This window comes from Physcomitrium patens, chromosome 3 (assembly GCF_059467195.1).
Source record: "Physcomitrium patens ecotype Gransden chromosome 3, ASM5946719v1, whole genome shotgun sequence".
NCBI lineage: Eukaryota > Viridiplantae > Streptophyta > Bryopsida > Funariales > Funariaceae > Physcomitrium > Physcomitrium patens.
Genome location: NC_143412.1, coordinates 7006277 through 7067224, shown reverse-complemented (window position 1 = coordinate 7067224; position 60948 = coordinate 7006277). Strand labels below are relative to the sequence as shown.

Here is a 60948-nt window from a genome sequence, read left to right as displayed (position 1 = left end):
GGTATTCCAACGGCACAGTTGTAGAGGCCTGACAAACTGTAGCTTCTTCACACCACGCTGGTAGACAGGCGAAGAAGTGCGGTACCGCCGAAGCGACCACCTGAAGGAAATGAGGAAGACTTGTGGACGGTAGTAGTGGGCCATGTTGCTGAAGCATCGCCCTCATCCTTACTGAAGGACAGCCTCCCCACGCAATCCAGGCAGGCCAATACCGCAACTTACCACTCCGAAATTACACAATACCAAAATCAAATCACCGTTCTATACCGAAAACCCACATGATAGAAAAGGGCCCAATTTGCCTCGCTTGAAATTCTCCCAATTTTCCTGATCCTAATTGCTTGATATATATATGCAGAAATGAGTCATCTGTTGTGCACTACATGTCCTCCTTGCTGCTCAAAATGCGTGTTATCTAATATAAGATAACCAAGTGGGACTTGTTGGTAGTTGGGTGTCTTTGGCTGGTTGTTCTGTATAGTGTGCTTTATTATGCTGTGGAGATCATACCATCCTTCCATTGCGCATGCAACCACCTATGTATAAGAAGATCTCTTTCTTCTTTCTTTTTAAAAAAAAAAAAAAAAAAAGAATACATATATGTGTGTGTTAGAAGATTATGTGTTAAAAATGCCAGTTTTGGAAAACTCTGGTTCGACACATGCAGGAAACTTATTCAATTGTGTTGGAAAGTTGTGGAGGATTGAAGGCTTGATATCCTGGGTTATTTTCTTTATTCTTATTCTTATTTATTGTATTCTACGTATTCTATGTTGATTGGATTAAGAAGCGCTTCATAGATTTGTTTAAGTATACTTAAGATATGGTACAACAACGTGAAGGGTTGTGATGTATGTTCATCTTAATATTCAAGTGGGGGGGGGGACATGAAATGTCTATTGTGTTGGTTCATGTTGTATGAATCAGGGTGAATGACTTCTATAGTTGTGATTGTTTTTTTAAAATGATTTAACTAAATCTAGATATATATATATATATATATATATATATATATATAATGGAGAAAATCATTAAGTATTGTTGATGAATGGTAATTAAAGTACATTTCCAGTAGTTAACGATTTTCTTATTCTTTGTTTCTATACCAACTGGTCACTCTAGTCCAACTGTGCTTCATAGCTAATTTAGAATTTTTTTTTTTTTTTACTTGTGTGTACGAGTGTGTGACTGCATGTACATGCATGAATATAATTAAAAAGCAAGGCAAAACCATCAGTCAAAAAAAGCAATACCCTTAAAAAAAAAATTGACAATTGTGAACTGTTTGCGGTGCACAAAGAATTTATTTATTTATTGTTCTACTTTGCCTTCGCACCTACTCAATTTTGAAAGAATTACGTTGAATTTCCTTAGCAGATTAAGATCGATGCTCACAAAAGAACACTCCAAAATATTATGTCACATAGTAACATGATATTTTCACCCATTACCTCAAATAAGGATTTTTATGAAAAAAATAATTAAAAAGAGGTATTATTGCTGTGCCTACAATTTCCACCATCAGGGGAAAAGCCAACAAAAAGCACACACACACGCGCCGGGCCGGGTGGCGACAACGTAGCCCTCGCGACCCCCTCCCCGAGGACGGCGACTCGCTCCAGCATGGCACCAGCTTTCCCGACAGTTTTAATTTTTGTGGGTGTGTTCTCGGCCCGTCTCCCCGCATCTTCGGGATTTATGCGTGCGCGAGGGGGTTGGTTGATTGTGCATTGCGGTCTGTGGAACCCTCTCTAACTCACTCGTTCAGGGTCCCAATTCGGGTGCACTGTATCGGAGGTCAATGGGTGGTTACTTCGCCGCAACTTTACTTGGCCAATTTGCAAACAGGAATGAAGGAGATGAAAACCCTGTCGCTATTTAGTTCAGTTGTCCTCCTTCGAACGAGATGGCCAGATTACCGATAAAGATTTTACGCTCTCCGAGCTCGTGATCGGAGCTTGTGTCCAGGAAAACAATACCCATAAAAATATATATCTTCACACATACACATATAAAAATATATATCTTCACACACACACACACACACATAAATATATATATATATATATATATATATCACTAGAATATGCAGCTGACAACAGTGCCTCGGGTAGCTGGGTGATGACACTAATCCCGATGGGTGGATGGTTTCACTGTTCGCGGTGCCGATGAGTGTGTCGTCGTCGCGTTACTTCTTGAGGTTTCCCGCACTCTGCTCATCTTGTTTCAGCTTCTTTCATGGAGTTGTTAGTTTTGTTAGTTTTCTTTAAGATCTGTAGGTTACAAATGCGGCTCTGCTTCCTTGTACACTGGCGTGTACAGTTTTTTGGGATAGGTGGGTACAGGTTGCGCTGGACAGTGTGCGTTGTCACTTGCTTTCTGTCTCTCATTCTTGCATGCGATCCCGGTCGCTGACGCCGTTCCCAGTTTCGTTGCTCTCTTTATTGTCTCGGGCCTCTTCGCTCTAGCTTGATCTTGCAGAGGGTGTACGATCTGGGATCTCGGGGTGTTTTGTAGAGTCTGAGCTGTCGGTCAACAGGTAATCGCTCAATTTTCTTTGAGCACAGCACATTAATTTAAAGTTTAGAACGTGATAGTGGTGTTGGAGTTCTTCTACTCGAAGGCCTCATTCTTTTTAGTTTGTGCAGGTGGAGATGTAAGCGTTGCCCCTGAGGCGCCTCTTCGACTTAGCTAGCTCAAAGGAAAGCTTTCCAGAAATTTGCAGGGTTTGATCGTAGAAATGTTCAGTGAGAGGGGTCATTGCCCAAAGGATTCGAAATGGCATTTTCTTTGGAACACAATTTAAGAGGTGTTGAGGCTCGGTAGTTGTGAGGCCCTCCTCTGTTTTGGTCACATAATTCTTTGACGCGGTGTTGATTCGAAGCGTTTACTGGATTTCTTTCCCATTATGAACCTGAATTTGGAGTCCTGCTGTGGGCAAGGTGCACGCCATTTTCCAAAACCAGCGACTTGATCATTATGTGTCTGTTTGGCTGCGGGTTGCCCAAGGAGGCAGAATCACGGCCACACTCACGACCGTCGTCAGGGGTAGGATCTCAAGTTGGGACTCCGAGAAGCAGACCGAGGTCCAGGAGAGCACCGTACGACAGCAGTCTGGATTTGAGTACAAGCTGCAGTATCAGTCAATCCCATTCCAAAGAATCCAAAGGTTCTAGGGTATCTCAAACTTCTTCAGGTAGTGCAATTTCTTTGGTGAGCTTGAAGAGTTTGTTGTCAGATGGCCCACAGATTTTCACTTACAGAGACATATTGAAGGCCACAGATAATTTTAGCTCAGCGAGGAAACTCGGAGGAGGTTCATTTCAGGGAACACTTGCAGGGAAGAGTGTCGTCGTTGTTGTGGAGAAGAGGGTATGCATGGATGTTGATTTTATTGCCGAGGTCAAGACCATTTGTAACCTACATCATTCTAATCTTGTAAGGTTCATTGGAGGTTGCATGAGTGGGGATCAATTGTACCTTGTGTACGACCACATCACTGGTGGGAATTTGCGCCATTGCCTGCGGAGCACCATTGTCCCAGGTTTCACAACCCTAAAAACGTGGACAGTCAGGCTGCGCATTGCACTCGACATAGCCAAGGGGCTCGAGTACCTTCATGAGCACGCTTCCCCACCTTTTGTCCATAAGTACCTCAAAAGCACCAGCATCATTCTGGACAATGACCTGCATGCTAGAATCGCCAATGTTGGGTTGTCAAGAGTTCGAGGAGAAACGGCGGCAGAGCCTGGAGTACTGCCCAATCCAGCAAGCCGGGGAGAGATCACGCCTGACGTTGACAACTCTAGTTCCAGTCCTCAACAGATGGCGCAACTTGGCCGGTCTCAAGGAAGAACCCTCGGACGGTCCCGCAGCGTCAAGATTACAGGAATCCACGGTTACATGGCTCCCGAGTATTCCCTCAATGGCTTGGTTACCCCAAAGCTTGACGTTTATGCTTTCGGCGTTGTTTTGTTAGAACTTTTGTCTGGACAGGAAGCTGTAAAGCTGGAGAAAAGTCCAGGTGAGTATACCGTGAAGAAAACCGTATTACCCAATGTAATAGCTGGCATATTTTCGGACCCTGAACCTAGAGCTAGGGTTAGAGTGTGGATAGACCCGTTGCTTAGAGATTCTTTTCCTTTGGACGCTGCGTATAGAGCTGCGGTTGTAGCCAAAAAATGTGTAGAAGCAAAACCTGATGACAGACCGCCAATGCGAAATGTAGCCCTTAGTCTTGAACAAATATACATGGCTTCGAGGGAATGGGAGGAGAATATGATGGCATCCAAGAATTTAATGACGTCCACGCTGACTGCTCGATGAGGCTCCTGAAACCTAAACTGGATTCCACATGTGGACAGTTGAAGCCGTCGACTCACCGATTGTATCATAAACTCCAATTATTTTCAATTTTGATCCTTAAACTCATGCTCTTGTATATCTCTCGTATCTTCTCATGTTGCCGCCCGTTTACGATGCACATTTTTTAGACATCAGGCATCAAATAGTGAACGGTTGCCCTGAAGTTGAACGTCTTCTGTAGTGTGATTTTTCATCATCTCGTAGTGACGATCCCGAGACAATGAACTGAGAACAGTCTCGCTTAAACGGGCTAGACACATGGGTGCTTGTAGCGGCCCGCTGGTATTTCAAGTCTTAATGGTCATTAAATGATATTTAACGCCTTCATGTTCTTCCATGGTTGTGCTTGTGGAATGCAGAAAAACATTGTATTATCGATCTTTGTGCTTTGAAACACATTTCGCTCTGGTCTCTCTTTTCCATTAAATCCGCAGGAGCCCCGCAGATTCTTCGAGAAGCTTTGTGAGTGTAGAGGATGGATAAGTTTCCGTTCCTCACGCTGCGCAGCGTAACCATCTCCGAAATCGGAATGCCTGCATCAAGTTTCACAACATTTGACCAACAGGCTACGGAATTTCCTGTCAGGTCTGACTTGCCCTTAACAAGGAATTTAATCAGAAACACGCTCCTGTTTGCAATAGTTCACAAACCCTGCAAATCTTGTTATCCCTGATTCCCACGTGCTTTGTAGCAAGTTCACGATGCTAGAGCCCCGTGAAATCTCTGACACCTATCCACCCAGAATCAATGCAACATTCCTAAACATGATTGCTCCACGAAGTTTCTCTTCATCAACTGTCCGAATTGGAGCAACTTTCCATGCAAACTGTGTCCCAAGTTTTGCATTTTGGAATAAGTAACGAATATAAAAAACTGCTGGCTGTCACAAATTGATGCCATGAAATCCGGAAGTCAGTTTCGAGGAAAGATTACCCTTTTCGAAAGGATAGCAGACTCTCATCTGTAGCACTGCTCTCTTCTCCGCTTCTTCCACGTCTTGCTATTGCCCGAATTTCAGGCTGCAGTTTATTTCGATTGGAGCTGTTGTCTTGGGATTTGAAAACGTTTCTTGTATCTTCTCGGTTTTCATGTTTGTAGGATTTCCAGTTTTTTAGTAGCGCTTCCAAATTCGCAATTATCTGTGGACTGTATCGTAGAGAATTTGTGTGGTGTTGTGAATGTCTGGGGGATGTTTAGATGTGAAGATGCGTGACATACGACCCTGTTCGGAATCGTTTAGTGCTAGTTGTGGTGGAATTGAGGTAGGCTATGGTGCAATGTGAAAATCCTTCCTGCAATGCGATAGTTCTTGATCACAACTATTCCACCACACCAGGCTCAACATCTCTCGATCATTCACATTCTAGATTTCAGAATTCCACTGTATTCTAAGTACGTTTGAGTGCGATGGTGTCAGTAAGTTTCTTCCGCATAGTGGATCTCTCATTATCGAAACGTAGTGAATGAAGAATATTTTAGAGCAAGGGTTGATGGTAACTAACGTTTTTACGGTTCTCTTCGGGATCCCAGCTTGGGTATCAAAATATTGCTTTTAGGGTTCCACTTTGAACTTTATTTACCATGCGAATTTATCGATCCTTCAACATCGATTGAACTGACGCAAGGCTTTGATTCCTGTGAAACAAACCAGGGACCAGGGACCAGGGAACTTCAATGTGGGAGCGGGTGTGGAATTTAGCATTCCTTGAAATTTTTGGACGAGATTAGCAGCGAAAATCTGCAACTTCAACTGGTCAGCTCTTCGTTCAATTATCTCAGTACATTATGCAGATAGAAGTTAACACCGTTCTCATTCTTATTCATTTGGGTTGCGAGTCTTCTCCAATGCATTCTTCAAACGGAAAATCTGGAGACCCCACGTGTTGTTGCTTTTATGACAGTTCATGACAAGAAATTCTTTTAGTAGCTGCTACGGCCTATTCTTCAATTGAGGCAGCAATTCTCATTGTTGCAGAATGTTTCAGGGAACGTGTTGGACCCAATGTCTGTTCAGAAGTCGAGGGGAAGACTATATTCTAGGTAAAATGATTTCAATATTTGTGAAGCATCTCTGAAACAATGAGGGTACTTGTAAAATTGTAAAAAAGTTAAGATTGAGAATCCTATTGTTGTTCCGCTGAGCTGGATAGTCTAATTACTATATGAACTTAAATTATCTAAAAGAGAGATCCCTGAACTTGTGATCTCCCCTTGAAATTTCCACTATTAGATTAAAACTTTCACTCAAACTGAACTTCCTTTGGAAATGTGTGTATACCTTGGCTCTTGACTGTATTTCATAGTTTGCGTTGCAAGACATGCAGAATCATGGTCTGGCAGACTTTTTCCACGAATCGTCGCTACGAACATAGCCGCCTAGCCGCTAAACAATGGAACCTGAAGGGCATATACAGGCCAAGCTCTCATTAATTATTGCTTTGATTCTTCTTTTTCTTTTCTGGATTACGCTGCTGGTCATTCAAGTTCGACACCATCTCTATCGATACAGGTAAAAGAAATAACTGAGAGACTTGTTGTCTGGAGCAAGAGTAGTCACCATTGTTGAGATATTGTGATGAAGTGGGAGGCCTTGGTCGAATTTATTTACGATTTAGTAGCGATTGTGGACAAAAACCTCCAATTACTTGTGTCCCCTGATTTTTCTGACAAGGCACGAGAGTTGACCGCATGATGGTGATGACACGCCAATAGCCAACAAAGGCTGATGGAACAGACATTGGGCTTAAACTTATTTGCAATGCAGGATTAAACAAATTTCTTCAACTGAAATGACTTTCAAACAATAAAGCGTCTAACGCAAGAGTCACTCATCATCACTTGATAATAGTTTCCTTGGATTTGTGAATCTGTAAACTTTTTGTGTTTCTTCATAAGTTAGCATGAAACGACCAAGTAATTCATTCAGTATCCTACGTACGTGTCGCTCCACATCAGATCTTCAAAAGTTCACGAAGAAGGAATCATATCCTCATGACTGCATAAATTATCAACTCCAGCACGTGCTCATTTTTTGATACATTCAAGTCATAAACTCCAGTATGCACAAAACGGCATAGATCATACAGAACACTGGCGTCAAAGAACATAGTGATTGAGTAAAGTAAACGCATTCCCATGTCAAGGAGCCAATTAAGAAGAAGCTCCTGCAAACTACATATGTAGACAAGAGCACGACCTGTTACTCACCATTTGTTACCCTAAACCTGAAAGATGCACAACCTAAGCTCTTAAGTGGATTATTCTATGTAGTATACCCAACTCAGGGAGAGAGCTCAACCCTAGCTTTACAAGACATAAACACTACTGCTTTAGGACCTATCTAAGGTCATTAAACCCGCATGATATCACTATTCTGATCAAGATTCCTTGAAGTACTCATCCTAACCCGTACAGTTTTCTTCACTTGATCTACTTCAGCACATGGACCTGTAGACGAACAAGTAGAACTAAGTCAAAGTTGGAGGATAATAACTTCATACACGAACATTTTCTAAGCCATTACCACGACAGTGTGGCTCATCTATGAAATGCATTTACCAAAATGAATATGAAAGTAGCCGAAGCGGTTTGTAAGAACATTTGACAAGGTTGTGTGAAAAACATTTGGCACCCACCATTGATCACCTTCTGTCAACTCCATGTCCGAATCACATTGCGCGTCGTCCAAAGGAGATGAACTACTATTATCATCAGAAGTAGAATAGTCCTCTTCGTCATCCAACTGTTGCTGACGTAGAGCAACCGCAGCTTCCAAAACCCTCAAAGTGGCTTTATTATCGCTACCTTGTGCTTCATCCAAGGGTGTGTATCCATGACTGTTGCAAAATCCATTCGGATTTGTTATTGACTACAAGATTAGTGCCGTTTCGCTTTGCCAATAGAACTGGTTTCAATGCTCCATAATAGAGGTTTGTAAGGTTTTTCGCTCCCTATGACCGAATAAATTTCAAAATAGACCCATTTAAATATATACACTAGGAGGATTACACATGTAGGTTTCTCATCATTACCGTATTGGACATGCGAAATGACTTCTTAATGAACGCAGCCAACATCTGCGAGGGATAATACTCATCTATAACTAGTGAACCTATACTGTTGACCTTGCAAATGTCTAGGACAATATTCGACTTCACCCAGACGATCAAGGATGTGTGAATAAATATCTGCAAGTATGGCAGATGCAGGTTATCAAGGATTTCAATGCTGACCTGCATGAAAGCATGATCTTAGCTATTTCTAAAGAATGCTCATTCAAACGCGTGGAGAAGTACGGGAAATTTAGGGCATACCGATCCTTGGCAAAAACATCAGCGCCCTTGTGCACGAGAAACTCGGCATCTTTGGCTGTACCATCAGCTGCTACAATGTGCAGCGGGGTCCGTTGAGAATAATCTGTCTCGTTAGGATCCACCCCTGCCTTCACAAGTCTCTCTACGAACTCCATATCACCACAGGCTGCTGCCTTGCACAGCTCGTTGCCAGCGTCCTGACCAGAATAATAAACAAGAACAGATGAGAGGCGTCTCGAAGACCCAAAGCATCGAATGTGAAATACAATGCTTAAAAAGCAAAATTCGAAAAGTAAAAACGCAATGCAAAAGAAGAGGTAACCTTCACATCAGGTTTCGCTCCATTGTTACGAAGTATTTTTGCAGTCCAATCGTGTCCTCCTTTCAACGCCTCCAAAAGTGGGGTCACTCCATCATTATCTAATCATGCAAAGGCAGTCGTCAGTGCTCAGTGACAAAGACGATTGAACCAAATTTGGAAAATGACGTGAAGAATGATAATTTCCTACCAGTCTGGTCTCACCTTTAATATTTATTTCAGCACCTCTCTCCACGAGTAGAGCTACACACTCTGAGTGGCCTTTCCCTGCAGCAAGGTGCTACTCACCACCGAAAAACCCCAACTCCAAAAGTCAAAACAAATCCAAAGCTTGTAAAGTTCCAGGCTATTTGGCAAACTAATGAAGACCGCTGCCACCCACATGCTTGTTACCTTCCAACACCGCACTACTTGACCAGGTAAGTATGTTATGTGAAAATCAAATCGGATAAATTGTATCCAAGTGAAAAACTCAGATAAAATGAACAAGAATAAATATCTAATGCCACACTGACGTACCAAAGGCGTTCGGCCTTCATAATCTGTGCTAGATGGATCTGGACACATATCCAGGGCCTCTCTTAGTTTCTTCACATCTCCTTGTGATGCGATTTCCCAAATATTCACTCCAGGATGTCCAGAAGACCGTGCATTCGCGTCTCCAGCATGAGACTCTTGGAATATTTCACCCAGCTTGTAGATAGCTTTAGCCATTTCTAGCGCCGCGACTGAATATTGAGCTGCTTGGATGGAGCTCAGTACAGAATAAAGCTCTTGAAGGGTTTGCAGTCTCAGCTTTTCAGCTTCGATGAACAAATGCCGAAGCTCAACTAGCTTAGACTTCATTACTTCCTTTATTTCTGCCATGTTAAAGCTCTCACTAGGAGGAGGATCAGCTGTGGTCGCCCGAGTCGTTTGCTGATCTGCCACCAACATCTGTAGGCTAATATAAGTCCCCTTAAACGAAGCGGGCAAAGCCAAGTAGATATACAAGCCCATGGTCTTCTAGAAGATAAAATTCATGGCGGTCTACAACCGGAATCATGCACTTCAATGAAAATTAAAAGCATTAAAAGCATTGAAACCTGCAGCACAGAGAGACGGGTTGAAATTTCGTCCTCAGCTGAAGAAGTGCGTTGCTGCATGACATTCAACCTGAAAACAATACACTCAAACGACACAGAAAAGAATGAGAAAACGAACACAGATCCTGCAAGAGGTCTTAGTGCTTAGACCCACAGGCAGGATACATGTTTTCCTAACCTCGAAAGCGATTATGATCTTCACATGAGAAGACCTAGACATGGCACCGCTAATCAATCAACTGAACAACACAATGAAAGCTACAAAATTTTAAACTTTAAACAAAAGCTGGTGCACTGCATGGAGTACTCGGTATAGGTGGTGTACCTTGAAAGCTGCTTAGCTGAAAGGGTTGCCATGGACGGAAGGGTGATGCCTTCCAGCAGCCGCTCCAGCTCGCTCTCCATCTGGATCCCCATTAAGGAATAGGTTAAAACTATTGCTGCAGTGGGGCGCCACCCACCCATCCACATCATCCCTGCTTCGAACGGGGTTTTCCATGTCCCTGCGGTTATGTAGGAGACATCCTCATGAGCTGCTCGGATCTTAGCATGCGCGGCCTCCGCGTAGAGCTGATAGCACTTCCTCACCAATCTAGCAAACTCCTGCTCATTTCTGGGGTTCTCCAGTGACCTCTTCAGCTCAGAAAGAAGGTTATCTTCCTGCTGTACCCAGGTGTTGTAAAATCTTTGAAACGAGGGGATGGACAAGAGAGGGGGCCGACTCTCGGCTTCATCGTCCATAGCAATCGGCTCCTTGACTCCCGATTGATGGAGGGCAAATGTCGCTGCATCCCCCGTCATATCATCTGATGTAACATGCGCAATCAAAAGTAGTTCTATTGCTTTCTTGAACTCTTAGAAATTCATTCATGCAAAACACGGAGATGCGAGGGGAGCTGGGGAATGTAGATGATCACCTATTCGGGTGTGCGTATCCAGAACCACCGGCCCTCGCATTTACCCTGAATACCTTCCCTTCCTTTGAACTCTAAGGATGATAATCTCCTCCGCTTATGTCCCTCATAATCCCACGAACGCTAGAATTTATGGCTAGATACCTGGTAACATCATGGCACCGAATGCTTTCCTTTCGTGGAGCATGGACCATTCAATGCGAGTATTCCCTCCCGCCCCTTTCCCTCTTCTCCTTCGATCGCGGAATACCTCCTCTGTAAAAAGCAGAAGCTCAGGAATGGACTAGACCTGAGAAGTGCTGCCTGTGGTGAAGGGAGCCTCCATATCTTCCCTAATTGACGTGCAAAACCTTCAGCTGCGGCCTACCGCTACTACTTCTACCACACAAATGACGAAGGAGAATACATTGCTACTTCGCTACTTGAGGTCCACAAGGGCAGGAACCTGCAATCCGGCGCAAGGAATCGTTGTCAGATACTGCAGATCACATGAAGCACGCCCCAATCCTCACACACGACTCCGGCAAAAAGTAACCAGAGATCGAACAATTTCCCGTGCTAGCTCCCAAAACAGCACACCACAAGCGGAACCCAATGCAACTCAACTAAACACCCCTCGCGCTAGAAAGAAAGAAAAAAAAAAAAAAAAAAAAAAAAAAACAACAACAACAACAACAACAACAACACAAAACAAAACAAAACGAATCAATCTACGGATGAGCAACCCGCTAGCCGCAGCGCAACAACGCTCACCAACAGATCCAAGACTCTCTCACAACTGCAGCTGCACCAGATTCGGAATCAGATTCCTGCAACAACGACGACGAAGACGACGACGCATCCTCGCCGTCGCGTACTCCGCTGCCATATCCTCCGCGACCCCACTTCCTTCCTTCCTTCCTTCGGCCCCAAGCAGCCTAGCCTCCATGCCCCTCGTGGGGCACGGCCATGGGGTGCCGCTGGTCCATACCCACTTGTGCTCCTGTCACCATGCCGTGCATGGCACGTCGGATTCTGAAGCTTGCATGTCACTCCCGCCCCCTCCCCTCCCCTCCCCTCCACTCCGCCCCTTCACAATGAATGAATGGCCCAACCCTATCCATGATCTCTCACTCTAGAGGAGGACCATGAGCAAGTGGAACATGACTGCAAATGAATTAATAATATTATTGTTATTACTATTATTGGTTGGTGGGTATCTACTATCAACCCTCTCTGTAGGAGGAGGAGTGCAGCCGTAGCCCTTAGAGGAGGAGGAATATGAGCAAGTGGGATAGATAATAACGGCAGATATTTTTTTATTTATTGTGGTCATTATTGTCACCCCGAAGAGTGTAGTGAACCTGACTGAGCAAGTGGGAAATTACCCACCATGTATATTACCCTCGTCGTTATTTATTATTGTTGAATATTACCTGCCCATATCGTCCTACAATAGAAAAATGCACAAGTGGGAAATATATATATATATATATATATATATATGTACGATTGCTATTTTTGTCTGCCAAAAAGTGAATGTCCTTTTTTGTGGTATGAGATCGTGTATGCATTTGTGTTTCTATATATGTTTCTATCTCTATATCAAATAGACATATTTATATATAAATATATATATATAGATGGAAAGAAATGAAAATTTTAAAATTGCTAGTCTAGTATGATTTCTTAGTTTTATAAAATAAAAATAAGTAAATAAAAATAAAAAATAAAAAAAAACTATTTTAAATTTTAAAATTGATAATATATGTGTTGCTTTTTGTAAGTAGTGTTTACTAATAATATTAAGTCATATAAAACATAAAAATTACATGTTTTTGTTTGTTAAGTTTTATTTTATTATCTTTTATTGCTGGTGATTTAGGTAATCAAGAAAATATAATTCTATAAGGAGAAAAATCAATAACCAAGTCTATTTTTGCATATAGACATACCAGTTTATTAACAAAGCATGAGCTTGTTTTAAATATGAAATGATTAAAAAAAATAAAAAACATTGAATTAACAAAAATAATTGTTTATATGTAAATCCAGGTGTGTGGTTTTATTATATGAAGATGTGATTATTTGAAGAATTTTTTTCAACTTTCATGTTTCAAACTTTAGATTAAAAGAGATACTATTGGTTTAAAAATATATTAATCTGGTTAGAAGATAGAGTGTAATTATATCTGAATTGTTTTATGAACATCGATTCTCGAGTTAAACATTATATATACACGTATAGATAATAAATATTATATATAACAATAAATAAATTTATTATATAATTTGTAATTATCTCCATTTTTTAAATGTAAATTTTGGGTATATTCTTTTTATTCTTAGTTGTAAATGTACTAATTATATTTCGACATGTCTATTTAGATTCACATACCCAGCATACCAGAATTGCCAAAAAAAAAAAAAAAAATGATTTTGGATATGATTTCTAAGTAATATATGTTGTTTTAATGTTTTTCAATAGATACAAGGAGATTTGACAGCGCTAAACCACGCTCAGAATACAAAGAGTGTTATTCTAAAAACTAAAAAAAAAATCAATATTATCTCTTCATACACTAATTAAAAAAGTATAACATAAAAACGTCTTTAAAAATCTTGAGGCTTATAGACGACTTTTATAACATTTTTTTTTTTTTTTTTGTTTTACTTTATTGTCAGTTTTTAGTACAGCTCTTGATTTTTTAGATTAAATGAAGTTAATTTTCTAAAATAAAATTATAAGTTTTATATATATATATATATATATATAACCACACTCAAAATATATATTTTAAATATTATTCCATGCATAAAAATAAATAAATAAATGAATAAGCTTTATTGTAAATGATGAAACCTTCAAATTTTTTAATAATCTAAACTTATAGCAAACAACAGAAAAATATTATTTAATTTTTAAAATATTTTTATGGTATCTTTCACTATAAATAATTAGTGAAGGAATATTTAGGTACATAATAATTTAATTAGTTTTTCAAATAGGAAATAGCTAGTAAGGGCATAACTTAAAATGTGTTACTAAGTTATTGTGTTCAATAAAATTTTCAGCACTCAAATTTGAGTCTTAATAAGTTGAGTTTCTGATAAATTATAACAACAAAAAGAATATATATATATATATATATATATATATATATGTCACACTTAATTTTAAATTTTTAGCAAATAATTGAAGTATCTAGTTGTTGTAGCAAACATTTCATTCTAAATGGTACTAATAAATTTTGCATTGCACAATTTTAAGTCATCTATATATAGGTAATATTTATGTCTGGGCACTAACAAGGTAATTTTTATTTTCAAAGGATTTGCACAGATATAAATTGGTTGATATTGAACCAAAATTCAACTGATGAATAATATTATTTATACACATACACACACACACACACACACACTTACCCATAAGAAAAAAAATGGTAAAAATGTGTTTATGTATCAAAATTGAAGAAATTCCGAAATCCTTACTGTTACAAGTAATTTATATTGCACCTTGACGTCAAACCAACACTTGTGTGGAAGGCTCTGAAAACTAGTGTGAATGCATTAGTAATTTAAGTAGGACGCCCTGCACAACAGAGCTTTTAATGCCCTGACTCCCCCAACTCTCGATTTCTCTCTTCCTGGGTATAATTATCGACGGCCGGCACCCGGACCCATTTATGACCGGGTTCTAGAGGGTATCGATGTGCCAATTGGCAAAGGACAACAGCAAAGTGGACAAGGGAGTGTTGTTGTCGTACATCCATCTCCTTTGAGAATGAGCTTGAGCTTTGGCAGCAATGGCTTTCTGGCCTCGCTCGGCACAGGGCCTTGAGGCTACAACACGCCGTGCGGTAATGTCTTCTCAGTTGCGATGCTGCGAGGCCTAGGAAGACCTCAAAGCACTGTGCTGCATCGGGAAACAAACGGTAGTTGGAAATGGTGCGGTGCCGCTTTGTTTTTTCATCCCTTTCTTGCTGTTCTTGTGATTGTTTTCGGGAGTCGGCTGCAGGTTGAGTTGCAGGTGTTTGTAAGGTGAGTGGAGATTCGCTCCTGGCTTGGCTTGGTGTTGATTGAGGTGTGTCTCGGTGGTCGGTGATTGAAATTTTGAGAAATCGGTGCTCGGAAGCGCTGTTCATGTTTCTTATATGGACTTTCTGGTATGATTCTAGGGTATGTTGTTTTTAGACGTGCTATTCTTTCCTTTTTCTTTTTTGAAGGGCTCTGCGATTCATAGGCTCTCAACGAGAGTGATGCATTTTTTAGGATTGAACCTTGTGCGGATTAGTTTTGAAAATCATACAGATTCTGTGGAGATTGTTGGAACTTCGAGATGGTTGTTCTTAAATTCACTCAAGATTGTAAAATTTCTTGGCGGCTGTTGGTGTCTTGAATTTTTCCTTCCTAAGACTTGTTGATGCAATTTTTTTTCAATTCTTGATGGTGCATTGGTTTCTCAAAGAAGTTTTTATCTGTGTGGAGCAACTTTGTAAGATTCTACGATTTTTAGTCAAGGGCTCACATTCGTCTCACAAGGCAAGAAACGATCGAACAGTTGTAGAACTGGAAAGAGCAGAGCTCTCCATTATCACTAAGGTTTTTACGTTTTTCAATCTGAGGAATTGAATCGTGTTAAGTTCTGGTCTTGTCGTCAATCTTTCAAGACAATGGCTTCTGGTGTGAGGATTTTGTTTTGAAATCCTGAGTTTCACTACTGTCAGTCATTGATAAATTCAAATGCCGTGTTCTCATTTAGAGGACGTTTCATAGCTCTTTTCCTTGTGAACGTATGGTATTCTTCGAACTGCCACTTTCTCTACCACTTTCTTCTTTTTAATCACTATATCCGATCAAGCCGCGTGTATACCAACTCACAATGACTAATTCCTGATTTTAAATTGGAATTAAGATTCTGTGAAACAGAAATCAACTGTTATGATGTTTGACTCAACAGTGGACCCGAAGTTGAGGCATGGAACCGTCCGAACTGGTGTATTTTGGGAGTAAGCTTATGCGAATTTTTCGCTGAAGTTGATGCTAAGGGGATTCAGAAGTCGCCAGATGTCACCGCTTCAGAGTCCACGGACATTGGAACTAATGGTTACATTGTGATATGTGGGATGGACGAATTGAATAGAGTGGAATGAATTCGCAAGTTCTATTCCTTAGTTTCGGAATGCGGTCGCCAGAGTTGGAGGTGGAATTTAATTGTTCTTGGTCGATTTGTATGGTCATGATCATCTCTTAATTTACTACCTTTATCTTTCGGTGCTTAAGGGGCAGGTTATTAAAAGCATGACAATGAGTTTAAACGAAATGAGGCTCTCAGTGCTCCTCAAGAGCTTAGCTACAATGATGATGTGGATTCCAGAAGTCTCTTACTTGAAAGAGACTGTCTTCTTTTACCTCCAAATTTGTTTCTCTCTGGTTTCGATTCTGGTTTTCGACCTTCTTTAATTCTCAATGAGGTGACTTGTATATCTGTTTCCAGATTAATGTTCATGGAACAGAATTCAATGGTTGTCATCAGCTCCTGTGGGTTTGCAGCTGATAATATTAACCAATAGGTCTTCACGTCGTATACTTCTTGTCGTGAAGCGGAGCGGTTGGTTTACGTGTGAAAGGTGTCGCAGGTTCTACGGTGAAGTCTGGTAGAAGTCGGTCAGGTACTACTCAAACCGCTGTAGTGCACTACAAGGCACACGGGGAATGTGTAATACAAGCCTGGGACATAAATTGTTTTTGTGAGAAATAAAGCGTACTATCGATGTATGCAAGAGAATGGGGCTCACATGATAGTATCTGTTTCCTGCACGGATCTTCTCACAGTACGTTCACATTTCGCATCACTCAGGCTTGCACTTGACTGTTCCAGTTTTTAATAATGTAAGCTTGCTACGTGCAGTGTAGATTTTATCGGATTTGCAACAGGTTCATGTAAAGGGGTTAATATTGAGTATCTTATTGTATGGAAGGCATAATATCAGAATCGCGGAAGTACTGAAATTTGAGTGATACATTTTTTCAATCCTGAAATGTTTAGAGAAACTTCTGTGCACATTTCAACAACAACAACGACATACACACACACGTATGTGTATATATATATATATATATATATGTATGAGACTCCATGAATAAAATGTAAAATGAATTTTCAAAACTCAACAATGAATAATTTATTCCGTTCCCAACATAATGAATCACGAAAAAGGCATACATGCTATGCCAGCGCTTATTTGTATAGGTTTACTTTAGCAACTGCACTCACAAAACTGCATGTAACCAAGTAGATTGTTTTATATAAATTAACTCGCTCAACATCATTACCATCGACGTGTCATGGAACTCAAAAAAAAAAAAAAAAAAAAAAAAAAAAAATCTTCTCTCTACTTGGCCACAAAAAAAATTTCGTCACTTCTTTCCCTTCGTGGTATTCTTGTTCATCTGCACAGATATGCGGCCACATGTCAGACCAGACCAAGTATGAACCAGCAAAAGCATTGCATATCCCTCCCATACACCGCAGAGACAAAAAGAAACCGTGTGTGTTTATAAGGCAGATGATGAAAGTGCGACGTTGAAATTGCAGCTAACCTTTCCCTCAGCACGTGGGGCTGCTCTTAGATTTACAATGCCACTTGAATTGCTGCTCCCTGACCCCCCCATGCCGCTCTGCCCGGCGGGCACCAATGCTGGGGGAGCCGGTTTGCGGACAAACATGGCACTGGCTTTTTCTTTCTCCGTGAAGCGGCCCACAGAAGGTTGGGTGATCATTCCTTCTTGGACTGGTTGCGATTCATTGTTGTAAGTCCCCGAATACTGTGGCTGGTACCCACTTTGTCCCCAGTCTTTCTTGTTGTGATTATTGCTGCCTGAGTAGCTTCCATGAGAAGACATCACCTACGGTTCCTCGCCACATGTTCCAACAGGCAAGGCCAATCCTTAGGAGACGAAAGGATCATCAAGTTGGGCACGTCTGGAAAACGAGGGAAGATTGAATGCGAGTGACCAAGGCAAATTATATGCCGGTGCAAGGACACTCATGATCTGGAGACTGACCGCATCATCAGCATCCATCCGGCTTGGTCGTGTCTCACCTCGTGTGCCGTCCCTCAGGAAGCCGACGCCAGGACTCAGCACCTCAAGGATTTAGTCCTCAAGCTTGACCCACAAGTCCGTTACTGAACGCTCCTAAGAAAGCGTAGAAACTCCAAAAGGTGATACATATTTACATCAACTCTTAGCATTGCTCAAACCGCAGTGGCGAGCTCGTACTCAAAACTACGCGGAAAAATATATATTACTAAGTTGGACTTTATATGTTGAAGTTCGCTTCCCAAGCTATTAGCTGATCAAAGCTGCCCACTGTCCACATCGCATCACCCTCAAACATGAAGGTTACGAAAAAAGAAAAAAGAAAACGATAGGAATTAGACACAACTGATTCTAGCATCATTATATGTCCAACTTGTCCAAGCCAGTTGATGACCAAGTGCGGCGTCGACGCGAAATCTACATTCGCTATGAGTCATAACCAGTAATCGGTACAAACAGCATGATTTTGGGCATGTCTGTTTTATGCGCTGGACAGTATGATCCATTGTAGATATGACAGCAACTGACCAGTTTCGACAGCTAACACGGTTCAGGAGAAAAGCGTGAGACATCATGACGACATGCAACAAAATAGGCTCATTGAAGTTGGGAGCAAGGTCTGCTAGCACGGCAAAGGAATTCAATCCATGCTGTGTGCTCTCTTCACATTAAATGACCACGTTCAAGGCAACTGTCTCGTTAGAATTTCTTACTGGTGCGAATGCTTTCCAAAATGAGTTTGAGGCAAATGATAGAGCAGCCAATCGAAGATGCAATCGGCTTCGTAAGGTCCTCGAATACTTGGGAAGAGTGACGTTAAAAAAAACCTCGATAAAACTGGATGTCTTAACATAAGCGGCATGCAGACACGAGGCAATCACTCATGCCGGATGCATCAAGATCAGCAGGCAGGCTTTCGAATCCTTCAGGGGAACGGCTACGACGAAGATGAGGACTCAAAAAGGGGGGAGGGAGGGGGGCTTAACGATATCTCTGCTCTCCACTCTCTTCACTGCAAAAAACCTGCGACTGTAAGCAGTACCCAACCCAGTCTTCACATATATTCGATCACCAGTTGTGGCCCTTAAATGCAAACTTGTGCCGATCCTCGGCCCCACACTGAAATCTGCTCAAGCTCTACGACTCTCGAGCTGACATGTACTCCCCTGGCCTAGTATGTAGCACTTACTGGCCAGCCACTCATTAAGCTCTCGTGCCAACCCAAAACATGCCGGCCATAACGGCCATTAATTTGGTATTTCGATGCCCTTCTCTATCTTTCTCTCTTTCTCGTCTCGCTACACTTCTGCCTATCTCAGCACCCCACCCTAATTCTCCTCCCGGCTAGCTTCCGTTTTACCCGCTCAAACAACCACCTTTTCCGAGCCAATTAACCCTTTATTACCACGCCATTCAGACTCTCGCTAGCCATGTCATGCCGCCGGAGTCTGCTTATAATCATCATCATCATCATCATCAACAACAACAGTATATCCCATCGGTAAGCAACTTTACTTGGCCCCTCACAATCTCCTCCAACTTTTCACTGCCATCACATTCATTCGCTATTTGCCACGATGAGAACCTTTTCGACACAAACTCATGTTTCTCCCCCTCTCCCTCTCCTACCCATCTGAACCATCTTCCGGGTTCCAACAGCTTCCTCTCATTGCTGGCATTCCTCCTGAGTCTCTCTGCCAGCTGCTGATCCCTGCAGCTTTCAGCTATTTCTCGCTAAATTAACATCCACCTCCTGCGTGGAGGGGGGTTGAGTCTCCTTTCCCACCTGCGACACATGATTAATTATTATCTTCCCCACACTGATTTCCGGGGGAGGGGGGGGGGGGAAATATTGTGGATCAGACTGTTCAGTGAATCCGCCTCATTGTGGCCAGCACTTCCATTTCACTTCCACGTACACCTCTACGACGGCGCTTCTTGCTACAACACACACACACACACTCACTCACTTTCTCTATCTTTCCCTCGTCTCCCTCGTTGACAGCCCCTTTCTTGGATCAGTCCCCTAGATCCCCTACTCCCTCCGTGACTCACCACACCACCAAAATACCCAAACACAACAATACCTCCAAATCACAAAATCCATCTCATCATTCCACAATCTCCACCCAGCCAATCCATCACTTCATGGTAACAAACAGAGAGAGAGAGAGAGAGAGAGAGAGAAAAGAAAAGAAAAAGAAAAGAAAGATGAATCGTGCATGGGGACCCTTGGAGAACGGTGTGTGAGTGTGTGTTGTTCACCAGTTCAGTAACCCATCTCCACCTCTAGTAGTGGGTTTCTACTCCTGCAGTCAGTCCAGGCAGGTAAGTTCAGGGGTGATGGATTAGCGGCACAGGTTACTCACAGGAGTAGTGGGGAGGGTGGAGCTGGGATAGTAACTTGGTTGGTTTGGTGAAGAAGGGTGTGGCTTTGTGGGATGTGTGTGTCGATTCGGAGGCTAGCTAAAGAGGGAGGGAGGGAGGGAGGGAGGGAGGTAAGTAAACCCTGGCAGCACGGCCATCCCTGGGCATCTTCTGGCCACTTCGATCGCGATTGATGGCCTCTTCTCGGCGCTGTTTGCACTTGGGTGGCCACGTCCCTTCTGACGCAGCGGAATCAGATAATTTAACTCTTTGCTACTTACTGAGGGTGGTCTAGGCTACTTGTCTTCCCACACGCACTCAGGGATTGCAAGCCTCTAGTTTTCTGAACACTTTTGAGCCACAAGCTTGATCCTACAAGGCAGTGTACTTTTCTCCTGAAGTTTCTCGAATCACTCGCGACCCTTTCCTCGCCTTGGAATATCTTCAGCTGGTGGCTCATATCCACCCTCAGTAACTAGTGGCTGCAAATGGATTTCGGCCGCTTTGCTTTTGCCATGTAATGCACACATCCCTCGCTTTTTGATGTGGGTAGTATTCCGGCGGATGTACAGTGCAAACTTTGTGCCCAAAAGAGCCCAAAAGAATGGCAACTGCTCCCTCCCTCCCATGCCTGCCCTAATCCCTGATCTTCCTCATTCTCATCCTGCTGCTGCTGATCCTGCTTCTGCTTGTCACGCACTGACCCTGTCTGTTTCAGTCCCGACGCTAGAACGCTTGTGCTCGCAGAAGACTTCGTCTTGCAATAAAGCAGCACAAAGATCTCAGTCTTTGGACAGGCAGCCATTTTTTTAACGAGGGCCTCGTGACTCTGGGGTCCCAGCAGCCTGGGCCATTCTAAAGAGCTCTTGCAAGTTGCTAAATATCAGTCACTTTGCTCCCTTTTTCTTCCTTCAAATAAAAAACAATTCCATTTATATCAACATTGTAAGTTGCCGAATATTTTTTTTAAAAAAAAAAGGGTTGTAGTAGCAGCAGTCGTAGTAGTTGTAGCAGAAGAGGAAGGTAGAGTCCAGATTCAGTAACTATTGATTCATTGAATGTTGTAGTCAGCAAATGTCGCAAGACCAAGATATTTAAGCACCATCACAAACACCAAATGACACAATTAAAGTTGCAGAAGAATTGATTATTCTGAGTAAACCCTGTTTGAAGAATGCGAAATTGTTGTGGCGATAAATCCCATTGTGATTAATTACGTCGCTGTAAAATTAGTGAAACGATATTTTGGTAACATTGAAATTGTGAGAATATTTCATGGATCTTAACGTGAATTTCTTTGCTTTGAATTGTAGGCTATAGAAAACAATAAATAAATCATAGTTTTTCTTTATTTCTAATAATATAAGATTTTGAGCAAATTAATGAGAAAGGCTTTGCTATTCTCAGTTATTAATCAATATTTGATACATTGTATTTGGACTATATTTTATTTTTATTTTTATTTAATGTATGTTAATCTATAAAAAATATAAATAAAATAAAAATGAGCACATAGCAATGATAATACATTACAATATATATATATATATATATATATATATATATATATATATAAAAAAAATGTTGGAAACTACAAGAGAATTAAATCAAGTTTTAAAAATGGTTATTTGTAATTGTGAATCTTTTTTAAATCAACAATAAATAATATCATAAATTTTATCAATATATTGATAACATTTATTGTTTGAATTTGGACTAAAATCTTAATCTAAGTTTCAAACATAAAAGAATGAAAGAATTAATTCCATTAGTTATTGTAATTTTTTTTATTTTGTATTTTGAATAGTTAAATCAAAATAGAGAAAAAAAAAAATTTAAGCAAAAATTTTAATAAAGAACCTTTGTTAATTTATTCCTGATGTTTCTTTTTCTAATTCTCTATTTTATTCTCTAATTCTTAGCAACATGCAACTTGTTGATGTAAATATAACATATTAAATAACTTGCCAGAAAAATAATATTTTTTTACTTATTTATCCACATGTCATACCACTTTTAATGTAATGTAAATAAGACAATATTTTAAACTTTATTATTACAATCTTCATCAAAACAAGATGATAGCACTATAATTTCAAACCTTAAAATCTCTATAATCTAGCTACCAAGGTATGTATGTATATATATATATATGTATATATTATAGTTTTTACATAAAGTGTGTAAGAGATATTTTTTTTAAAATTTAATGTAATTAAGATTTGGTTATAAAAAATCATAAACATGCAATGAATTAGTCTTACCTTGAGATTGGAATTTTAGAGGTTTTAGTAAAAAATATTTATATATACTTTTCTAAATATATATGATGTTAAGATCACATTAAAAATGATAATGAAAAAAAATGATGGATTCTTTAAATTATTATAGATATTTTTTAAAAAACTAAAAGGTATTAGATAATTCTTAGAAAGAAAAGTTTTAAAAATGAAATTAAAAAATACTAAAATTAGCACAGTGAAAGCTAATAAAAAACTAATTACAATGGTCTTTTTAAAATTGTATATATATTAGGTGTAGGTTGTAGTATAAAAACTATCTTTAAAGGCTATTTTAAGACACTCTTGTTTAATAAGAATAAAACTTAGATATATTAATCCTTGCAAGGAAAGAAATTTATCTTTTTGAGATATTTTGTAAAAAAAAAGCTTACATTCTTTTCCAAAAAGTTATAATTGTTATTTTGATTTCAGGTTAATAAATAAAATTAGAAGTTATGTTTTTTTAGGATTACATATATATATATATATATATATATATATATATATACTTTAGCTTTTGAATAACCAAATTAAAAATTTAATGCTATTTGCATTAAGATTATTATTAAGATTAATGAAATAATCTTAATAGTAATAAAAATAATAAAAATAATAATCTTAAAATTTAATGCTATTTTCTTTTTAATAATTTTAATATAAAACATCTAGTAAATTGGTATAAGAAAATAATTCAAGTCCACATATCATAGATAGAGAAGAAATAAAATTTTAGGTTAACATAAGAATAATTCAGTAATTTATTTATTTATAAAATAAATTATAAAAAATTAGTGTTCTAAAATTGGATAGGCAACAAATCTTCTCTTTTGCAATGCTTTAATTCAATATCTTAGATTTCTAATAATTGCCTATGTGTTCACACAATCTTTACATAAAACCATTGAAATCATATTAGGTAGTTTATTTTTTAATCTCCTAATAACATAAAAATCAGTTAAAATATTCAACTGAAAAAAATAAAATTTATTATACAATTTTATATTTATATATTATTAAACAAAAAAATCTTTAAAAAAATATAATAAAAGATTTAGCTTTGATTATTTGAGGAAAAACTATACTATCAATTTTTTTTAAAAGTGATTGTAGATATCCAATAGTAGTTGTAGAATTAAAAAAAATCCTTGAAGCTACCCTAAATTCCCTTAAGTACATGTAATTATTTTCTTTTGAATAAAAGTGATAGAGTTTATATTACATTTGAATAAAAATTATTAAAAATAATTATAAATATATATAAATATAATATAAATATCATATATATATATATAAATAAAATAAAAATTTAAAATTTAAAATTATTTTATATATGTAAATAATTTAATTTAATTAATTTTTAAAACTAATTTATTATTTTTAGATTTAAAAATTGCAAGAATTCTTTAAAGATAATTTTGTTAATATTATAATAGTTAACACAAAATACATACCTTGTACTTTTTGTTTATAATAAATTATCTTTTATCACCAACATAAACCATACATTGTGTTTAAAGAATATCAAATAAAACTATCTTTTTTTAATGATACTATAAAAACATATAATATAATAATACAAATAATATGCATAGGCAAACAAATTATCATAATATATTTAAAAGAAAACTTTTATATCTAAAATTTTAATATTTTTTAGTAACTATAAGAAAATAAGAAGACCCCATTCTTGCCTCTATATATACTATCTATTAAAGAACTATGTGGCAATGTTCAATAGGCCATATGATAGGTATTCAAATTAAAAGATACATGTCTAATTTATAAAGTAAGTTTCCAACATGTGTGCCATATGGCCAATTTGTACTAACATATCGCAAAGTTGTCAACTTATCAATCATATATAAACATACGTAGTCTAAAAAGCTTCTATGAAGCTTCTCAATAATATATTAATAATTTAATATACATTTATTTATTTCTTTTTAATTCTACAAATCTAAATAGATATATTAGTAAATATGAATATTTCTTACAATTAATATGATTCTTCAAAACTAATCAATATATCATTGAAGAATAATATTATTAAGATTTAGCTTGCTACAATTGGGTACTTTAATTGTCTTTCTTTTACCAAATAAATAACTCAATACAACTTGATTGACCAATATCTTGAAAACCTAAATTTGAAAGAAGCTAAGGATATCTTGTATATGTGCAAATTATGAATACTTGATTATATATTATAGTTTTTATAAGCAAAAATTATAAAATAGTAGCTTAAAAAAAAATTGAGCAAATAAATAAACTCTAATACTGGCTCCCATGCACATTGCATATATAAGATGAAGCATTTTATCTAATAATTACTTACTAAAAAGTAGTACTAACAATAATACTATAAAAATTAAGATGAAAATCCATGTTAACTACTCAGATGTATCTATTACAAATCCACAATATGGCTACATATTTAAAAATTTTAATGATTTATTATAAGTACCATAGTCCACTGTTGTATTATATGAAGTCTTGCTTGAAAATACGTGGAGTACTTGGCTGAGGAAGATAAAAAGAATTTGCATCAACAAGTCCCAATTACTCTAATAAAATCATATATAAATTGCTATAGAAGCTTAACAAATATAATTAAGCATCAATTAAGTCTAATTATTATTATTTTATTTTATTTTTATTTTTGAAATAAATTATGAAAAAAACACAAAGAAATTCAAAAAAAATTGCAAAGCAATTCAAAAGAACCTTCAAAGAATCTCAAAATAATCTTAAAGAAATCCTAAAAAAATACTAAAAGAATCCTAAAGAATCTTAAAGAAATCCTAAAGAAATCAAAACCAAATTCTAAACCAAATTAAATCCTAATCCTAATCAAAACCTAAATCCTAACCAAATCCTAATCCTAATCAAATCCTAATCAATTTTTTAAATCTCAAACAAATTTCTAACAATCTCACAATAGATTTTCAAATTCAATAACTAATATTTTAACCACTGATTTCATCTCAAATTTATCACATTTTTTGATAATTAAATTAATAATAAATACAATTTTTTTTTAAAAGAATTGGAATTACTAAATAGATGATAATCTCAAAAATATGCTTGGGTATCAGCTGGCCTCATTCTTCGACCTTGATGCCAATCTTCCAAAGCCAATTACTCTTGATTAAACCATTCCTTTGCTCCCAAACCTTATTTACTTATTAGAAATCAAGTTGACTATCTTTATAAAATTTTTTGCCTCAATCTAATAAGCAGATTGATAGCTATCTAAGAAAACCTTACTGGTCCTTGAAATCCTAAATTCTAAGACCATAACCTATAAAAAAATTCATGCTTTTCAATTTAACCATTTGATCAAATCCAAATTTACAGCACACATTAAGCACAGTTATATCCACAAATCCAAAAAAATTCATTGGTAGATCTATTACCAAACTCCTGAAATTGCCCAAAATGTCAACTCTATTTTATTTTTCAACAATCAGAGTCATTTAAAATAACATCAACTTTGCAAAGCTCTTACAAAGTCATTATCTATCCAAATCCCTCAAAATCAATGCCTACAAAAATTCTATCAAGTCTCTTCTCAAATCCCACTCTCTGATCAATCAAAGAACCTCAAAATGATTATCAAGGCTTAGTTTTGTGCCCAAGGGTCTGATTTTGACCGTGGTTGATAACCAATCTTCTCCAAGTATCAATTTTTGTCCCTTTTGAGGTAAATTACACTAAAAATAATTCCTAAATCCCTCCTACATTTGCCTATATCTTTTATTTTTCAAATCTACTTTATTTTGCCTTATTTATGGTCCTACAAAGTAAGTAGAAGTTACTTTTTAAAAAAAGCAATATTACTACTAAAAGTTTTATTACCTTCTTACCTTTTATCCATATTTTTTTACTTTATCTTTTAACTTGAGTCTTCTATAATAAGATCTATATTATTATCTTTCACCATATAGTTGTATTACAATATTACACCACTTCACTTTCTATATCACAAAAAATGATTATATTTAGAGTAAATATAAATCACTCATAACTACACAACTAACTTTATATTATTTGTTACATGCATCTTTGTTCAAGCATATGGACCTCTTTCAATGTGTTAAGATGGCTAGCTACAAATTTTCTTCATTATATGAAGTTGATGTATTCTTGTTTATTTGTAAAAGAAAAAATGTGTAAAAAATAAAGAAGTTGCAACATCCTTTGAATTATCAAGTCTCTAATATGAAAAAATCCATATGAAGAATCCATTCCTATTCACTATTGTAGAGCTTCAAAGATTTAAAAATAGATAAATTCATATGCTTACAATTATAGTATTGACCATGGTTATATCATAAGGCCTCTCTCCTTATATTATCATTGTAGACTATTTATATTTGAAAATAAAAGGTAACAAGGAAATTATTAATTATTAGATACAAATTTTACCTCAATCAATTGATGCAACAATAATGATTTTATGGTCAATGAAATAATTAGACTTTTGATAACATAAAATAAAAAATTCAAATCCAAATTACTATTTATTTATGTATATATTTATTAAATAAATAAAATAAATAAGAAAATATAAAATTTAAAAATATTATTTAAACCTTATTTGATTGAAGGTGTGCTAAGACAAGTCTATAGCATATACTACATCAAAATGATTATCATAGCAAGCCTGAATATTCAATTTAGTTATTTTTATATTTGAATTATTTGAAGAATGATAAACTAATCTTTTGTCAAGGATATGAATTTCAAACAAAGAAATCTTCAATATATTCTTATGTCACTAAAAAGAATTAAAAAATCACTCAAAGATGATATAATATTGAACTAAAATGACTATTGCCAAAAATAAGAAGACTAGAAAGTCTTGAAATAAGACTTAAGACCAAAAAGGTATTGAAAAGAGTAAAGAAGGCTTCACTCTTATCTCCATATATATATATTCTTAACTAGAAGCTATGTGGCGATGTTCTATAGGACTTCTAAAATATGTTGACTTTATAAGATACGTATCTTAACTTGCAAGGCAAGTTTTTTATATGTACACTACATACTTAACTTATACTGCAAGCTACCAATATGTGGTCAACTTGTTGATCAAGTTTCTAACTTATGAATCAACTACAAATACATGTAAAGTCAAAACAACATCTATGAAGCTTCTAAGAAGCTTTTCTAAGAGATATTATAAAATTAATCTACTTTTATCTATTTTTACCTGCTTCTACTTAATCATATAGATATTTATTAGAATACATATGTATATCTATGATACTTTCTTTATATCAGGCATTATTTGTGTGTATAAACTTTAATTGATTGAAAGCAATTGGTTTAATTTGGAACTAGGTCAAAGCTTATTAATGATCAACACACAAAATACAGCATAATAAGGTACAATAAGGTTCTAATAATTATATATTGATATAAAGCTTTTATATAAACTTGTAGACAACAAAAAAGATGTTTATATTTAAAAATTAGAGTTAAATATATATACTTTTTTTTCTAGTATCACTTACCATCATTTGTAACTCTTGACTTTTGTAGGTATTTATATAATAAGAATATAATATCTAAAATATTTATATTTTTAATTTTTATTTTTTTCTTTTATATATTATAAGCATTGAAAATAAAAAAGAAATTGAATGGAAATTGAAAAAATTCTATAGCAACAAAAAATTATTTTAAGCCTAGAATTCCTAAGTTCGATCTTTTACCTCTTCTTTTGCCCAATGCACTATCTTGTTTGGCAAACCTTCTTCCTTTCTTAATGTTTATACCACATTTTCTTGATTTGTTTCTTATTACTTTATTGACTTCTATAATGAATCAATTTTAGATAACAAAAAGTTTGATTCTATTAAAAAAAGTTGATTTTTATTGAACTTGGTGGATATTATTATATTATTACTATAAATTAGGTATAATCTTTTGAAAATCACAAATTACATTGTTATCATTCAAATAACGTAATTATTTTTTTTATTGATTTATATTGATTTTTCTTCCACTCAATTGAAGTAATTTTGTGCATAAGCTTCTGTTAAAGACATGAATCTTGAAGAAAGAAAATCCTCAATAGACTCTTATATCACTAAAAAGAACTAGAAAGTAATTCAAGGATGATATAATATTGAACTAGAATGGCTATTGCCAAAAATAAGAAGACTGGAAAGTCTTCAAACAAGACTAAGAAATAGAAAGGCATTAACAAGAGTGAAGAAGACTTTACTCTTGCCTCCATATATACTTTTAACTAGGAGCTACGTGGCAATGTCATATAAGACCTCCAAAATGTGTTGACTTTGCAAGACACATATCTTAACTTGCAAGATAAGTTTTCACAATGTATGCCACATAGTTAGTTTGTTCTCTAAGCTACCAACATGTGGCTAACTTGTTGGCCAAGTTTTTAACCTACCAATCAAATACAAACACATATAAAATCAAAATAGTATCTATGAAACTTCTAAGAAACTTCTCTAAAGATATTATGAAATTAATATACTTTTATCTACTTTAATATATTTCTACCTAATCATATAGATATTTATCAAAGTATCTATATATATCTATGACATTATCTCCCTTTCTAGGAAAAAATTTCATAAGGATTAGTCTTCATATGTTGAATAAATTTAAGATGCAGCAAATTATATTTTCTACATATTTAGATCTTTGTTCTCTTCAAAGATGGTTGATATGTCTTCTCAGCCATTGATAGTATCCCATACCAAGACAAGAAGACCACCTTGTTATTTGGTCGTTGTTGAGGCCTTTGTAACTTCCTTCAAATAAAGTATTTGGAACACCGTCAAGAGTTGCTCATACCTCTAATAAAATCACCAAACATAAGAAGTCTCTTCCAAGGTCATGATACCAAATACATTGTATCTTGCCATCTATTCAAAAAAAGATATGTTATTCTTGAGGATCTTCATCTTGATTTTGTTATCTTAAAGGTTGTGACAATTGTAATGTCTCATTTGATAAGTCAGCAAATCAAAGCTCTACTAGTTATTAGTTCTCCATCTCTTTAGCATCACAAATATACAGAAGCTACAAAGAAGGATAGAAGGTAGAGTGTTATCTTCTTTTGATCTTGTTTCTTTTATAGCAATGATTTTCTATTCTTCATCTTAGTTTTGATGGATGTTTTTAATGAAATGCTTCAATTCTCTTTGTTACATTTGCAAGATTCTTTGTTGGCTTATATGTGTGTTTACTAATATCATATCTATGCCAATGAACAAGATATTTTAATCTATTTTAGCACTGCCTTGAATCTAAGACTTCTTCTAACTTGAACTCTTGATTATTATCTACTTCTATAGGAAGAAGTGGCATTTATCGTCTTCCTAAGATATTCATTGTTTTATATGGCTCAAGAAGAGATATGTAAAATATAGGGTGAATCTTCATAGACTCTGGTAGATATAATCAATAAACATTACAATTGACTTGTTCACTACTAAAAAAAGGTCTAAGCTTATGATAGTTCAACTTCTCTCAAAGATGAATAGTCTTGATATTGAGACAAAATAATCATATCTTGTCACTTATATTGAATTGTAGTTATTCCTTGCAATAGGCATCTATATTAAATTTTTGACGTTCTTGAGCTCCCTTTAATTGTGCCTTCATTGTTATATGTAGCTATGACAAATGATTTGTCAAATCTTTCATTGCAGAATTATTAACTTTTGAAAAGTCAAAAGTATCAAGTCATAGATGATAACTATAATTGGCAAAAAAAGATATTCGTTGAATAGAAGAATATATCAAATTATTGTATGCAAACTTGTTAATGGTAAAAGAGTTGTTCAATCAATTTGATGATAGTTGATAGTACACCTCAAGTACTGCTTTAAAACTTGATTTATTCATTCTGTTTGCTCATTAATTTGAAGATAAAAAGCCAAAGAGAGCTTCATATCTACCTTTAAAATCTTGAAAAGAATTCTCTAAAATCTTGATATAAATTGAGTCCCTTCATTTGATATAATATTTTTAAGGAATCCATGACAGCGATAAATATTATTAAGAAAAAGCTTAGCCATTTCTTCACCTATGATAGATTTTGTACATAATATAAAATATGCCATTTTAATAAAACGATCTACTACTACAAATATAGAATCATACAAACCTAAGATTAGAAGATCCATGATAAAATCCATAGAAACGAAAGACCATGGTTGCTCTAGAATAGGTAATGGCTGAAAAAGTCCATAAGATCAATGGCAAGGAGTTTTGGATCTTAAACAAATGATACATGATTGTACAAAGTCTTTGATTGCATTCTACATTTGAGGCGACTAAAAATCTCTTAATATAAATTCCAAAGTCTTGTTGTATCCAAAATATTTGGCTGCTAGAAAGTCATGACGATTTTAAAGAATATGTAATTGCGTCATATCTTCTGGAATATATAATCATGCTTCAAAATAGAGTAGGTTTTTTTAAAACTTGAACTTAGAAGTATTATGAGAATTAGAAGAATTATCCTTAATATCATAGATAAGAGGATGAGAGGACATATTCGATTGAATTTGCTTAACAAACATTGAATCAACAGCCAATGTTGATTTTGTTACTCAAAGGTGAAAATATTTTGGCTTCAAAAGCATCATTCTTTGTTGATCAAAAGATGCATCTCTTTCTTTTGGTATAAATAAAGAATGTTTAGAAATAGTGTCAGACAAACCTTATTGTATTTCAAATCAATAAATAGTTTTAAAATCAAATCTTAATAAGGACATGTTCCAATGAGCTTGGCAACAATTTAAAATACATGTTGACATGAAATATTCAAGATTCTTATGATTTGTATATACGGTGTCGTGATGTAATATGACTAGTAGGTGAAAAGGTGAAGAAATATATCATGTTTTGAGGATCTCACTTCAAAAATATTGTAGCAAATTATCTTGGAAAAATAGATATTAGTAAAAGGGTAGAAAAATTAAAGGTGCTAATGTTGCCTTTTTACAAATTATGCTTCTATTTACTTTGTAAAGCCATAAATAAGGCAAAACAAGGTAGATTAGAAAAATAAAAGATATAGACATATGAAGGAAGGAGTTAGGAGTACAAATTAGTAAAAATTACCTCAAGAAGATGAAAGTTGATACCTGGAGAGGGCCGGTTATGAACCAGGGTCGAAATCAGACCCTGAGCCACAAAACCGGGTCTCGACGACGACTCCGGGACTCTTTGGCAGATCAGAGAGTGGATTTGATAGAAGATTGGATAGGGTTTCTATGGGCGTTGATTTTGGGTGATTTGGAGTTGATATGACTTTGTAAGAGCTTTGCAAAGTGGAGGTTTGTTTCGGATGACTTGGGTTTTATGAAATAAAATAGGATTTATGTTTTGAGTGATTTCGAGAGTTTTGTTGCAGATCTACAAGTAATTTTTTTTGGATTCATGATTATAGTTGTGTTAAATACATGTTGTAAATTTGAGCTCAATCTAAGGGTAGAAATGAGAGATATTGAGGTTTAAGCGGGTCAAGGTCTCAGAAAGTAGAATTTTAGGTTCAGTGAGGGTTTTTAAGATTTCATGCAATCTACTAATTGGATTGGAGTAAAACTTGTGTGAGAGGGTATTAGACTTGTTTTTCTATGTCCATGAGAAATTTGAAACCAATCGAACGGCACAAAGAAGAGAAATTGGCTCTGGAAGGTTGGCATCAAGATTGGAGAAGGAGGCCGGCTAACACCCGAACACATTTTTGAGGTTTTCGTCAATTTGGTAACTCCGATCCTTTTTAAATTTTTTGTGCTTGTTTTAAACTTGATTTTTAAGAAGCATGAAAATTTTGAATTGAGATCAATGGTTTATTCATTAGATATTGAGGTTTAAATCTGTCATAGGAATTACTAGGATTTGGATTAGGATTTGACTAGGGTTCGATTTAGGATTTGATTTAGAGTTTAGGGTTTGGATTAAGGTTTGATTAGGGTTTGATTTAGGGTTTGGATTAGGATTTAGGATTGGATTAGGATTTGGGTTAGGATTTAGGGTTTGGTTAGGGTTTGATTTAGGATTTGGATTAGGATTTGGATTAGGATTTAGGGTTTGGTTAGGATTTGATTTAGGGTTTGGATTAGGATTTGGTTAGGGTTTGATTTAAGGTTTGGTTTAGAGTTTAGGGTTTGGATTAGAGTTTAGGATTGGATTAGAGTTTGGATTAGGATTTAGGGTTTGGTTTAGGGTTTGGTTTAGGGTTTGGTTTAAGGTTTAGGGTTTGAAATAGGGTTTGATTTAGGGTTTAATTTAAGGTTTGTTTAGGATTTGACTTAGGATTTAGGATTTGACTTAGGGTTTAGGATTTATTAGGATTTAAGATTTAATTAGGTTTGGTCTAAAATTTGAGTGAAATTCAATAGGGTTTTAACTAGAATTAAATTAAGGTTGAATTGACATATATTTGAGTAATATTTGTGATCATTCTAATATTTCTTTAAGAATTTTATTGTTTGTTTGAAATTTCTTTGAGTTGTTTTAAATTTGATTACGTGTGTTTACCATTATTATAGTCTAATTAGAGCATTGTTAATATTCTATTAGAATTAGGATTTTGTTATTGCAATTTCTATTCTTCCTTTTACAGCCAAGTGCCCCAAGCATTCTCAAGCAAGATTTTACACATTACGACAACGGTGATTGTACTTCAAGTTCCTTCTAAATAATGACGCCATTCTTAAAATGAATCCATGATTGCATAGAACTCTTTGTTGTAGATCTCATAATTAATCTTGGCTACTGAATTTTTTTTGGAATAGAAAGCTATTAGATAGAGTTTGTCATCTGCTCCCATTTGTGATAATACTACATCTAAGGCAAAGAATGATCTATATATTTCCATGAAAAATACCTTTAAGAAGTCAACATAATATAAATTAGTACAAAAGTAAATTTCTTTTTTAAAGTATCAAACAATGCTTCAACTTCTTTACTCTATTCAAGTTTTTTTTTTACAAATCAAACATGTAAGTAGCATTGCAACTTGAAAAAAATTCTTGATGAAGATTCAATAGTAATTGATAAAGCTCAAAGCACATTGCAAGTCAATTAATGTTCTTGGAATTTTCCAATCTATGATAGTACGGATCTTCTTCGCATCCATTATTAGTCCTTCATTAGAAATGATGTATCCTAAGAAGTCAACTTAAGTAGTGTGGAATACACATTTTTCTAATTTTGCATATAATCCTACATCTTTAAGTTTTTGTAACACACTAAAGATATCAACTTCGTACTCTTTTGTATTCTTAGAATAGATTAAGATATTGTCCAAATAACAGACAATAAAATTATCAAGAAACTCACAAAAGACATTATTCATTAGATATTGATAAGTAGCTGGTGCATTTGTAAGTCCAAAAGGCATGATATTATATTCAAAATGCCCATATCTAGTTTGAAACATAGTTTTTTATTCATCTCCTTCTTTAATATTTACTAGATTATATGCTCTTTGTAGATCTATTTTTATATAGATTTTGCGTGATTCAATTGATCAAAAAGTCCAAAAATCAAAGGTAGAAGATACCTATTTTTGATGGTGATCTTTTTGAATCCTTCATAATCTACACACATCTATAGAGATCCATCTTTTTTCTTTAGAAATAAGATAGGAGCCATAGTTGGAAATTTAGAATGATGTATAAAATTCTTAGCTAAGTTTTTATTAATACACTTCTTAAGTTCAATCAACTCATTTTGTGATAGATTATAGATTAGTTCAAATGGTGGTTGAGCTCTTTTGTGAAGATCGATGGGACAATCATAAGGACAATACTCTGGAAGAATATCTCTGTTCTTTTTTTCAAAAATGTCTTAAAAATCTTGATACTAACTAAGAATACCACTTGACATCTTTTCATAATAAAAAATGGGCATGACATATAAAACAAAAGATAACCTTTCTTTTGCGACATGCACAAAAGTTTTTATACCTACTAATTAGGTTTTGGATATACTACACTTATGTATTTCTACTTGACTAACGAGATTTTAGATTAAATTATTAAAAATATTAAGCTTACAAAAAATCCAATCTATTTAAAGAATATACTTTTTTAATTAAGATAATCTTAAAATAATTAGATTGAATGGAGATCTTATTACATTAAATATTACTATACTATTATGATCTTTAATTGCTACATCTAAAAGAACAATCTCATACATAACATCTCTAAAAGATAATAAACGACTATCTATGACTTCTACATATAACAGACATATAACTAAAGAAGATTCAAGAATATTTTAGGAGGTTCTAGAAGGTTCTAAAAAAGTCCTTGTAGATCCTAAAAGATTTTAGAAGATTCTAAGAAGGTTCTAATAGATTCTAAGAAAGTTCTAGAAGATCATAGGAGACCTTAGAAGATTCTAAGAGGCTTTAGATGATTTAGGAAGTTGCCAAAGAAGGATCTTAGGCTTACTTTGTTTCCAAGGCTTTTGAAAATTTCTTAAGAAGCTTTTTAGGACCTAGTATATATAAGAGTTGAGGCTCAGGGGATCCTCAGACTTGACAACTCACTTCTTATGGTCTAGCTAGGACCTTCTTGCATTGTATCTAGTTATTATTTTAATTTTGAGTTAACTCTATTTCTTGATCTTGAATCGTTGTCTTATATATGGTCGTTAACAGTTTGTTGAGATTGCCATAAAATAATATTAGAAGCTTGGTCTTTTTTGACAAAGAATGGATTAACCTTCTTCTTAGAAGTACTATAGTATTCTAGAGGTTGCGGATTACCTTCCCTAGACTAATATTGTTTTTTTTTTAATATTCTTTTGGTTTTTTTCTTTATATTATAAATCATGTTTTTTTTTTCTTTGAGTGTGTGTATTTCTTTGATTTTCTATAGGAGAAGGTAGAAAAGTCAATATGATAGACTGTAAAGAGATCAAATTAGATTTTATTATTAATGCTTTTGAAGCATTGAGGATCAGAATAAAGACTTTGTCGAAGCAGAATGAAGAACTACAATGACCATATATAATGGTCAAGGAGCCAAAATGCCTCAACTACCACATCAAATATCAATAGAGATTCCAAATTCTCTAGCGACTATGCCTGCTTCAATAAACATGGGTGGTACATCCACTCAAGGCAATGACTTGACAACAATATCATCAAAAGAACTAGGGATCAATCTTCTAAAATAGTTTGATGGCACCCACTCAAAATTTTGTGGCTTTATAAACTAAGTACAACTAATCACCTTCCTTCAACGTCAATGATATTTCACTAAAGCATCTCGTGTTGGTTTAGTTGGAATCTTGTTCTCAGATCAAGCTTTATCTTGGTTTGCTCTATTATTTGAAAAGAATTCCTCTATATTATACAATTTGAAGTATTTTTGGTAGCATTTGCGAAAGCATTCGATGAACATGATAAGGTTTGTTCTTCAACAATTAAAATTCAAAGCCTTCAACAAGAAACACATTTTGCATCAACATATGCTTCAGATTTTTGACAATTAATATGTGATAGAAATTGGAGAGAAGATGCATTGATGAGTCAATTTCATTAAAAATTAATAGATGATGTCAAGGACTTTTTGATATCTATGCTACTTCTCCAAACACTAAATGAAGCGACTAGTCAAGTTGTGAAGTGGGATAATTATTTATTTCAATGATGATAAGATAAATGTTCTTCAATTACGTTATATGTATGCACCAATTATTTTGCAACTTCTTCACTATCCAATTATAATAAACATTTGAAAGTAGAAGATATATAAATTGATACAATTTACTTCAAACATCTTTCTGAGCAAGAAGAAAACGTCAAAGGAAACTTGCACTATGTTTATATTGTAGAAAATTTGGCCAAAAGATTAATAATTATTTTGAAAAATACCAATGTTATTGTATTATGTGTTTTCTTGCTTGAAAATGCATTGGACACCTAGCTATGGAAGGTGAGGTTGTGTTTCACAAACATCCAAGAAATCCTAATAGGTTTCAACTATATGAGAAGTTTATAATTCAAATTCTAATTCAAAAGTACTAAAAAACCTTCTTTTTAGTAGCCTCAATCATACATAAGCCTCAATTACCTTGTTACTTTCATATTTAAGCAATTTAGATTTTTCTCGTAAGTTCCAATTCTAATCAATGAGCTTTGATAAGCTATAACTCCTAATCTCACTATCCACTTAATGTACAATTTTACATGAGATTTTCAATGTAAGTCTTGTATATGCTAAAGAATTTTTAGCCCAATCTAACTTACAAATTGTGAGAAAGCCTCCAAAAACTGCATTAATATTACTTGACCACCAAATTGAAAGGTGAAGCAAAAGTTCCAGCACTGATTTCTCCTTCTCTAATTATTGACTTCAACTCAAAATTGGTGTACATTTTGATCTTCAAATCTTAAAAAATTATGCCAAATTTCACTTTGATCCAATTAGTAGATCTCTAGATATTACAGAAATCCTATCCAATCTCAAACTGCCAACTTTTGATATGTTTTTGTATCAAAACCCAGATATCTCTCAATTGCACCATTAGATTATCATAAAATTTTACATATACTTAGAACATCTAATTAACCAAACGTTCTCAAAATTTGAATTGTAGATGTGATACCAATTTTATGAACTAGTAAAGATTGCTAGCTCTAATTTCATTGCATAAATCTCAAGTTGCCAATATAAACCTTGACTTCCAACAACAATTACTAGCTCTCTCCAAATCCTACCAAAACTAGCCTTATGTCTTTGAAATAAGCTCTAACCTAACTCTCAAATCCTAATCTTTAATCTTCAAATGAAACCTTATTTTATCCTAGGCGGTCATTTTAGTGGCCAAAGGTTTGATTTGACCCTGTCTCACAAACGGTCAATCTTTGGATATCAATCTAACCTATCTGAAGGATTTTTTAGCCCAATCCTATCTTCAACTTAATCTTAATATCAATTATACTAATTATTTATCTCTTTTAACTTGATTTTATCAATTTATGGCCTTTCTAAAGTAATGAAAGAGTTTCTATATGCTAGAAGGTAAAAATACTAATTAACTTTTATCTACTTGCTATTAAGACAAGAAAATAGGCTAAGAGGCTTTCATAAAAGTCTTATTAAAATATTTTGAATTCTTGTTGAACTAATATAATAGAATATTAATTAAAATAATATTTTTAGTCATATTTTTACCATATAATTATGTCACAATATGACATCCATCTCTTCTTAACTTATGTATCTTCTAGCATGCATTAAATGAATCATATGCCATAATTGGTGTTACACCATCTCTTCATTTTCTTCATCAAACCTTTCATTACTATTTTTACCATTCTCTTCAAAACAATTATCTTCTTCAAAAATATTGATATCTTCAATATGATCCTTTATATTGATTTCTCTTTGTCATCATTTAAAACCTTCACTTGCTTCTCAACAATAGGTACCTTCAACCTCGTACCATCTAACTCCTTTAATGAATATTGTCAGCTCTCAATTATACTCTAAAATTTAAATTTTTGTTATTTTCCTATTTTACAATAATTAAACATGTTAGATTAGGATTTATATAAGTAGAATAAGTAGAATTCAGTTTTATAGAATTTTTAGGACTACAACCCCTCATGGTATAAATCATAGCTTAATTCCTTGAATTAGGTTAATTAGGACTAAAGTAATAAAAGTTAGAAAATTAGAATAGCAAATTAGTTAGTTTAATAATTTAAAGGTTGTTAGTCATTACTATAAGGGTTGACTAAAAGCCAATGAGTACGTCTATAATCATTCACATGATTTAGGGGTTGGAATTATAATTCTCTAAAAGATTTAGGGAAGTTAGTAATGATAATTTTGGATTTTTCCTCCAAATTCGGCAAATTTAATTGGCATGGTGGTTCTTCTACTTAATGGGAGTCTCTTTAATGCCATGGTGGCACTGGATTTACCTTGTGGAGTGAAGAAAACAAGATCAGCAACCTCTCCTTCAAAATACAAGAGAAGCAATGAAATTCTCATTTTGAAGAATTTCACAAAAAAATTGCCAAGATCCTTGTAAGTAAAAACTTCCATGGAAATTATAATTGAGCATGGATTGGGGCATGTGAGTAGTCGATCTTAGCTTAAAAAGGTGTTTTGAACACAATAGTGAAATTAGATTTACAAAAAATGCCTTCTTGACCACTTACAAGGGCCATCAGCCTTGATAATGAGATTGACTCTTGGATGAATGAAGGCCGTAGATCTAGATTAGGATCTGAAAAATCAAGGGTGGAGATGTAGTCACCCTTCTACGAGCCTCCACTCAATTGTATAAGAGAGGCTTGGTTTTCCAAGCCCTCTCTCTCTCCTCTTTTGGTGAAGGGCGAAGCCATGCTAAAATTCGGCCAAAAACCCTAATTTTAATTTCATTTAGATTTTAAATCTCATTGTGAATTTTGTGGGTGGGTGTGCATATATTTCGAGTTGTGAATGATAGTCATTGGGTCTTAAAACACGTTTCATTGTGGTGAATAGCTCCCTTGGCCTCCTAATTACTCCAAGGGTTTCAAGAGCCTCAGATTTCCCTCCATCAGTCATTCAATTGTTTTAGTTCCAATGTGATTTGTTTTGTGGTTGTAGCTTTTGTTGTTAACTTTCCAACAAGATAAGGCTCGCTCCATTTGGAGTTAAACTGAATTTTTGGTGAAATTTCGAGTGTGAGGGGGTCGACTGCCTTCGCAGTTTGGATTAATCGAGTTTGGGAAGGCATTTCTCAGTGCCTGATAACTGGATTCGTTTGAAATTTTGGAAGCATCAAGATTTGTAAGCTAAGCTTTGAAAGGCACAAGTTTCGCTGGATTTGAAGACAATTTGAGTTTTTGGCGAATTTCTAAGTGAAGGGGGTTGGTCGCCGCGGCAGTTTGGATCACTCAACTTCAAAAGAGCAATTCTCACGACTGGATCACTAGATTGCAATGAGATTTGTTGGAGCAGGAGCGTCTTTTTAAGTTAACCTTGCAAAAACTTGCAAATCATTCAATTTGGAACTAATTAAAAGTTTTGGCGAATTTTGGAGTAGAAGGGGGTCGTTGCCTTCAATCCTTGGCATTGTCAAGGTACCTTCGCTTTTACACCTCTTATTTTATTTTTACTTTTATCTTCACAATAACTCGTAATCTCCACATTTCAACTTTTGACTAATAAATTTTAACTTTTAACTTTTAATCTTTAATATTTTTACTTAAATTTTTAAATTTTGAACTTTAACTTTTGAATTTAATATTTAACTTTAAATTTTAACTTTTAACTTTAACATTTAACTTTAACTTTAATTTTTAACTTAACTTTTACTGTTAAATTTTAACTTTTAATTTAAACTTAAGTTTTTATTCTTATTGTGAATTAATAAGAAAAGCTTAATTAATTACTTTTATCATTTTTTTTGTGTGGTGAATTTCATTTGATATTTTAATTTAATATCGGTAACCATTGCTTGGAAGGCGTTAATTTTAATTGAATTATAAATACCCTCATTTTAATTAACCTAACAATTTCACAATTGGGAGTTCTTCCATTCTACCTCTTGAGCTCGTTGTGGAGTACTAAATCCATAGAGTGGTGGATTTTAGGCTCACAAATATGTAGCATTATTATAGACCGTTACTATCACATATGGTCTTAATTAATGTTTTAAATTTTTTTGCAAAGTACTATGTTGATTATCCAGATTGTTATTATAAACAAGTATCCAATCATCTTCTTCAATTGCTCTAGGCGTCAATGAATGTTGCTTATCAAATCGAGTCTTATTCCCTAACCTTGCCTTTTGAAACTTTTCTAATGCTAGTTTGACATCTTCTGATCTTTGTTCAAGTTGCTAAATTCTAATAGCTAATAATTTCTCTCTTGTCAACACATCTTTCCATGGTAACATACTCCAAATTGGCACATATTCTTCAATTGGCATAATTGATTTTTGACCTATCATAAGTTCCACTGGCATATATCCTATCACTGAACTATGTGTTATTCAATCAATCCATAATATATAAGGTAGAAGTTGAGGCTATTCTTTCACTCTTCCATTGCAAGCTTTAACTAAAGCTTTTATAATTGATGGATGTCCACGTTCGTTCTTTGTATTCTTCATGAAAGAAGTTATGAGTTTTCACATGATCATTATAGAGAGGGTTATGAGATTGCACAAGTTTATGATACTAAATGTGGTTGTGAAACCACAAAAGATTATCATAAAAGTTATGAGACTTTTTAAGAGCATGAGATTTCAAAAGGGCATGAAATTTCTCAATATTATGAGATTATACAATGCTTTGAGACAACAAAAGATTATGATATTTTACAAGGATGCATTCAAGAAGATATGAAGGATGTTATACAAAATTATGTGGCAAATAAAGATTATGAGATAAAAGATAAGGATGCCAAGTCATTGACTATGATTAAGTTAATTGTGAGCACTTTTCTTTTGGACGAAGGTCAAAGTTATATAGATAATGTACATGTAATAGGAACACAATTGGATTTAACAAAGATAAGGTTCATCATCAAGTATGAAATTCAAGGGTAGAAAATCTAGAAATCTTCAAATATAAAGACATGGGCAATGGATTTAAAGATTACATGGACATCTTAAATGGGATTTGGAATCAAAGAAATAAGAAAAAAGATACAAGAAAGATGTATGTAGCCATGTAGGAGAGATTTAGATTTAATCTTTTTTTTTCAAATTTTGTACCTTGCCAATGGTTTAGTCATATGCAAAGGAGGATATTTCCAAACTACTTGCACATAGGAAGTAAATGGAAATATTGGCATTGAAAAGAAAAAAAAAGAAAGAAAAAAAAGAAGATTTTTGAGAAGTATCATTGTAAAGTAAGAGTATGGAGGTATAAAAATGGTAGTATTCTTATAAGATATAGGTGCCTTTGATTTAAGTTTTATTGGCATTTCAAAAAATATATATATATATATATATATATATATTTTTTGGAGAAGTATCATTATAAAGTAAGACTATGGAGATATAAAAATAGTGGTATTTTTATAAGATATAAGTGCCTTTGATTAAAGTTTTATTGGAATTTAAAAAAAAATGAAAAAGAATTATGTGAGTTAAGAACATTAGAAGATGATGAAATATTTTTGGTATTTATCAAGAAAATGGATTCGAAGATTTCTAGAAAAAATTGAATCTATTGAATTAAAGGATAATAATAAAGAAAGCAAGTGAAGATATTCAAACAAAAATAAATATAAATAAATATAGAAGACTTGATCAAAGACATAAATCTATCAAGTCAACAAGATGATTTTGATTTGAATAGCAAATATGAAGAAGAAGAATTAGATGAAGACATTGAAAATATTGTATGAATCAAACAAAGATAGATTATTTGACGCATACTAGACGATGCACAAGTTCAGAGGGGGTGGATGTCATGTTGTAACATGATTATATAGTAAAAGATGATAATGTGGATCTTATTATAGAAGAGCCAAGTTAAAATATAAAGTAGAAAATATGGGTAAAAGATAGGGAGGTAATAAAACTTTTTGTAGTAATGCTATCTCTTTAAAAAAGTGACTTCTAATTACTTTATAGGGCCATAAATAAGGCAAAATAAGGTAGATTGAAAAAATAAATGATATAAGTATCTTTAGGAAAAAGTTAAGAATAAATTCTAATAAAAATTACCTAGAAAAATTAAATGTTGATATTCAGAGAGGGCCAGTTATGAACCAGGGTTGAAATCAAACCCCAAGGCTTAAAACCAAGCCTCGACAACGATTTTGGGATTCTTTGGCAGATTGAAGAGTGAAATTTGTCAGCAAATTAAATGGGGTTTTAATGAAAATTATTTTTATATGATTTGGATTTATAATGACTTTGTAAGAGCTTTATAAAATTAAGTTTGTTTTCAGATGACTTGAATTTTTTGAAATAAAACAGGATTGATATTTTCGGCAATTTCAAGAGTTTTGTAATATATCTATAGGTAAAATTTTGTAAGTTAATAGTTATGGTTGTGCTTAATATGTATTATAAATTTTAGCTTGATCTAATGATTGAATTGAGGATTATTGAGGTTTAAGTAGGTTAAGGTCTTAGAGGGTAGAATTTTAGGTTTAGTGAGGGTTTTTAAGATTTCTTGCAATTTATTAGTTGGATTGGAGTGAAATTTATAGATGAGGATAGTAAACTTATTTTTCTATGTATATAAGAATTTTGAGATGAATTGAATGGTGAAAAAGAGAGATATTGGCTCTCAGAGATTGGCATTAAGGTCAGAGAAGGAAACCAATCAATACCTGAGCACGTTTTTGAGGTTATTGTCTATTTAGTAATTTTGATCTTTTTCAAATTTTTCGTACTTGTTTTCAACTTAATTGTTAAGAAGTGTGAAAATTTTGAGTTAAGATCAACAGTTCATTCATTAGTTATTGAGATTTAAATCTGTTATAGGAATTACTAGGATTTGATTTAGGATTTAGGATTTGATTAGGATTTAATTTAGGATTTAGGATTTGATTAGGGTTTGATTTAGGATTTAAGGTTTGAATTCTTGTTGAATTCTTGTTGAATTCTTGTTACAAAGAAACAATAAGAAATCTTAAAAAAATATTAGAATGATTACAAATATATCTCAAATAAATTCCAATTCAATCTTAATTTAATCTTAGTTAAAATCCTATTGGACTTCAATCAAAATTTAGGCCAAAAACTAACTAAATCTTAAATCCTAAATAAATCCTAATCCCTAAATTAACTCCTAATCAAATCCTAAATCTAAATCAAATCCTAACTAAATCCTAAATTCTAAATCTAAATCTAATGAAATCCTAAAATAGGGTTGAATTCTTGTTGAATTCTTGTTGAATTAATATAATAGAATATTAATTAAAAAATCATTTTTAGTCATATTTTCATCATATAATCATGTCACAACATGACGACATATATATCAAATGAAGAGTGTAGCCACATCATCAAAAGCTTTGCAAGAAAACAAAGGTGTCTAGCCACCTTAGAGACCATACAGTTGGATTTTTCAATATTAGAAACCAAAATAGGTCATGTACTCTCTGCTAGCTCTTTCTATTGTTTTACTATACTTGTACAGTTAAGAGTCATAAAAATAGAGTGTCATACATTACTTGATTTGGGAGCCTGTGCATGTTTTATTAACAAAGAATTTTTTAGATTACATAAAATTTGTACGGTGAAAAAATCCAAAGCCATACATGTAGAAGTAATAGATGGTCGACCTTTATCCTCTAGAGACATCACTCATGAAATGAATCCATTAGAAATAACCTTTGACAACCATAGCAGCCAAGTACTATTCAGCGTCATTAGATCACTATCAAGTCCAGTCATTTTAAGACTCTCATAGTTTGAAAAATACAATCCATGGATAGATTGGATATTCCAAAAGTTAAAATTTCTTCTAGTAGATCATACAACTCCTAGATCTATGAAAAAACTTTTAACGTCTGATAAGCCAAAAATTAAAATAAAATTTATTTATTAAAGCTAGAGCATTTGTGAGGGCAGCCAAACATGGTACTAAGTTTGTTGTCTACGCAAATTCACAATTGGAACCTGTGGTTACTACAATAATTATTCTATAGGTGTATAAGGATTTTGGAGATGTATTTGAAAAAAAAAATGCAGACATCTTGCCAAAGCATCGTCCTTATGATTGTCCGATTGATCTTTAAGAAGGTCCTCAACCACCGTTTGGACCCATCTATAATTTATCCTAAAATGAGCTTGCAACTTTAAAAGAATATATTGAAGAAAATCTGACTTAGAATTTTATTTGACATTCCAAGTCGCCAACTAGTATTCTGATATTATTTGTGAAGAAAAAAGATGGATCTTTATGGATGTCTATCGATTATTGTAGTCTTAATAAAATAACAACAAATAATCGATATCCATTGTCATTGATATGTGGAATTTTTTATCAACTTAGCCAAATAAAGATCTTTATGAAGATTGATGTACGAGGTGCATATAACTTGGTATGCATTAAAGAAGGAGATGAATGGAAGACATTATTTTGTACTAAGTATGGATATTTTGAATACAATGTCATGCCTTTTGGACTTATCAATGTACCAGCTATATGCCATATAATCTATTTAGATGATATTCTAAACTTTTCCAAGAATCCAAAAGACCACAAAAAATATGTTCGCCTTACATTATTAAAGCTACGAAGTACTGGGCTATATATAAAGTTAAAAAAGCGTATATTTCATGCATCTTAAGTTAAATTTGTTAGATATATTATTTCCAACAAAGGCATTTTTATGGATCCAAAGAAGGTATAAGCAATCATTTATTAGGCAAAGCCAAAAACTATATGTGATGTCCAATGCTTTCTTGAATTTGTAAACTTCTATAAGATTTTTGTTAAGAATTACTCTAAGATCATTGTTCTACTTACGCAATTGACATGCAAGAATAAATAGACTAAGGCCTTAAAGTAAAAAAAGCTTTTCAAAGTTTAAAAGATGCTTTTACAACAGCTCTAATTTCGATACATCTAAATTCCAATAAGTCCTATTTTATGGAGACCAATGCTTCATTCTTTGTATTAGAAGTAGTCTTGTCGTAATATGGAGAAGATAGCAAATTTCATCCAATTGTATTCTATTCTAGAAAATTTTGAGCAGCAAAAATTAACTATGAAATCTACGATAAAGAGTTGCTTGCCATCGTGGATTTTTTTCAAAAATGGTGCCACTTTTTTGAAGGCACCTCTCATCAAGTGACTATATATACATATCACAAGAATCTTAAATACTTTGTTTTAGCTTGAGTCTTGAATCATTACCAAGCGTGTTGTCATATTATATGTTGTCTTGTTTGAGAATGCACCAGGCACCTAACTGTGGAAGGTGAGGTTGTGTTTCACAAACATCTAAAAAATCCTAATAAGTTTCAACCATATGAGAAGAATATAATCCAAATTCCAATTCAAAAGTACTAAAAAATCCTCTTTTTAGTAGCTTCAATCACACATAAACTTCAATTATCTTGTTACTTTCATATTTAAGCAATTTAGATTTTTCTTGTAAGTCCCAATCTTAATCAATGAGCTTTGACAAGCTGTAACTTCTAATCTGACCATTCACTTGATGTACAATTTTGCATACAATTGTCAATATAAGTCTTCTATATGCTCAAGAATTTTCAGCACAATCCAACTTACAAATTCTGAGAAAGCCTCCAAAAACTACACTAATGTTACTTGGCCACCAACTGGAAAGGTGAAGCAAAAGTTCCAACATTGATTTCTCCTTCTCCAATTATTGACATCAATTCAAAATTGGTGTGCAACTTGATCTTCAAATCTTACAAAATCATGCCAAATTTCACCTTGATCTAATTAGTAGATCTCTAGATATTACAGAAATCCTATCCAATTTCAAACTGCCAACTTCCAATATGTTCTTGTACCAAAACCTAGATATCTGTCAATTGTACCATTGGATTATCACAAAATTTTACATACATTTAGAACATCTTATTAATCAAGCATTGTTAAAATTTGAATTGTAGATGTGATACCAATTTTATGAACTAGCGAAGATTGCTAGCCCTAATTTCATTGCACAAATCTCAAGTTGCCAATTCAAACCTTGACTTCCAATAACAATTGCTAAGTCTCTTCAAATCCTACCAAAACTAGCCTTATGTCTGTGAAAGAAGCTTCAATATAGCTCTCAAATTCTAATTTTTGATCTTTGAATGAAATCCTATTTTGCCCTAGGCAGTCATTTTAGTGGTCAAAGGTCTGATTTTGATCCTGTCTCACAAATGGTCGACTTTCGGGTATCAATCTAATCTATCCTAAGGATTTTTTAGTCCACTTCTATCTTTAACTTAATCTTAGTATCAATTATATTAATTATTTATCTCTTTTAACTTGATTTTATCAATTTATGGCCTTTCTAAGGCAATGAAAGAGTTTCTATATCCTAGAAGGTAAAAATACTAATTAACTTTTATGTATTTGGTATTGAGATAAGAAAATAGGCTAAGAGGCTTTCATAAAAGTCTTATTAAAATATGTTGAATTCTTTTTGAATTAATATAATAGAATATTAATTAAAAAATTATTTTTAATCATATTTTTACTATATAATCATGTCACAACTTGACAACATTAGAGTATATCTTTATCACGATTTGACTTTTGTATCACATATCAATTTGAGAGCCAACAAGGATTATGAAATGCATCATCAAGAAGTTCTTATCTTAAACCAAAAGAAGGTGAGATAACATATGATCAACAATGGGTAACTTTATTAAAATCTAAGCAATTTCATCTTTGAGCAACCAATGTATTAATACTTGTGGATTTATCATTTCTTGATCAGGTTTTTAAAGCTTCAAATATGGACCCTCTTATTTTTAATATCAAGCATTTTGCCTACAACCTTTGTAAAGAGTCTTCTAAATTCAAATATGAAGAAAACCTCTTATTTTTTGAAGAACGTTTAATCAATCTTGAAAGACCAACTCGCATATGCATTCTTTAAATTCTCCATGACTTCTTTCCAGCTGGACATTTGTAATTTAACAAGATCTTAGAACTTTTGTCTAGAGACTTTTGCAAGCCTAAAATATGGAAAGATGTTAAGGGATTTTTTTTATTATGTGATACTTATTTAAGGTCAAAGAACTCTTGACATCGGCCATATCGACTTCTTCAATTCCTTACTATATAAGACAATCATGGTCATGTATCTCGATGGATTTCATTACAAATCTTCTACCATCTAGTTCATTTGATAATATCTTTGTAGATGTTAATTGATTGATAAAGGTGACATATTTTACATCTTGCAAGAAGTCAATTATTGGTGAAGTGACGACAAGACTCTTTATTGACAACGTCTATCATTACCTTGGATTGCCATATGATATTGTGTCAGATTATGGGCCAAAATTTGTATCAAGGTTTAAGAAGACACTTTTCAAGATTCTTAAGGTTGACATTAATCTTTCCTCTACCTTTCATCCTCAAATTAATGGTCAAACAGAGCAGGTCAACTAAATTCTTAAGCAATATTTGAGGTGCACCATCAATTATCAACAAGACGATTAGACTTCCTACTTGTCATTGGTGGAGTTTGCATATAACAATACAATTCATATATGTATGTAACAAATACAATTCTATTCAAACTACAATCATCATTTAAAATTAGATATGCTAGAGCCTTCAAAGTTGACAAATCCAATAGCAGAGGAATTTTCTAAGAAGATAGCCAAACTTGAAGAATCTTGAAAAGTGAACTTAATGACTCACTGTTACGGACATAAAATACAGACTTGAAATCTAATAAGAAGTTCAAGAAGAAGTGGCAGAACTAGATTAAACAGATGAGTACAAGAACAACACCAGAAAGGTGAGCTAGAACTCCAAGAGATGTGTTGTCGAGATTGAAGAACTCTTCAGCCTCGATCCCTATATATACTCCTATTTAGGAAGCTTCTCGAGCTACTTCTATTAATTAGGAAGCTTCTAGAAAGTTCCAAAGGATTCCTTTCTAGAAGGTTCTAGAAACTTCTCTTCTAGAAGGTTTCAGAGACTTCTTTTCTAGAAGCTTGTAGAAACTTCTCTCTAAAAGGTTCCAGAGGCTTCTCTTCTAGAAGGTTTCAGAGGCTTGTTTTCTAGAAGGTTCTAGAAACTTCTCTCTAGAAAGTTCTAAGGAATATGTCCCTAACATCACCCCCTCCTTTAGCTTCGAGGTCTCTGAGAAGCAATGTTGTTGATCAGTACCAACGCAAGAAAATGAAGATCTGTCGCATAACTTCTGCTATGAACTCCAACTGTTGTTCACGAGGCAAGTGATTCATCGACCCTTGAAGCCAACGGTAGTGGCCCACGCCTTCAACTTCTGACCAAGCATGAACTTTCGTGTCCTCATTGTGAAATTGTCCTGCAAACACGCCTTCTGGTTGACCATCGTAAGTAGGCTCGATCTCAAATACGATCACCACTGATCGGTTACTCGGTATCCTCCGTCGTCATCATGGTACATGTAGTTCTTCATCTCCGGGTCGCCTTCGTGAGCTACTCGGTTGCGATACTCTGACTGGCATAGTATCTATCTCTTGGCTATCCATATCAAAAGACCAAACTACGATCTATCTTGAAGAAAATAACTACATCAATTATGAATTTTACTGGTGCTCTCCCCTTTTCTTATATTGTTGGAAGAACAAGCTTCAGAAAGAAGCTATCATCGAATTGATTTAGGTTTATCGGGATGTCGTTGATGAAACTCCTGTACCTTTTGTGGCGCATTCGCAAGATTTTTAGCTGGCTTCCACGTTCGCTCATTAATGTCATAGCCGCACCAATGAACAAGACATTCTAACTTTTCCCACCTTCGCCGTGAATCCAATACCTTTTCAACCTCGTATTCTTCGTGGTTCTCGATTTCAATACTAGGTGGCGGACATTGCACTCTTCCAGGAAAAGATGACTCTCGATAAGGTTCCAACAGAGAAACATGAAAGACTGGATGTACCTTCATAGAAGCCGGTAACTCCAGCCGGTATGCCACTGGATTAATTTGCTACTGGATGATAAATGGTCCCAATCTTCGATAGTCCAACTTATCACATGGTCGCTTGGTCTTGATATTTCGTCGAAGAAGCTAGGCTTTGTCTCCAACTTTGAAAGTAGGTGCTGGATTCCGAAATCTATCTGCAGACGTCTTATAGGATTCTTGAGCGGATTGTAATTGAAGCTTCAATATAGTTTGAAGCTCTGATAGTTGCTTCACAAATCCTTCAGCTGTTGGATTGTTATTTGTTGACGGACTCAATAAATCAAGCTTCGGATGATACCCATAGTTGGAAAAGAATGGTGTTTGTTGAGTCGATGCATGGAAGGTGTTGTTATATGCAAACTCGGCTAGCAGTAGATATGCAGTCCAATCGTCTTGTTGATAGTTGATGCTGCATCGTAAGTACTGCTCCAAGACTTGATTCACCCGTTCCGTTTGGCCATCAGTTTGAGGATGAAAAGCTGAAGAAAGCTTGATATCCACCTTCAATATCCCAAAGAGAGATCTCCAAAACTTTGACACGAACTGGGTACCTCGATCTGATATGATATCATCTGGTAGTCCATGATATCGATACACATTATCGAGAAAGAGTCTTGCTGTGACTTCAATGGACGATGTCTTCTTACAAGGAACAAAGTGTGCCATCTTCGTAAGCCGATCTACCACGACAAAGATGCTGTCAAATGAGTTTGATGATGGCAAGTCCGTGATGAAGTCCATAGAAATTGAAGACCATGGTCGACGTGGAATTGGCAATGGCTGTAGAAGTCTATAAGGGCGATGCCGAGGATTCTTAGTTCTTGAACAGATGTCACAAGAGAGGGCAAAATCTTTCACATCCTTCCACATTTGGGGCCACCAAAAATCTCGGGAAATAAGCTCTAAGGTCTTGTTGAATCCAAAATGTCCCGCAGCTGGAAAATCATGGCGAGATTGAAGAACTCGGAGTCGTGCTAGTCCTTTTGGAATGTACAATCGCTCTTCAAAGTATAAAAGATCCCTTCCACCTTGAACTTGTCGTCATTGGTACGTTGCTTGATATCAATGGCTACTGAATCTTTAATGGTCATAGCACGTACCTGGTTTAGGAAGTCAGCATCAAATGATACAATAATAGCACAAAGTTGAAATCTCTCTGGCTTCAATAATGTTGTACATTGTTGATCAAACGCTGCTTCTCCAGCCTTTGGTGCAAGATACGATCTCCTTGATAAAGCATCAGATAGTCCTTGCTGCCTTTCAGGTCGATAAGTGATAACAAAATCGAATCTAGATAGCGACATATTCCACCGAGCTTGACGCCGATTTAAAACTCGAGCCGTCATGAAATACTCCAAATTCTTGTGATCCGTATATACGGTTACTGGATGTGCAGCTCCTTTAAGAAAGTGACGCCATTCTTCGAAAGAATCCACTATAGCAAGAAGTTCCTTATCATGGATCTCATAATTGATTTCAATAGCAGAGAACTTCCGAGAATAGAATGCAACTGGATAGAGCTTCTTATCTTCACTCATTTGTGAAAGCACAGCTCTCAAAGCAAAATCTGAAGCATCAATTTCTAAATAGAAGGCCTTTGTAAAGTCTGGATGTATCAAAATTAGAGCTGTAGTAAATGCTGTCTTCAAATCTTGAAACACCTTCTCCGCCAAAGGTCCCCATTTCAACTTATCCTTGCATGTTAATCGAGTGAGAGGAGCAGCAACTTGAGAATAATTCTTGATGAAGATCTGATAGAAGTTAGCAAAACCAAGAAAGCATTGTACGTCTCTAACCGTCTTCGGAACCTCCCAAGACATGATTGCTTCTACTTTCTTGGGGTCCATCTTCAAACCTTCTGTAGTCGCAATGAACCCCAAAAATTCCATCTCCGTCTGGTGAAATAAACACTTTTCTAATTTGGCATATAGTCCTCGCTTGCATAGTTTCTCAAAGATCAAACGAACATGCTCCTCATGCTCTTCTTCATTTTTAGAGAATATTAGAATATCGTCCAAGTAGATGACAACAAAATCATCGAGGTGTTCTCGAAAGATGTCATTCATCATATGTTGGAAAATCGTTGGAGCATTGGTAAGACCAAAAGGCATGACATTATATTCGAAATGACCATACCTTGTACGGAATGCTGTCTTCCACTCATCTCCTTCCTTGATTCGTACGAGATTATAAGCTCCCCTTAGATCAATCTTTGTAAAGATCTTCGCACGTCCAAGTTGTTCTAAGAGACTAGAAATCAAGGGTAATGGGTAACAATTTTTCTTTGTTACCTTGTTGAGGCCTCGATAGTCCACACACATCCATAATGATCCATCTTTCTTCTTCACAAATAAGATGGGTGCTCCAGCTGATGATTTTGAATGACGAATGAAGTTCTTGGCTAGATTCTCGTCGATGTACTTTCGTAACTCTGCCAACTCCGTTTGCGATAGATTGTAGATTGGGCCAAAAGGTGGTTGTGCTCCTTCTTGCAAGTCTATGGCACAATCATATGGTCGGTGTTCCGGTAGTATGTTGGCGTTCTTCTTTTGAAACACGTCTTCAAAATCTTTATATTGCTCCGGTATACTTGCTGTTGAGATCTTCTCCTCGGTAGTTGGAGCCGCATAAATGACAAATGGAGTGCCTTCCTTAGATGATCTTATAAACGCTCTTGCTCCAATGAATAAAGATTTCTTTTTTCGAGGTTTTTTACTAGGTTTTTTCTTGGGTGGTTTTGTGGGAAAAGTCATCTTCCGCAACCTCCAATCTATCAATGGATTATGTTTTTCCAACCAAGAAAGACCAAGAATAATAGGATTTGATGGGGTTCTAATAATATTAAAAATAATATGACTACTATTGTCTTTAAACGTTACTTCTATAGGTTTTGATTCATGGATGATGCTACCAGACAATAAAGGTCGCCCATCTATGACCTCAACATGAACATGTTTTGATTTTTGTACTAAAGGGATTTTATGACGCTTTGCAAATTCTTTGTCTAAAAAATAAGTAGATGCTCTTGAGTCTAGTAGTGCTAAGGTTCTCAGTTTTTGAGGGCCGATAAACAGACGGATTGTAAAACAAAGTGCAGGTTGGGCAGAAAGAAAGGAACCTGATTGTTGTTGGGATATTTCATTGTCCAGCCGCACGGTTCCTACTGTGGCTGGGCATCCTCGTTTTCCTGAACAAATACTCCCATAGTCTTGACTATGCCTCGGTTTTACTTTTTGGGGCAGTTTCCGACTTTGTGGCCTTCTCCACCGCAATACAAGCATAAATTTTCCTCCATACGTCGCTTTTTTTCTTCTATAGTAAGAGATTTGATACGTACCACATCAATTTGCATGTCTTCCACCTCTGAATGTAAATTCACATCGCTTGTCGACATAGTTGGAGCATGGCGAATTGTATGTTGTCTTGAGCGTTGGTCTTGGCGACGTTGGAATAGGCGATTATCGCACTTCACAGCTTGGCTAATGGCTTCATTGAGCGTTCGTGGATCAGGAAGAGTTAACAGCAAATCCTTCACATCATCTCTTAAACCCCAATAGAATTGACTCATCAACGCTTCTTCATCCCAATTGATGTCTCATATTAATAGCCTGAAATTCGAAGCATAGACTGATGTAGAATGCATCCCTTGTCATAGCGATCGGATCTTTATTGTAGCCCATCGAACCTTATCGTGTTCACCAAATGCTTCCGCAAATGCTTCCAAAAAGGTTTCGAAGTTGTTTAATATGGATGATCGTTTCTCAAACAAAGGAGCAAACCATGATAGAGCTTGTCCCGTAAGTAAGGTTCCAACAAGCCCAACACGTGACTCCTCTGTTGGATATCATTCGGGCTGTAAAACTGTTATCAACCTGATTTGATTGACGAATCCTTGAAACTTGGAACGTGTTCCATCAAACTTATCTGGAAGGCTAATTCGAGGCTCCTTATGTTGTAGAACTAGTGGTTCCTGTCGAACTTGAGATAAAGTTGTTTCTCCAAGTGCCAAAATTTGAGGCTGGTGTAGTTTAGATTGTGCTATCCCAGATACTCCATCATTATGAAGCCTTGCCACCACTCCTTCAATCTCTGCAGTTCTTTGTGATAACGTAGCGAGGGCATTCATAATAGCATCTAACTTAGACTCCGAACTTTCTGTTATACTAATGTCTTGACCTCCGGCCATTCTAAAAGAAGGACAAAAATGACCCTATAAGAGGCAATATTGGTTTATAGGAGGGTAATCCACAACCTATAAAACGCCTTAAGAATTTCAAGAAGAGGGATAATCCTGTCTCTCCAAGAAGAATAAGACTTCAATATTATAACAGAAGAAGTATCAATTTAGAGGAGGATAATCCGCAACCTCTAAAAAATGCTAGTATACCTTCAAGTAGAGGGATAATCCACACTCTACTAAGAAAGAACTAGCTCTCATATCTCAAGTTAGTGTAGTCTTGACAAACTGTCACGGACACAAAATACAGACTTGAAATCTAACAAGAAGTTCAAGAAGAAGTGGCAGAACTAGATTAAACAGATGAGTACAAGAACAACACCAGAAAGGTGAGCTAGAACTCCAAGAGATGTGTTGTCGAGACTGAAGAACTCTGTAGCCTCGATTCCTATATATACTCCTACTTAGGAAGCTTCTCGAGCTACTTCTATTAACTAGGAAGCTTCTAGAAGGTTCTAGAGGCTTCCTTTCTAGAAGGTTCTAAAAACTTCTCGAGCTACTTCTATTAACTAGGAAGCTTCTAGAAAGTTCCAGGGGATTCCTTTCTAGAAGCTTCTAGAAACTTCTCTTCTAGAAGGTTCCAGAGACTTCCTTTCTAGAAGCTTCTAGAAACTTCTCTCTAAAAGGTTCTAGAGGCTTCTCTTCTAGAAGGTTCAAGAGGCTTGTTTTCTAGAATGTTCTAGAAACTTCTCTCTAGAAAGTTCTAAGGAATATGTCCCTAACACTCACCTAAAAAGGACTCAATGACATTATAAATTATTGGTACATGAATTGAAGAAGGAACATCATCTATTCCAAGTTGGTGTTAAAGTGTGGCTTCTTTAGCGCAATATAAAAACCAATAAGTGTCAAGGACAAGAACTCGATGAAAAAACAATTCAGACAAGTGAGCCTTCACTCAAAGAGAGGTAACAAAATATATATAAACAAGTATATATATTGAAAGAGGAACTGAAATGGCTATTGCCAAAAGACAAGAAAACTAGAGACCCTTGAAATTAGACTAGAAGCAAGAAAGGAGTTGACAAGAGTGAAGAAGCCTTCACTCTTGTCTCTATATATATTCTCTAACTAGGGACTACGTGGCAACGTTCTATAAGACCTCCAATATGTGTTGACTTTATAGGGCACATGCTTTGACTTACAAGGCAAGTTTTTCTACGTGTGGGCCACATAGTTAGCTTGATCTTCAAGCTAACAACATGTGTGGCACATGGCCAACTTGTTGACCACGTTTCTAATCCAAAAAGTCAATTAAAGACACCTATGAAGTCAAAGCAGTGTCTAAGAAGTTTCTAGGAAGCTTTCATATTAAATATTATAGAATTAACTTACTTTTACCTACTTTTACTTACTTCTACTTATTTATATATGTAATTATTAGCTTACATGATTATGGCCATGACATTACCTTCCTTTCTAGGGACGAGTTCCACGAGGAGCGGTCATCATATGTTGAGAAAATCTATGATGCGACGAATTCTATTTGCCACATACTCTGATCTTTGTTCTCTTTGAAGATGATTGATAGGGCTTCTCAACCATCGGTAGTGTCCCATACCAAGGCGGGAAGACCACCCAGTTATTTGATCATTGTTGAGGCCTTCGTAACTTCCTTCGAATAGAATATTTGGAATACCATCGGGAGTTGTTCCTACCTCTAGCAAAATCACCAAACATCGAGAGTCCCTTCCCAAATTGTGATATTAAACGCATTGTATCTCACCATCTATTCGAGGAAGAACATATCGTTCTTGAAGATCTTCATCTCGATTGCGTCGTCTTGAAGGTTGTGACAATCATACTGTCTCGTCCGACAGGTCAGCAAATGAAGGCTCTTGAGTTGAATCTGTTGGTTGTTGGTTCTCCATCTCCTGAGCGCCACTACACCAATGAAGCTACAAACAAGAATTGAAAGTAGAATGTTATCTTGCCTAGATGTTATTTCTTTTATAAAGAAGGTTTTCATCTTGATTTTGATGGATGTCGTCGATGAAAAGCCTCCATTGCCTTTGCTGCATTTGTAAGATTCTTTATTGGCTCCCATGTGCGTTCACTAATACCATATCCGCGCCAATGGACAAGATATTCTAATTTATTTCGGTGTCGCCTTGAATCTAAGACTTCTTCTACTTCAAACTCTTCATTATTGTCTACTTCTATAGGAGGAGGTGGAGCTTGTTGTCTTCTTGGTATGTCCACTGTCTTGTATGGTTCAAGAAGAGACACGTGGAATACTGGATGGATCTTTATTGACTCCGATAGATGTAAACGATATGCAACTAGATTGATTTGTGCAGAAATAGAAAATGGTCCTAGCCTTCGATAGTCCAACTTGTCACAAGGACGAGTGGTCTTGATATTGCGACGAAGTAGCCATACCTTATCATCCAAGACGAATGATGGTTGTTCCTTTCGATAGACATCCGCATTGACCTTTTGTTGTTCTTGAGGCTCTTTTAACTGCGCCTTCATTGTTGCATGTAGCTTTGATAAATGAATTGCCAAATCTTTCGCAGCAGGATTATCAACTTTTGAAAATTCAAAAGTATCCAGTCGTGGATGATAACCATAATTAGCAAAGAAAGGTGTTTGTTTTGTAGAAGAGTGTACTGTGTTATTGTAAGCAAACTCTGCCAATGGCAAAAGAGTTGTCCAATCATCTTATTAGTAATTAATGGTACATCTTAAATATTGCTCCAAAACTTGATTAACACGCTCCGTTTGTCCATCAGTTTGAGGATGGAATGCCGAAGATAGTTTTATATCCACTTTAAGAATCTTGAAAAGAGTTCGCCAAAATCTTGATACAAATTGAGTTCCCCTATCTGATATAGTATCCTTGGGTAATCGATGATAGCGATAGATATTGTCAAGAAAGAGCTTAGCTGTTTCTTCACCTGTGATAGATTTTGTACATGGTACAAAATGTGCCATCTTGGTAAAACGATCAACTATCACGAATATAGAGTCATAAGAACCTGAGATTCGAAGATCCGTGATGAAGTCCATAGAAACAGAAGACCATGGTTGTTCTGGAATGGATAATGGCTGAAAAAGTCCAAAAGGTCGATGACTAGGAGTTTTCGACCTTGAGCAAACATCACATGATTGTACAAAATCTTTAACTACCTTACACATTTGAGGCCACTAAAAATCCCTAGATATCAACTCCAAAGTCTTATTATATCTGAAATGTCCTGCTGCTGGGAAGTCGTGACGAGCTTGAAGAACACGTAAACGTGCTTTTCCTTCTGGAACATATAGGCGTCCTTCGAAATAGAGTAGGTTGTTCTTGAATTCAAATTTAGATGGATCATGAGATTTAGAAGAATTGTTCTTGATATCATGAACAAGAGGGTCTGAAGACATACTTAACTGGACTTGCTTAAGGAAAGTTAAATCAACAGTCAATGTTGATTTTATTGCTTTAAGATAAAATTGTTTCGGCTTCAAGAGAACCGTTCTTTGTTGCTCAAAAGCTGCATCTCCTTCTTTTGGTGCAAGATAAGAACGTCTAGACAAGGCATCGAATAAACCTTCTTGTTTTCCTGGCCGATAAGTGATAATGAACTCGAATCTTGATAAAGACATGCTCCAACGAGCTTGGCGATGATTTAATACGCGTGCTGACATAAAATATTTGAGGTTCTTGTGATCCGTATACACGGTGACTGGACTACAAGCGCCTTCTAGATAATGATGCCATTCTTGAAAAGAATCCACAATTGCAAGAAATTCTTTGTCGTGGATCTCATAATTGATTTCTGCTGCTGAGAATTTTCTTGAATGAAAGGCTACTAGATGAAGTTTATCATCTATTCCCATTTGTGATAAAACCGCACCTAGAGCAAAGTTCGATGCATTTATTTCCATAAAGAATGCTTTGGAAAAATCAACACGATACAAGATTGGTACAGAAACAAACGCTGTCTTCAAAGATTCAAAAGCAACTTCCGCTTCTTGATTCCATTGGAGTTTGTCTTTACAAGTCAAACGTGTAAGTGGAGCTGCAACTCAAGAAAAGTCTTTGATGAAGATCCGATAGTAGTTGGCAAATCTCAAAAAATATTAGACATCTCTTACCGTTTTTGGGATCTTCCAATTTATAATAGTTTGAACTTTCTTAGGGTCCATCATAAGTCCATCATTTGAAATGATGTAACCTAAAAAATTGACTTGAGTAGTATGGAATACACACTTTTCTATCTTGGCATAGAGTCCTACATCTCTTAATTTTTGTAACACATGACGAATATGAAGTTCATGTTCTTTTGGATTCTTAGAATAGATCAAGATGTTGTCTAGATAACATACTACAAAATCGTCCAAAAACTCTCAAAAAACATCATTCATTAGATGTTGAAAAGCTGTTGGTACATTTGTAAGTCCAAAAGGCATGACTTTGTATTCAAAATGTCCATACCTAGTTCAAAACGCAGTCTTCCATTCATCTCCTTCTTTGATGCGTACTAGATTGTATACTCTCTGAAGATCTATTTTTGTATAGATCTTAGCTTGATTCAGCTGATCAAGAAGTCCGGATATTAAAGGTAGTGGATACTTGTTTTTGATGGTAATCTTGTTGAGTCCTCGATAATCAACACACATCTGCAATGATCCATCTTTTTTCTTCACAAATAGAATTGAAGCTCCCGCCGGAGATTTAGAATGGCGTATGAAATTCTTGGCTAGATTTTCTTCAATATACTTCTTGAGTTCAGCCAACTCATTTTGTGATAAACTATAGATTGGTCTGAATGGCGGTTGTGCTCCTTCTTGAAGGTCAATTGAGCAATCATAGGGACGATGTTCCGGGAGTGTATCCGCATTCTTTTTTTCAAATACATCTTGAAATTCTTGATATTGGCTTGGAATGCCACTTGAAGTCTTTTCACCAGTAGAAATGGGTGTAGCATAAATAATGTATGGTGATTCTTTCTTAGCAGCATGCAAGAAAGCTTTTGCACCTATAAATATGGGTTTAATTGAACTGGACTTATGACTCTCTACTTGCTTAACTACATTATTAGTTATACTTTTAGAAAAAGTAAGAGTTCGAGAAATCCAGTCTATTTGAGGGTTGTATTTTTCTAACCATGATAAACCTAAAATGACTGGATTAGAGGGAGATCTAATGATATTAAATACTACAAAACTATTATGACCATTGATTATTACTTCTATAGGAAGAGTTTCGTGAGTAATATCTCCAGAAGACAATGGACCACCATCTATGACTTCTACATGAACAGGTTTAGTTTTCTTCACTAAAGTTATGCTATGTCTTTTAGTAAATTCTTCATCTAAAAAACACGCTGAGGCTCTTGAATCTAACAAGGGAGAGACTTTGTAATGTTTAGGTCCTAAAATAACATTTAATGTAAAACAAGGAGAGGGCTCTGAGGAGAGAATAGGACCTTTACTAGAAGTTGTGCAAGGTTCCAGCCGCACGGTCCCTATTGTAGCTGGACAAACTCGTTTTCCAACATATTATCTTCTTTCACAGCCATACTCCTCATTTTCTGATTGAGTCGTTTCTTTGGACAATGTTGAGCAGTGTGCTTTGGTTCTCCACAATATAAACATAATCCTTCTTGACGACGACGAGTCTTTTCTTGCTCAGTAAGAGGTTTGAAACGTACTGCATCAATTTGCATATCCTCTACTTCCGAATGTATGTGTTGAAGAGGTGTTGGTGTTGCCATTGAATTATAGTAATATTGAGGTCCACTTGTACGGTTCTCAAATCGAAATTCAAAAAGGCGATTGTCGCACTTGACAGCAAAGTCAATTGCTTGACTCAATGTTTGAGGATCAGGTAAGTTGAGCATTAATTTTTTTACCTCATATTATAATCCGTAGAGAAATTGACTAATAAATGCAGCATCATCCCACTTGATATCAGTTGCAAGTTGTCAAAATTGTGAAGCATATAACGTTACTGATTGATTACCTTGTTGTAAAATACGGATCTTATTGGTTGCAACACGAATTGCATCATGTTCTCCATACATGGATCGAAACTCCACCAAAAAAGCCTCTAGATTATCCAATATTAGATATCGTCGTTCAAAAAAAGATGAAAACCACAATAGTGCCGAACCTGAAAGAAGTGTACCAATGAATCTAACTTGTGATCCTGGAGTTAGATAGCTTTGGGATTGAAGTTCAATCACAAGTTGCACTTGATTGATAAATCCTCGAAACTTAGATTTGGTGCCATCAAACTTCTCGGGTAGGGCAATTCTTGGTTCTCTAACATTTGAAGGGCGTTCCACCATAGGAGAAAGGACATGGTTTGGTGCAGATGTTGAAGCAGCTCCAACCATTTCTATATCTTCACTTCCTGCCAATCTTGTTGCTCCTTGTGGTGGTAAATTGAGTTGATGCATTGCAAGCATTAACTCCCTGAATTGCTCATGCATTTGTGCCATTGCACTCTTCATTTCAAGAAGTTCTGCCATGATAACACTTAAAAGAGAGAAGATGTCTAATATTACAGAAGACAAATAGAGGAGAGGACTTGCGGACAAAAAAAATACTAAGGATAATATTAGTCTAGAAGAGGGTAATTTGCAACTTCTAATACGCTTATATCTTATCAAGAAAAAAGGGTAATCCACTCTTAGACAAAACTCTGATATTGTAGGTGTACTCTTGTCAATCTGTCAAGGACAAGAACTCCATGAAAAAACAATTCAGACAAGTGAGCCTTCACTCAAAGAGAGGTAACAAAATATATATAAATAAGTATATATATTGAAAGAGGAACTGGAATGGCTATTGCCAAAAGACAAGAAAACTAGAGACCCTTGAAACTAGACTAGAAGCAAGAAAGGAGTTGACAAGAGTGAAGAAGCCTTCACTCTTGTCTCTATATATATTCTCTAACTAGGGGCTACGTTGTCGTGTTGTAACACGAGTATACTGTGAAAATATAAAGAAAAGGGACTTTTATTAATATTCAGTTACCTCGCATATTGGGAGTAACGACCAACTTCAGTGCAAATACTGAGTGGTCAAGTTCAGTCACCCCGTAACAGTGAGTTGGGGCATACTGAAATGCTCCATTCGATTCCAATAACTGGAGTCAGCAGGAAGGGAAAGGACCAATTCATGCGACGGGTGAGCCTGGTTCAAAGAGCCAATTGGATCCAATTTTGAGAATCTAATCCGGGTCCTCTTACCCAATATGAGACCTGAATTGGTCGGACAACCCAATGCGATCCAATTTCGAGAATCCAATTTGGGTCCTCTTATCCAATATGAGACCTGAATTGGTCGGGCGACTCAATGTGGACCCGAGTACGGTGTTTCGATTCTGTTTCAGGCTGTCCTATTCTCTGTGCCGTTTCGAAAGCTCTGACGGCGGGAGCCAATTTTGGATCT

The 60948-nt window shown here is 35.2% G+C and overlaps 5 protein-coding genes and 1 long non-coding RNA gene across 19 annotated transcripts; 3 read left to right on the top strand and 3 right to left on the bottom strand.

The window, feature by feature from the left end:
• The first annotated feature begins 1690 nt into the window (after positions 1 to 1690).
• LOC141044308 (lysM domain receptor-like kinase 3) lies at positions 1691 to 4431 on the top strand. 3 transcript variants are annotated; one of them, XM_090248624.1, is made up of 2 exons: positions 1691 to 2200; positions 2649 to 4431. In XM_090248624.1, the coding sequence occupies exon 2, from the start codon at positions 2980 to 2982 to the stop codon at positions 4324 to 4326; it is 1347 nt and encodes a 448-aa protein (XP_090104750.1). In that variant the 5' UTR covers positions 1691 to 2200; positions 2649 to 2979; the 3' UTR covers positions 4327 to 4431. The 3 variants fall into 3 exon arrangements, with proteins under 3 accessions (XP_090104750.1, XP_073388733.1, XP_024371000.1); XM_073532632.2 differs by having other exon boundaries at positions 1691 to 2335; XM_024515232.3 differs by having other exon boundaries at positions 1691 to 2539.
• On the bottom strand, positions 4264 to 5437 carry LOC141045171 (uncharacterized). The gene is made up of 2 exons (XR_012217139.2): positions 5299 to 5437; positions 4264 to 4898 (listed from the first exon to the last, which is right to left on the bottom strand). It is a non-coding gene; the product is annotated as an uncharacterized LOC141045171 (long non-coding RNA).
• On the top strand, positions 4816 to 7149 carry LOC112280134 (uncharacterized). Of its 6 annotated transcripts, none has more exons than XR_016502043.1 (4): positions 4816 to 4950; positions 6017 to 6118; positions 6341 to 6405; positions 6690 to 7149. XR_016502043.1 is itself a non-coding variant. In XM_090248625.1 (3 exons), exons 1-2 carry the CDS (start codon positions 4841 to 4843, stop codon positions 6072 to 6074), a joined length of 168 nt encoding a protein of 55 aa, XP_090104751.1. In that variant the 5' UTR covers positions 4816 to 4840; the 3' UTR covers positions 6075 to 6118; positions 6351 to 6484. The 6 variants fall into 6 exon arrangements, 2 of the variants coding, with proteins under 2 accessions (XP_090104751.1, XP_073388734.1); XR_016502044.1 differs by having other exon boundaries at positions 6682 to 7149; XM_090248625.1 differs by lacking the exon at positions 6690 to 7149 and having other exon boundaries at positions 6351 to 6484.
• Positions 7150 to 7477: 328 nt separating this feature from the next.
• Positions 7478 to 11909, bottom strand: LOC112280133 (uncharacterized). 3 transcript variants are annotated; one of them, XM_024515227.3, is made up of 10 exons: positions 11750 to 11909; positions 11000 to 11441; positions 10408 to 10888; positions 10083 to 10152; positions 9517 to 9933; positions 9202 to 9277; positions 9001 to 9098; positions 8679 to 8875; positions 8001 to 8201; positions 7478 to 7812 (listed from the first exon to the last, which is right to left on the bottom strand). In XM_024515227.3, exons 2-10 carry the CDS (start codon positions 11037 to 11039, stop codon positions 7800 to 7802), a joined length of 1593 nt encoding a protein of 530 aa, XP_024370995.1. In that variant the 5' UTR covers positions 11040 to 11441; positions 11750 to 11909; the 3' UTR covers positions 7478 to 7799. The 3 variants fall into 3 exon arrangements, with proteins under 3 accessions (XP_024370995.1, XP_024370997.1, XP_024370996.1); XM_024515229.3 differs by having other exon boundaries at positions 10408 to 10867; XM_024515228.3 differs by having other exon boundaries at positions 11722 to 11896.
• Positions 11910 to 14270: 2361 nt separating this feature from the next.
• LOC112279307 (uncharacterized) lies at positions 14271 to 18268 on the top strand. 3 transcript variants are annotated; one of them, XR_002968945.3, is made up of 2 exons: positions 14271 to 15019; positions 15894 to 18268. XR_002968945.3 is itself a non-coding variant. In XM_024513621.3 (2 exons), the coding sequence occupies exons 1-2, from the start codon at positions 14859 to 14861 to the stop codon at positions 16129 to 16131; spliced, it is 261 nt and encodes an 86-aa protein (XP_024369389.1). In that variant the 5' UTR covers positions 14786 to 14858; the 3' UTR covers positions 16132 to 18268. The 3 variants fall into 3 exon arrangements, 2 of the variants coding, with proteins under 2 accessions (XP_024369389.1, XP_024369388.1); XM_024513621.3 differs by having other exon boundaries at positions 14786 to 14926; positions 15939 to 18268; XM_024513620.3 differs by having other exon boundaries at positions 14859 to 15019; positions 15939 to 18268.
• On the bottom strand, positions 17135 to 20207 carry LOC112279308 (uncharacterized). 3 transcript variants are annotated; one of them, XM_073532384.2, is made up of 3 exons: positions 18796 to 20207; positions 17582 to 17887; positions 17135 to 17431 (listed from the first exon to the last, which is right to left on the bottom strand). In XM_073532384.2, the coding sequence occupies exons 2-3, from the start codon at positions 17882 to 17884 to the stop codon at positions 17399 to 17401; spliced, it is 336 nt and encodes a 111-aa protein (XP_073388485.1). In that variant the 5' UTR covers positions 17885 to 17887; positions 18796 to 20207; the 3' UTR covers positions 17135 to 17398. The 3 variants fall into 3 exon arrangements, with proteins under 3 accessions (XP_073388485.1, XP_073388484.1, XP_073388483.1); XM_073532383.2 differs by having other exon boundaries at positions 18085 to 20201; XM_073532382.2 differs by lacking the exon at positions 18796 to 20207 and adding an exon at positions 18047 to 18183.
• Between the last annotated feature and the right edge of the window lie 40741 nt (positions 20208 to 60948).

Excerpts from the sequence above, each read along its gene's own strand:
- LOC141044308 (XM_090248624.1), top strand. The coding sequence starts at position 2,980 with ATGTGTCTGTTTGGCTGCGGGTTGCCCAAGGAGGCAGAATCACGGCCA.
- LOC112280134 (XM_090248625.1), top strand. The coding sequence starts at position 4,841 with ATGGATAAGTTTCCGTTCCTCACGCTGCGCAGCGTAACCATCTCCGAA. Across the intron at positions 4,951-6,016 it reads GCTACGGAATTTCCTGTCAG|GGACCAGGGACCAGGGAACT; the intron begins GTCTGACTTGCC and ends GAAACAAACCAG.
- LOC112280133 (XM_024515227.3), bottom strand. The coding sequence starts at position 11,039 with ATGCGAGGGCCGGTGGTTCTGGATACGCACACCCGAATAG. Across the intron at positions 9,278-9,516 it reads ATGAAGGCCGAACGCCTTTG|CACCTTGCTGCAGGGAAAGG; the intron begins GTACGTCAGTGT and ends GGTGGTGAGTAG. Across the intron at positions 8,876-9,000 it reads GAGCGAAACCTGATGTGAAG|GACGCTGGCAACGAGCTGTG; the intron begins GTTACCTCTTCT and ends TATTCTGGTCAG.
- LOC112279307 (XM_024513620.3), top strand. The coding sequence starts at position 14,859 with ATGCTGCGAGGCCTAGGAAGACCTCAAAGCACTGTGCTGCATCGGGAA. Across the intron at positions 15,020-15,938 it reads GAGTTGCAGGTGTTTGTAAG|TGGACCCGAAGTTGAGGCAT; the intron begins GTGAGTGGAGAT and ends TTGACTCAACAG.
- LOC112279308 (XM_073532382.2), bottom strand. Across the intron at positions 17,432-17,581 it reads CCCCACGTGCTGAGGGAAAG|ATGAACAAGAATACCACGAA; the intron begins GTTAGCTGCAAT and ends ATATCTGTGCAG.